Here is a 72,089-nt window from a genome sequence, read left to right on the forward strand (position 1 = left end):
GCTTTGATTATTATTATTAATCTAAATAATAAACTATGCTTTAATTAGTGCTTGCACTAATTAATAAGCTAGAGGAAAATAAAATATAAAATAATAAAATATAAGGATAAAGTTATAGTTCTAATTGTGGCATAGTTATATTTATTTAATTTAATGATAATTATTTAGAAATTTTATTTTAATAATAAATTGTAAATAATGTTTTTTTTTGGATTGGTAAGATGCAAAGCTAAGATTAGTTATTATGTGTTGTGATTAATTATTATTTATTAAGTTAAGTAGATTTGAACCTAGGACCTCTTCGATAAGAGGCTCACAATTTACCATTGTGTTGTAAGCTCTTGCCTAAATTATAAATAATGTTATTAATTTAATTAATAAATATATTATTAAAAACACTTTGAAAATTAATTAAAGAGAGAAAGCTAATTATTTAAATTAAGATATTTTATAATTAAATATTTAAAAGAGTTGTTCATGAAAATATAAAAGGGTAATAAAGTAATAAATAGTAATTGATCGGTGAGTTCGCTCTTGTGATTGCATAATCAGAGCCCCAATTTAGCAAAGAACTTGTTATCAGAGATGCAGAGCTCATTTTGCAATTACACAAGTTTTGGGGAGAAAAATTCAGATTGGGATCAAAAGAATTGTTGAAAGTTTCAAAGGGTTTGAATTTGCATGCATTCATAGATTGTCTCAGATTTTAGCTGTGGTTTTGAGGTAGGGTTTGAAAACCCATTATAGAATTTTATTAAAAGATCTATCTACGTCATGTCTTTCTAGGTGTTTGCATATTGCTTATTAATTTACTATATTGATTGTTGAATAAAGAATTATGTTATAGATTTTGAAAAAAAAAATTATTAATCAAGATAACTTGACTGAGAAAAATTATAGAAAAGTTGTATAGAATTATTGTGATTGTATATTTTTAAACCCCTTTAGATAATATAGGGAATATTTGATTATGGAAATTTGGAAGAAAATAATAAATTGAATAGTTCCGATTTCAACTTTAAATTTGTCATTAGAACTATGAGATTATCATGAATTTTCTAAATATAGTTAAATATTATTCTTATATCTAAAATAATTTAATAACAAAATTTATTAGGAAAAGGAAAAAGATTAATTGAGAGGAAAATATGTTGTAACTAAACTTATGCATGCATGTGAAAACAAATATGCTAAAAATACAAAAGTAAGTATAGAATGGTTGCATGATTTGAGAGATCAAAGACATGCGAAAATACTAATTGCATGTGTATTTTTTTTATATAATTTAATTTTCAGATTTGTTTATTTAAATAATAATAATAATTTATTAATTACTAAAATTAAATAAATATTATCCATTTAGTTATAAAGTGAATATTAGTATTAGTGATTATTTAAGTTTAATTAAACTCTTAGTTGCATATAAATGATTTTATATTAATTAATGCAAGAGGGAAGTTAATAAATGAATATTTATTATTTTATTTTATTTTAACAAAAGTTGTAGTGGAGTTCACTTTATAATCATTTAGTTAATAACTATTTGAATTAAAGGAAAATAAATATTACTATTATAATTTATTAAAAATCATATTAATATTTAAAAAATTGAAATTAATATCAATATTTAAATAAAATTATATATATTTATGTTATTAATTAAATCATTTATGATTTAAGATTATTCAAATTAATAACATGATAATATTGTATGATATTTTATATGCACAAAAAGATTGGATATTTAAATAACCATTATTTTAAATAAGTATATTAGCATAACAATTCTCTATTTTTTTGTAGTGGTCTTGGTATTTGGTCATTGATATTGGTTATTTTACCTAGTTTTTGTCTAGTGTTTAAACTAGGTTCCAGGTCCTTGTAAAACCTAGGTTCATTGTTTGGTCTTTTTATGTAGTTTTAGGTCCTTATAAAACCTGATTTTGCTATTGTTTAAATTGTAGGTTACAGGTCCTTATAAAAGCTGGTAGTGCTTCATGGTTTATCTTTTTCTTTTGTATTAAGGGTTTTAGGGCCCCTTCAAAACCTTTTTTTCACCTTAATCTAAAACATATATATTCTTACTTTATTTTTAAACACATCCTTATGACCCAAACTAAACAAGAGAAATTGGTGGAATTAAATCATGCGGTTGAAAACTGTGTGTTTTCTAATATTGTATTTATAGTCTTGTGATGTTTATTTTCATGAAGGTTTTTCTTTGTGGGTTGTTTAGTTAGCCAAGTTAGGATGTGCACTAGAGGCAATTTTTGAGATTTTTTTTATGATTATTTGACTGATGTCATGATTAACTTTATAATTTGAATTAAGATTTATGTTTTATGAGTTTTATGTTATTGAGCCATTATTAGAATTTGGGTTTTGAGAACCAATGCTATTTTTTGGGTTGCCTATTAAGGAACCAAATTCAATCAATATTACTTTTTGTAGTATGAGACACTATTGTGGTTTGTAATTTTTGAGAAGCTAGTTTAGGTGCATGTCTATGGTAGTGGCTTGCAATGGGGGTCACAGCCCAAAGTGGTTGCTAGGGTAACTCATTGTGAGTTGTGTAATAAGTGATAACATAGTAATTAAAATATCTTGCCTATCCCTTTTCCTTGAGATACATTAAAAAATATAAGTTAGATATTTTTTCTCATCGATGCCTTGAGTGTTTTTATAGACTAAGGATGAGAGAGATATGATTAGTTTTCTCATCATCACGAGAGGGTATTTTGGTTCTACATAGAGTCACTAGAGGGTCGGGGTCCTAAGAGATTGCTAGGGTAACCTTAGAGTTGGCTCATGTGATCACACTCCATAGTATGTATCCTAAGTGTCCTTCATGATTTTTTTATATTTTTATCTAATAGTGTACTTGTTGGATATTACTTTTGATGGTGTATTTAATGTGAGTTGTTATTCATTGATTGGATGTCATTTATTTTTTATAGTTAATTTTTATTAATGAATGACCAGTTATTCACTAGTGGTGTGTCATGCCCAAACTAAGGGGCAAAAACACAGATTTTTATTTATTTATTTATTTTAAGATTAATTAAACTACTATGTTAAAATTGTTTGATGAAAAGACATACATAAGTCACAGTAGATTTGATATAATTCAATATGTTTGATTAACAAGTTAAATTATGGTAGGTTGAAATGCAGATGTAGGTTCCCCTAACAATACCTTTTAACCATTGTGTAGGAATTTACTCATTATATTAACACATTCGTTATTAAATTGATTTCAATATTTAATATATTACATCATTCCCCACTAAGTCTTCCATTTTTATTTTCTTAATTAATACTTAAATATTCAAGAATGAACACATTATTTGCCAAATAATAAATTTCTTTAAAATAAATATAATATAAAAGCATCATATATAATTCCTAACTAACAATTGATTATATAAATAAAGTATCCATTCATAAGTTAATTTAAAAACAATTTAATCTAATTTGAAACAATAATATTTGTTAAATAATTACTAAGTAAGAACATATTAAAACACTAACACTTATCAATAGAATAACCTTATTTAAAATTTGACATCTAAACTTTAACAACTAAATCACATTACAAATATAAATATAAAATTTTAAAATAAAATGAACCTAATAACTATCAAATTTTTTTCTTACATCTAACATCACTTACTATTAACTAACTTTAACTATACTAATTTAAAATACTCAAAATAAAACTAACTTATTAAAACAAAATAATAACTAATTTTCTTTTACTTTAAATTTACTAGCATACTAATTAAATTACTTAACACTAAAATATTCTAACACCAAACTCTAACATTTAAACTTGAAATATAAAAACAAAAAAATAAATTTAACTTACACATCTAACAATTAATATTACCTAATTAATATTTACTAACTTTACATTTATCTAATTATTAAACATACCAATACCAATACTTTAAATTTACTAAAATAAAAAAATACTAAATAACTAATCTTTAACAACTAACCTTAACTTACTATCTAATTTTAATGACAAATCTTTACACTACTTATTAACATAATATTCATATTTAAAATAATAACTAGCTGCCCTTAACTAATACTAAAATAAAGTTTAACACTATAAAACGAATTAAATTTACTACGCCTAACATTAACTATCCTAACCTTGAACATGCAACTACTAACTTTATTACCCTCACTTCTCAACACCTAACTTACCTCTTCCCCAAGCCACTCATGTGGGCACCCTACCCCAAACTGTCCCCTCTCACATTAAATGCGACCCAAAAGGTGGGGTGATAAATCATTGCAAGAGATGGAAAAAGGGGGAGTTTAAAGTTCATTGCATTTGACTTTAAAAAAAATAAAAAAATAGATTAATTTCATTTCCCTCCACACTTCTGAAAAATGTTGATGCCTAGGTAGGATAAGATGCTTAGTGGGTAGCAGGGATTTTTAGGGGGATATGGGTAGTTATTCCAAAAAGTCTTGTTGGTAAGATATTTAGATTTTTATTTTATGTATTTTTGTAAAAAGAAATTATAATATTTATTAATTTAGAAAAAGAGATATTAAAAAGAATCTTCATAGAATATTCTCCATTCCAAGGGGATTTTATTTTCTTTTGCCATACAAAATACAGAGAGTTTTTTTTTACTCTTAGGATGCAAATTGTTTCTAAGTGTTGAAAATTTCCAATTTATATAATTTGCCAAGGGGAATATATTTTTCTGGTCTATATTTTTTTTAAAGATGATAGATTCCAAATTAAATTTACATAGTAAGGGAATGAAGAACCAATATTGTATAGGGGAGGATTCATAAGGGACAAGCTTCCAGCTTTGTGGGACAACCTCTGCCTAGTTATTATGAAATACCTTACACTTGAAGGCAGGTTTGGAGTTTACTACTACTATCACTTTCCACTACTTAATCATTTTAGAAAAAGGGATTTCATTTCTATTCGATTTATTTCTTTTACATTCTCTAGAGGATATGGTTAATGATGTTAGGGGAAAAAGGAGTAAGGGTCTAAATTTTATCATTATCCACCAAGGCCTAATTTTTAGGCTCTATCAATTCCACCTTGCCCTTTGTCCCCCTAGAGTTAGAGTGGTTGATAACTAGTGCCAAAACCAAAATTCTCCCCTGAGTACTAGCATAGGTACCAAAATCTACACCCCACGCCCCTCCCCCAGTGGAGATGATAAGAAAAAGAAAAAATCAAACTTAGCCATTGGAAAAAGGGTTGTAAAAAAATTAAGGTTGAAAAACCTATGGAGGTGAAAATTGAGTAGTCAGAAGAGGAGAGAGGGGGTAAAGGTAGGAGAAGGCATCACACTAATGAGGTACCTGGAAAGGTTGATAAAGATGAAAACAAAAAAGAGGAGGAATGAAATGAAAAGACTGCACTGCTAGAAAAAAGAGTCAGAACCTTGGAGGAGGGTTTTCATACTTTCTCTAAATTTGCACTGAAGGTCACTCATGTAGCAGCTACCACCCTCCAGTTGTTGGCATAGGAGAAGGATGATTTGAGGATGAACATGAGAGATAATAAGATCCTCTACAAGTTTCTTGCTGATGACTGGCCTTGAGTCCTTTTGGCTAAGAAAGAAAAAGAAAAAGATGAGAAATAATTCGATTGTTTATAAGGGATTTAAGTATCCTAGTTTTTTTCTTTGTTTTCTACTACAACATAGTTGATGGTTCACTACTATTACTAAGACTTGGGTTGGCCTGTTTGAGCCAATAGTTTTTTATTCAAAACTTTATAGTTTTTTTAGTACTATAGTTTTTGGTTACTGTTACTAGTTATACAATCTTGAACATTAGTTGGTTAGTTTGTTTTAGAATTCTACTAGTTTTTCTTCCTCATTGCTGGTGCTTTTTGGTTGATATTGTCTATGTGGATGGATTGCTCCTTGTTACTTTTGTAGGTGTTTGCTGGTAGTGTGTTAGTTACTAGCTTTTTTTGTAAGGGCCGACCCCCTTGTTTTGGTCACTTTATATTTTAAAAACATATATGTTTTAATTGGATTATAACATAGAGATTAAGTATTTTGTTTGAGTGTTTGAATAATATTATAATGCTTCCTAATAATTATGAAATACAAGATAATCTAACGTTCAACTAATCAAATTCCCTTAACATAATTTGTGATCAATTTTGCATAACTCTATTTATCATTATTTCCTCAAATTATGATTTAATCCATGAATAAAATTCAAAATTTAAGAATGTCACAAAGAGGGTAGAACATCATCGCATTTATTTTTCAATAACATATGCATATAAATTTAATCACACGAAATAAACATATAAACAGAAATAACTCCTTTCTTTTTTTTTTATTCATTTGATTCAAGGACTCACTCGAGAAAGAACTAGGGAAGAAAATCCGACATCATAATCATTTCAACAATAAGTTTAGAAAATAATATTTTTACAATAAGATCATATTCCAAGGATAAATCTCTCAACAAAATTGAATTTAAATAACAACTCCAAATTTCTTGCTTGGCTCCACAATACGGTAGCCATTACAAAAATCTACAAACACATCAAGGTAACCATAGAGAGAACAAAACTAATTAGGAGACAAACAAATTAACATGAAGAAAAAATCAAACATTTACTCCCATCCAGGTTTACACAATAAGTTTGTCATTGAACTGGACTAGGGAGAAGGAGAATTTTTCTAGATAGAAGACATTAGTCACAATGCCATAATAGGTGCCCTTTTGGGGCTATAATCACAAGAAGTTCTATTCTTCCATTTCTCAATTTCTAAAATACAAACATGGTTTGTACTAATGAGTAGGGGTCCATAACACCCTAATCTCTCCCTCTCCTTGTCCTAAGGAGAGACTTTACACTGATAGAGTCCAACTAACACCCTCTTCCCATACATAACCACTTATCCCTATCTGAGGATGAGTAATGCCAATACAACCCTTAAAATCACTTTTAAAAAAATGTAAAATATAAAGGAAAAATATATAAAGAAGTCCATTACAAACCCTCTCAAACATGTTCATCAAACACATGAGCATACATATGCAAAAAAAAACTACTTAAGAATGAAACATGGCATGAACAAAATGAGCTTGAAGGATTCCTACCTTTACAATAAGGTTATGGTAATTAAAAATTTGAGAAGAACTTTTCTTCCCTCTCCTTCAATCCTACATTTGTTCTTTAAAATTAGACGTTGGGTGAACACTCCTCCTCTCTCAAATCCACCACTAAATAGGATCCCAACTCAACCACCGACAAAAAGCAATAACTCCCTCACTTGCCTAAAGGCTTATAGAGTCTTCTAACTCAATATTGTCATTAAGACTAACCTCAAGGTGGAATTTAACTTATCCAACTCGTGGTGAAACTTTAATTTTCACAATTTAAAAAAAAGAAGGGATATTTGGGTGACCACAAAAGTCAACAAAAGGGGCTAGAGGGGTGAAAAATGCCCCCAACCCATACCTATACCCTCTAGGTACTTAGTTTTCATAATTTTTAGCCTCTAGGACTATTTAGAGACCTATCAAAATGCTTTAAAAAAAATTGGACTTTCTAACAACTCTCAAAAATTCAAATTTATCACTAATCCTGATTAGGGTAATTAATCTTGATTACTAACTGATTAGTAGAAAAGGTCACTAACCTAGTCCAACTTAGATATTTAGGTTACTTGGTTAACCCTAACTATCATGCTAAAATGCATATATGAATTATGAGTGTCAAGCGACACTATAAAATCACTATTGCAAAACATTGACACTTAATAATTTCACAATGATACACACATTCAATTTATGATACAAAAGAAATACGAAACAATGGGATCTGCATCTTTGATTAAATTCAACCCTAGTTTTCACAAACTGTACATAGGGTTCAATTCTAATTCTCTGTTAGATTTCCTAGCTAAAATATCCTACACACTCATTGCACACATCAATAGCTCAATAAATAAATAAATATATAAACACATAAATTAAAACATCAATTTTTAATATAACTAATTGTTTATCCAACCATTAGAAATTGCATAGTTAAAGTGTTAATCATAGTTTTAATTTTGCATTTTCTTATTGCACTATATCATCAATATGCATATTCATAAAATATTAAATAACATAACTAAACATCTCAAAGTAAAACATCACATAACATAAAATAACATAATAATGTCTAGTGCATTCGATATTGTCTTGAGATATCAAGTGATGAGTATCAAAATAATAATGTATCAACTATGTTATGATGGGTAGGGGCAAGACTTCACATGGTGTTTTTATTGTTGGAGTTAGTGATTGGTGGTTTATTTTTATTGATGATAGTTGTTATTTGTTGGTCATTGTGCTTGTGATGCTTAACATTTATTTTGAGGTGGTTGTATATTTTTTATCTTAGTATTTGTATGTTGACTTGGTATAAGATGTTAGTATTGGAATGAGTTTCCTTTTTATTTTCATTATCTCTTCTTCTTGGGTAGTTGGTGTTACCCTTGAGACAGTTTTGGCTATCAAGATTCCTTTCCTAGGATTATTTTATAATTTGATTATTTGTGTGTGGATCATACATTATCTCTCTTAAATGGTGGGAGTGGGAGCTTGATTAGGTGACCACGTGATTAGGAGGTAGTGTAATCTTATCATTTGGGTCCCCCCTCAAGTTGACAGATGTTGGATGCTTCTTGATACAGTGGTATCATTATCATTCTTCTTCTTATCTTGAAGACTTCTATTCATTTGATGTATCTATGTATCATGTGTTTTGGATCTTATAGGATATTGTATTGTATATTGATGTACTTGTATCTATTTTCACGTACCCTGTGGCATGTGCAGTAGATGTTATTCATTAGACGTGCTTTCATATTGTTAGTTGTACTTATACATTTGCTTATATGACTATGTATGCATTTATTCATTTTATGATTATGGACATTGTAATTGAGACTTAAACTTATTAATAAAACTTTCTCAAATGTGACTCTACGTGAACGAACCCTTGAGGAATTAAAACTATATTTGTAATTAATTATGAATTCTTTGTGTGAATGTATATGTTGATTCCGAATTATTGTTAATTGATGTTGTTTAAACTTTTTTTTTTTAAATAGTTTAGTAAACTTTTAACATATTAGGTTTATTCCTTTTCGATTCTTAATTGGGGCATTACAAGTGAAGAGTGCTATAATGTTCTTTAAAATCTTTTTTAATCTTAATTTTTTAAAATTCAACCCTTTTATTTGCTATTGTAGAGGACCCACCTTTGCAAAGGATAGTGAGATCACATCCACGGGTGAGAAGAAATATTGATGATGATATGGATATGCCTCTGCAACAATATAAGGAAGAATAAAAAAAGAAAAAAAGAAATGATTCATGTGAACTTATGTAACTTGTTTGAGGGTATATGCAGGATCATGATCAACCAAACTATTCCCTTAAGTGGCAATGAAAAATCAACAAATCAGGGTTATATTAACTTGACATATAATTTTTAACTTGTTATGAACTAAAAGTTGAAAGAAAAGAATCTTTAGGAAATTTAATTTAGTTTGTAAACTACTAGGCCTTATCTAAAAAAAAAATGATTGGTCAAAATTTTGAATTTTAATGCAATAGTACAATAATTTCAGGATAAAAATAAGAAGTAGACATATATCTAACCGCCTTAATCAAAATCAAATAATAATATTTTTTAATAAAATTATAGATATAAGAAGTAGAATCATGCCTAGATGTGACACATATTTTTGGGTGTTTTTATTCTAAATAAATTATTAATTATAAATTTTCTACTATAGTATTTTTGGAATAAAAAAACTCTCATGTTTGACCACCTTAACTAATTCAAAAATTTGCAAAATTTATTTTTTATTTTTATTTTCTTTGTAGTAGAAGAAGCATAGAATGTGATGCATCTTTTGGATTTCAAAATTATTGTACCATTTGAAAGATATAATTCTTTTTCAATCAGTATGTCAATCAACACTTTATACATAACTCCATTTAAAAATAAATAATAATTACTTACTAAACTTATAATTTGATAGGAATTACATTTATGGAAAGATACGAACATTTTTAAGAAACTATTTTCATTTCATCAAATTTGGGTGAAAAAAAAATCATGAGATACATGTTTGAAGTAAACACACACACACACACACACACATTTTTAAGATGTTTTTAAAGTTGACCATGTAGGGTTGGTATCCAAAGATATACTATATGGCTTATAAAGGTATTAATTTTTTATTTTGAGTATTAGGATGGGTGGAAAAAAATAGGAATAAATTTTGAAATGCTTTGAGGCATTTCAGATTTGCATATTTTCCAAATTGTCACTTTTTGGCACACCATGATCCTACACATACCCTTGATAATGACTGATGTTTATGTCTAGATGTTTTATTTATATTCTACTAAATGTTTATGTGAATCTTCTAATGAGTCTTATATTTTAATGTTAATATGAATGTTCTAATAAAAATTATGTGTTAATGAATGTTATTATGTGATAATTCATGAATGTTACATTTTATTAATAGAATGAATGAATTTTAGATTTTTATAGGGAATTTAGATGTTGGGTGGGTGGGGCCAAATGAGTTGCCACCTTCATGTGGTTGGCCTTGATTAGAAAAAAAATATTTAACTATTCTCAAAACCAAGTGAAGCTCAACATTAAACTATGATTGCATGACAACTAACTATGCGAATCTTTTGGTTTCAAGCAATGCAAAAGGAGGTCATAGTTCAATATGCAATCTCAATTCATATGCATACAAGATCAAGTGGAGCTAAAAAAATGCAATAGGTTTTTATTTTTGTTAGAGGTCCTTAATTAGGTATTTTAAGTTATAGACCATCACAAAAATTGTAACTTTGACTCTTATAGGCAAGTGTAATATCCTCAGTATGCAAACAATTTCTATGTGCTGGCTTGCTAAGGAAATTCTCTCATCCATTGCAGCTAGAGCTCTAACATTCACGATGGCCTATAATTTTAAAAAATTAATAGACCTATTGAATAAATGCAAATGTGATGCATTTTTTAAACTTTTCCTATTCTCCATGCATATAGAATATAGTTTCATGTGCCTTCTTGATTCAGATTGGCATTCACAAGTTTATCAAATGAATGGTATGATGTCATTGGAATTTACAATTTTGCATTAGCAAGTTTAGTTAGTTTCTAGGCTATCATTACAAACTATACATATTTTGGGTGTATGCAAATTATTTGAACACTATGAAAATATTGTTTTATTATTAAAAATTATCACTACTTATTTGTTCATATGTGCAATGGTGGTCTTGAAGTGAACAAAGATCTGATAATTTGAAAATTGAGTCCAAGTTGCTACCACTTTGACAAAGATCTAATTAATGCAAACTGTTCAATTTAACATTGAAGAGGATAAGCTATGGAATATTAGTTTATTTTTAGCCAACTCTAGCATTTAGATTGTGGAAAACCATTTGTGGAAAGAAACTTCAATATCTAATATAACTACTTCTTTTATTCTCCTTTTGATCTTATTTGAATATCAGTGAGTATGTTCGAGTATAGAAGAGTTAATTCTAAATTATATGAGCACTCAAAAATTGTGTCACAATATTTGAATCTAGAGACCATTAATGAAATGTCTTTTCTAATTATTAAGATCAGTTACATTGTAAACTTTCAGTTGGCTGACATAAACTCTTACAAGATAGAGACCTCACCAAATTTGGCAACTACTCAGTTTACTCCAAAATTGCCTATGCATGCATTAGCTGAAGAATGGTGATTTTCAATCATTTTAGGCATATGAATTGACTACAAATTCAATTAGGATGGAGAACTTGGAAATGTAATTTCACTTTCCATATTTTTTTCAAGAACATATTGAAGATGATGTATTATCAATGCAGTCATCAATTTTATGTACAACTTTAGTCTTGCAATCATCCATAACTTTCTATTTGTCTAATAAAATGATAAATGTTTCATTTCTTATAATAAACAAGCCATTTCTAAACCATGTAGGCAACCTTTATGGAGATTTGTTATGCATATTTTTATTATTATGTATTGCAACAAGAAAATATAGGTATTATTTTTATATATAAAAACTTTGTTCAACTTTTGTCCCTAGGTTGAACTCTTGTCCTTGGGTTCAATTTTTATCAAGTATACTAGTCACAACTCTTCATTTTATGGCATGCCCATTTCTCTATTTCACTTAACAACATAATACACTCCATCTCCCCAAACTAAGAGAATTTTTTTCACAAATTTTTGCATAGACAAGATCACTTATATGAAAGGATACATTTTTTCTTTGGTTATTTTGTCTATGAATGATATTTAAATAATGATTACTTGGCATAGTATAAAATTCCATAAGATTCATGTGAGAGTCGTTTGATAAAAATTGTAGCCTAAACTATGAAATCACACAAGAAGATTTTTTTTGTCTTTGTTGTAACTTTATATATGTTATTTATTTCTTTGTTACTTGCATGACTCCTTCTATATTGTGACTTATTTCTCTATGTCATTTCTTGATATTTATGTTCATCATGGCTTTCATATGTTGACATTCAGTCTCTTATTTACTTTGTCTATTACAAGGTTGTGCTGCCCTTGGAGGGAAAGCTAGAAAAGTTGATTGAAGAAGCCAAAATTTAGTGTATTCTCTCATGGTGCTCCTAAGTGCAAAGTAGGAAGCCTCTGCACTTGTTCTTTCCATTGCACAAAAAGGCTCAAAAGCTTTATCTTGGTGGATTTGATTAAACATAGAAATTCATGATCACATTCCACAAAACTATATTTTAATGGGATTTCCATTAAACACTTTATGAACATTTCCTTATACTTCTAAATTTAACATTCATGTTAACAAGGCAATTAATTTGAAGAAGTTGGGCTCAAAACTAGTCGAGTTCATATATGAACATGTATTAGCTTTCCATGATCCAAGGATTTCAAATTTATGCAACACTACAAAAAAATTAGTGTATTTGTTAGAGTCTATAACAATGTAATTCTTGATTATCTTGTGAAAAAATTGCAGGGATTTCATGTGTCTCCCCTGGTAGCACAATTTGTGTATACTCAAATAATAGTTATGGCTTCTTCATTTGCCCAACTTGCTCAAACACACATAAATCTCCAATTGCGAAGGTTGTACATATTCGTAATTTCAAAAATAGCATAGAGAAAGTTGAAATTATTTAGTTGCAGATCTAAGTTTTTAATAGAAGATGTGTGCCTAATTATAAGCACTCACATAGAAAACCCTAGTATACCGTAATAGTAGAGAAGAAAATGGAAAAAAATTAGAAACCCTAAAGAAGGCTCTAAGATATCAATAAGATTATATGTTAATAGGCTTCATTATTTTTAAAAATATTTTAAACTTGTTAGCATCTCTTGGAGATTGGTCTTCCTTGACCACACTAGAAATTCATGATTGTTGGAAGCTGCAATCTTTACTAGACACTTTAGGGCATCTTAAACTCATGGAGATGCTAAAGATAAGTTGTATAGGACTGAAATCTTTACCCAAATCAATCAATCAATTGATTAATCTTGAAACTCTAAAGATATTGTATTGTCTACTTATCAAAAAATTGGATCTTGGAGCCATGTCTTCTAATTCTTCATTGTTCAAGCTTAAGACAATAGATCTATCACATAATGATGAATTGTCAAAGATCTTTGTACCCAAAGATTGTTGCACCGATCATAAGACTCTCATAATTTGAAAAAATAGCAATCTGTTAAGTGATAAATTTGCATAATATGTTGCTTGGTTTATGACTTATCCTTGGTGAAATTTGTCTTGCAAAGTCGCTACTAGTTCTTACATTGGGTGCTTTTTAATTCTTCTTTCTGACTGATGAACCATATCTATTTTGCAACTCACTTAGATTTTCCTTTACAAAAGCCTATCCTCCAAGATTTATAGAATTGAATTTGGGGCTCACCAAATCTTTCTCTTTTAACAAATTTGGTCTTTTTTTTATGTGGAGCTAGTGGCAATCCTTTTAAAGAAACTTCTAGTTGAAGGAGTAGCTATAGGTGACTTATGTTTTATTGAGTCTGTCGAAATATTCTTGGTGCTAAGAATATTTTTCTTAGTTGGTGGGCTAAATCCTTTTTGAGTTGTATTCACTGTAGTATGATAATCCATATTATCCTCCTTAATTAGGCTTTCCTCCTCAATAGGAAAATATCCAATATGGTCTTGAAATTTCTTTGCACATAAGTTGGAGTCTATGTCCAGGGAATTTGTGATAGTTCTGTCAAATAATATTCCACCTGTAGGGGTCAATAAATATTTGATGGATATCCCTTCCCTCAACATTTGATGGAGTTTTCTGAATTATCACTAGAGTACCACTAGCAAAGGAACGATGACCAATAGGAGATGAGTACCGCTAGCAAAGGAATGACCATCATGATGAGTGTGTTATTAACTGCTCTATTATTTAGCAAACACCTACAAGTTATAATGAGTTTTGAGTCAATCTCATGAACAGTGAGCCGCTCCTCCAATTCATTGATGTAGGAGTGCACTATTTGGTTATCAAGTAAGAGAAAAGAATGAGTTGAGAAGTGTGACAGCTTGCTAGGCTGGCCTAAGCATTTAAAGGAACATTTTATTTTTTAATAACTAGACTAGCTGTCACAATTGCAATGACCTCTTTTAATGTCTAATTGGGACTTACACAACATAGTTGTCACAATTATGACAAATAGTTTGAACAAATGAATTTCGCTTTGACAACATAGTTGTCACATTGACGTTGCAATTGCAATAGTGGACTAGGAGCTTGTGATGATGTACTATTGCAATTGAGATGTCAAGAATATGAACTTTTGTCTCTTCCTTCTTCCAAGTTATGATAGTGTCATCTATCACTCTTATGATGACACCCTCATCGTCACAATTTGAGACAAAAAAAATTATAATGGTCATGCGATGAGAGCCAATTCATGGTTCTATCGTTAGTGTGACAGGTAGATGTTGCAATTGCAATGGCATGTTGTTACAATTCAAGTCCAAATGTAATAGTGGTACCCATCTTTCAATTCACAAACCCACTTCTCCATACTAAATAAATCCAACTCAAGTTCAATGTTATTACGTTCCAAACAAGACATGATAAACTTATGAAATTCAAAAGAGAAGCTCTTGAAAATGAGATGAGATTTAATTATAGCATTTCAAAGAGTATTTTTAGTTTTGTAGATATGAAATGTAGATAAAAAGGATTGAAAATAAATTAATATGGAAAAGAATGTGTGTAAGCCTATGGTTTTGAGATTTGAGCATTAAATTGATATGTAAAAGATAGGTCAATAACCCATGCATTATGTTAGCAAAACCTATGTTTGCATGATATAGCTAAATAGTTAAGAAAAATGAAGAATGCATAAACATTTTTCTTAATATGTTGATAGGAAAAAGAAAAGAGTATTGGGAAAAATAATATCAACTAATAGCAAAATGAAATTAACATCTCTGAAGAAAATTAATTCCATAATCCCTTCAAACTATAGTTTAAGACAAAAAAAATCAAGATACACAATTTTTAAGAAACTAATGTCAAAAGTACTATCTAAAACTATAGTCCCATCCCTTAACAAAAAGGACTAAGAAAACATTAGACTATTATAAAAGAATTCTAAAACAACACATGAATGAAACTAATGTCAAAAAGACTACTTAGAACTATAGTCCCATCAACTTTGTGCTTTTGAAGAAAAGTTTAAAGTTCAAGCTAATCAAGTTGTCATTCGTTAGTCTTGTGCAATGTGGTGTCCAAGTCTATTCTTTCAGCCTGGAATATATACATCTTGGTTGCAGCATTGCTTCAGCCTTCTTTAGCAATGGTTGCTGATACTTTGAAGGAATCGTCAAATGTGTTGAAGTAGGTTTGGAAGCAGTTGCAACATTCATTTATAATATTCCCAACATCATTGTTAACTCGAATAGATATTTGTTGTAATATAGTTACTATTGTTATACCAGATAACATTGTATCTACTATCATATATTTGTAAAATGTTTATTTCTGTTAATAAAATGCTTCTTTCAATAAGAAAAAAGGAAACTATTAGACTATTATAAAAGAATTCCAAAACAACATATGAGTGAAATGGAAATGAGATGGACATAAATGATATTAGATGCATGCAGATCCAAAATGAGATTTACAAGTTTCAAACATCAAAAATAATAAAAACAATGATGATCACAATTACCAACATCTCTCAACAACTGCAAAAATCAAATTGTCAAATAAAAAGATGTCAGTTACCTACATTATTTTAATGGATCAGCACTGAAATATATATTTTACCCGGGCTAGGCGGAAATGAACATTGCACGTGTTAAACCTGCTAGTTCTTCAGTAATAGCAATGTTGTTTTCAATTTTTAATAAACTTTTCCAGCAATGGTATATTTCATTAAAAACAAATCTGATTATCTATGTCTGCTATATTTTAAAAGGATTAAGAATGCATCTAATTGAAATCATTTTAACTCACTAACATGCATAAGTAGTTACATTTTGTGAAAAATATGAAAGGTATTTCATTATCTATTAATTTTTATTTTATTTTTATAACACATTTAATTAAAAATTAATTAGAAATCAAATTATTATTTTGATAATAATTATAATAATTAATATTACTATGTAATAATAATAATAATAATAATACCAGCTCATCTTTTTGTCAATAAATTCTTATATTTATAAAAAAAATGTATAAATAATTCATGAAATAATATTCATTTTACATTATTAAATTAGATAATTTAGTTTAACAATAATTTATCAAGGAATGTCATCTTTTAAAAGAGTTCATATTTTTTATTTGTAAAATTATCAATAATAAAGTATGGAAAAAAGGTGGGCCTATATAAGTTTTTAACATTGTCATTATGTTGGACAAAATTTTTTTTTTCAAAATGGTGATGATCCATACCAACTTGCATTTGACAACCTTGTAAATGGTATCAAAAGTTTAAAGCTACTTATTTCACTACTATAATCATTTCTTAAATAGTGGTATACATGTTGCATTATAATCTTTAATACAATTCTTTGCATAGACATATGCACATTGGGGGTGATAATCTTTTGTTATAATTTATAAGAAAAGTGAAGGTTGATTATATTCACATTTTTAGAATGAACAATTAGATTTTTGAGGGTTGATTATGAAATACTAGAATAAGATACTGTTGTTGTATACAAAAGTGAGAGAAGTAAATAATTTTATACAATTTGTTGAGGTTAACAATTATTTATATACAACTTAAGATTTGCAGAGCCTGTAGTTTGCCTTGATAAGTCACAAATACCAAAGTTTTCTTGGAATCCTTTTACCTTAACATATTAAAGGTATATACATACAAGAGAGTGTATATGTGTTTCTTAAGAAGTTAAATTTAGTTACATTGAGGAAAAATGTATCAATAGTTGTTATAGCTAACTTTAGTTGATTCAATATGCCACTTACAAGCTTACAACCATTATTTTGTTTCTATGCAATACTAATTTCTAACTGTATGCATACATGTTGTGCACCCATCTTAGATATTGTTTGTAGTTATGAATTAATATTCTAGTAGTCTTAGTAGGTTCTAACGATAGAATTCATTGTCACTAAATTCATACATAATATATTTATTGATGAACATTTAATAATATGTTTATTAAAAAATATAGGGTAATTGTCACTACTCATTCCCAAAGGATTTTACTACACTCAAGAAAGTCTTTTCTCATTGCCCAAGTCTCAGTATAGGGTTAGATAAACGTGGGTTAACTGTGGCAAAATAGACATTTGAATTGAAAACCACAAAAAAGCGAATCTCTTAATGGGTCATAGCCATGACACCATTTCTCTGGACTATTAAATATTACCTTTGGCATGAGCATACAAAATTGTTATTGACATGTTTTTCATTTTTATTGTTATAATATGTTTTTTCACATGGATTAAAAGCAATGCAGTCCAAAACGCATTAATATTGATTATAAATACACATCCTTTGATGTATTTCGTTAGTATGGTGGTGATAGTTTACAGATTAGTATCATTTGGTTCCAGCAATGGCTTTTCTTATCTTAAATCTGGTTTTTACGTATGTGGTGTGTGTGGCGTTTATGATTTTAACATCCCCAGCTGAACTAAATGATATGAGCATTGTGGATTATATCAATTACGTGAATCCACCGGCTGTTCATAAGTACAAAGTAAGACAAATCATTTTTGTTTCTATTTTTTCCTTTCATATTATTTTCAAATATAGGATTTATTTTCTGATTCAGCATGACAATGGAGACACCACATTGTGTGTAAGATTTGCTGATCAAATTTCCCTTCGCAGTGGAAGACAGTTATACGGCAACTTTTTAATGTCTTGATCAGTTTGATTCCCATAAATTCTTTGTAGAAAGGAGCCTCCTTTCATATTATTACAAGATAGCAATTTGTGATGTCTTTTAAAATTATATTGGTTGATTTATAATTATGTTCAGAGAAAATTTATATGTAAAGGAATGATAGTTATATATGTGTATATATGTGTATGTTTTTCATAATATTTGGAATTATACTCTGATTTTTATTAGGAAGAGGAGAGAAAAAATGAGTAAAATGATCTTAGTACGAGATACTAGTAAACATATATAATGTTCTATAGATTGCAAAAGAATCATGTCATTGTATATATAATTGAGTTCAGACTTCTTTCCTTTCGATGATGAGCATCCCAATTTCTGAGTTCTTTCAATATATATATTGGTCAATCTATCAAGTTATGTTTAGAATGAAATATTGAAGTGAAACTATAAAATTAAATTTTTGTTTGGAAAAAATATTGATAATGTATATATAATTGAGCTTGGTGTGATTAGCAAGTGTGTAAAAGTTAAAACAATAAATCATCCTTCATCCAAGCTATTTGTTGTTTTCTTTTTCACCTATATAAATTACAAATGCTCCTCTTTAAAATACTTGTGATTTGATTTTCACATTTATTTATTTAGTTCATCTAAATAATTTGTATTTTTCTAACCAGCAAGCAAAGACAAAAGTTCTAGTAGCCTAGTGGTATATCTATATTTATATATAAGATTTATGTTTAATATACAAGAAACATCAAACTTAATTGTTTTCTTATCAAATAAATAATATAAAATAGATAAACCATTATATATCTATCCAATGTTTCATTTATATAATGTACCTTCATAAGAAATGTGGGTAATGGAATATACCAAATATTTTTTATTGGTTATGTGCAATATCATTGAATCATCTATATAGTATTAATTTAGACTAAGCAATTATTGCAGAAGACATGGAAGAATACTCAAGCAAGGGAGATATCTTCAACTCTCTCAAACAGTAGGCATTTAAAAATGTGTCCAGAAGGTACAGTCTCTATTAAGAAGATAAAATATGAAGACGTAAAAGCAACAGTTCCTATAAATTCCTTTTTTCACAAAAAAGGAAGAGAATCCTCAACTATCCTTCACGAGGTACATTACATGATAAATTTCAATATTTTTTTAATGATTTAAAATAAAGTTAATCTTTCAATATGAGGTCAATCTTAACTTCAATTTAGCATATTTGAAGCCCTTTTTAAAAGAAAGTAGTAATTTTTTATATTTTTATATAAATATCATTTTCACAACTTTTGAATAATTCAAGTAGAAGACTCTCATGTTAAGAACTAAGTCAAACAAAACAATTTACTTATATTTTTTTCTTAAAAAGAATATTTATGATATTGTTATTAGAACTCAAGTTTATGGTCTCTAAGTCAAATTTATTAAGCAATAATATATATGTAATAAATTTATAGGTATCCATCTCTTTTAAGATTGAATGCCTCACTTAGAGCTATTGTTAAGTGTGATAAATTTTAAACTATGCATTTTTTGAGTCAAACTTATTGAGACACATTTCTTAGGTAATAATTCACATAAATCTCTCATGGGAATGATGGGGGATGCATCACTCATTGCATCTAGGTTAAGTATACTTGAATCAAATTGGTACTAGGATGGACATCCACCTAGAAAATTAGAATACTTTAGTCCTCTAGGAACATTTAAATGTAGTGAGTAGTAAATGATCAATTCATTCTTTCAAAACATGAATTCGTCTCAAATATTATTGGCAAGATTGTTGTTCATGAAAATTTTATTGTCTTTCTTGATGCTTCTTTTGAGAGGAAGAATATGAACCCCCTCTCTTGCTTCTCCTTCGGATTTAGTTGATAAGCTCAAGGATTTAAGCTCAAGAATTTAAGGTCATCCTCTTCTTTGATTGTTCATCCTCCTCAATTCCTTCCCGTATATGTATAGATTCATCCTTAATTATGTTCCTCATTCTAAATATACTTTTATTGACCCTTGTCTTTCTTCTTTATATAGTTGTTATTCTAGTTGTTCAGATTAAGACACTAAGATAAATAAGATAAGAAACACCAAAGCTCTATTTTAAATTAGATATTGTAACTTAATTGACTCTTCTTTATAATATTAATTGTCCTATTTTGCTAATTTTAGAATTGGATATCAAGAAATATCAATAACTCATTGAATTTAAAGAATATGTAAAAACCAATCTAACTTTCATACCATGATGTTTCTTGTTATTTTTAAGCATGCAACTGTAAACTTTATATACGAGGGAGTGTATAAAGCACAAGAAAAGTTCAATATATGGCAACCGCAAGTGGAACCTGATGATGGCATTTTTAGCCTTGCTCAAATTTGGCTTTATGGTCACCTTGGAAATAAAAAACAAACAATTGAAGCTAGCTAGATAGTAAGTGTTATATAAACACATATACTTTAAATTTTTGAAGGCTCAAACTTTTTCAATCAATAAGCTAACACTGCAATCTCTTGTTCTGTGATCTCAGGTATATCCATCTAGATATAATGATTCAGATCCAAGACTCTTTGCATTTTGGACAGTAACTATGCAATTTCACTTTCATAATCTACCAATTGTCACAACCCACTCCATCTGAATTCCAAATAAATTGGAAATTCTCTCCTACGTGGATTCATTTTCTTGAACTATGAAATTATGTTAACTAATTTAATTATGTATTGGAGATAATGAGTTGGTTGCTATAAAAAGAATCAGTTACATAACTGAGAAAAGAATCTTACAACTGCTCCAACGGATGGAGAAGAACATGAAGACTTCTAAGAGGGAAATTGGATTGCGACAGCAGCAATTTAATCTGGGATAATGAAGGCACTTGGGGAAGATATTGTTCCACTAGTGGAATACAAGGTTCCACTCCTATTTACTACAAAATGCAATGATTGTCGTCAAGATTGTTGATCATCGCGGCGATGGATGTCATGGTAGTGCAATGGATTTATCTCAGGAGGCCTTTGAGACAATCACCATTCTTGCAACTGGAGAAGTTTACATTGATTTTGAACTTTTCTCACTTAGTGTTGAAGGGAACTCGAGGCACAAGAAGGAGCTAGAGGAGAAAATGACATTCAAGAAAGGAATAGCGTTATTTACCAGGTTTTCCTGTATTCACACTATTCACTAATCCAAATTCTTTAAGTGCGATTAAATGAAAAAGATTATATTATGTATACTAGATATGGTCTTTGATTACTGGCATAAGCATTATTGAATTTGAAATGGACTGCTTGTCAAGCATTGTTTCATCTGTATAAATTGCTCTGTAGAATATCTATTTTAACCATCATTAGGAACCCTTGGCATAAGGTATCATACCATGGTTGAAAACATATCACAGTAGTTCCATGGTTAGGATTTGTATTTAGATTTAAAAAAAAAAAAAAAAAAACTTGTCTGATTACACCTTCGCATACTTTTGGAGTGCCCAGATTCTTATGAGGGAGGCTATACTTGTAAATTCTTGACTCTTTAGGGAAGCATCCAAATCAGGATTATATACCAACTACATGAACCACACTTGTAGATCCCAAGTTCTTTAATGTCTGATCTCTTGCTATTCTTTTGGAAATTTATTGTGAGTTGCATGAGCATTGGGTTGAAATACATATAACATTGGTGTCTTTCATTTACTCACATGCATTGTCTGAATCCATACATTACCACTACAATTTGGTGAATATATTTTTCTATAATACTATAAGGATTGTGATATAAATACTGCCAATTGGAATAATAAAAAGGAAAGTCCATTTACAAGTCAACATAACTTGAGCTGAAGAAGCTCTCTCTACTGATTCTGCACCTTTCTTGTTTGTAAGTTTGCAGAACTTTAGTGATAAGTCTTTTATTGCACTGCTTTGCATACGTTTTTTCTAAGTTTTGTTTTGAGTTGGACCATTAAATTGGTTTCCTTAGATCAAGTCTCAATAGGTGTAACTTTCCTTAAGTTGTGCCAATTTTGTCAAAAACATTGTATGGGATAGTCTACACCTTTATGACTATAGAGATTGCAAACTAAGCTCTGTTCTTTAGTTTTCTTCTTGTGTGGTGTGTTTATAGTTGTTTTTACCTTGGAATAATGCTATTTTATGGATGAAAGCTCATAATGATTTAGGAGTTTTAAACATGCTTTTATCTTCTTCATTATTAAGAGGAAATGGAACTTTGGCTTAAGCATATCTTTCAACCTCAGCAGTCTCATTTTGTCTCTTTGAATTGTGTATTATAAAATTGTGTATTGTGAGTTTCTCAGAGATTAGATGCTTCAATAGGTGAAGACTTTTAATCTTTCATTGCTACCGACTGCTAGCAAAGGTTAGTCGAACATTTTCTTTTGTCCTTTCGTAAAGCACATTGTTAATCATCCACATGTTGCATGAATTTCCTCATTAGGCTTTGTTACTTTAAATCCAATGTTGAGGTCTGGCTGCCCAAGTTAATCTCTATGGCACTTTGTGCATTGATAATAATATTTTCATAGTGTAGATGAGCACAAGTTCTGTATAAAATTTCTCTGTGGATCTATGAGCCTCAGCAGGATAGCTTTTGCCTTATGCTTGATGTTGATATTAAATTAGTGGTAGATAGCCTGAAATTTATATAGAATTTCTTGGTGGATTTGTGGACTTGTTCTTGCTTAACAAAGATTCCTAAATGCTAGTTATAGCACTGTAATGCAAATGTGATTTACTTGATATAATTGTGGATATCAGCAATCCAATCTTGTCCATTTTTTTTGGGAATAACATGCTAGGCATATTAATGACACAAAAGAGTCCATTGTTAGCTATGTGACTAACTTAATCTAAGCATATTTATAACATATGTCAATAGAGAATTGTTGGTAATCCTTGTATGTTGATCAGTATATGGTTCAATTCAAGGTTGAATAAACCATTTTATGTTTTATTTTCTTTATAAATGATGGAGATGGGACTGAAATGCTAAAGTGATAACTAAGAAAATGTTGCTTTGTTATCTTGTTGACTGATGAATGTTCCTACATTATTTGTGTAGCACAATTCCATTACTCTTCTAAGTTTTACTTGTTTAGACTCTCTCGTTGCCGGGCTGGGTATCTTTCATGTTAGGAAGGATTTTGAGGAAGCTTAATAGCTTCATGGTAGGGTGGTAAAAGCACTCCTACAATATTCTCCCCCTTTTTTCTTAGACAGGTTCTGGAGCTCCTTACAACTTGGTCATCATGGTTAGACCACCTAGTATCTGGTATTTAGTACTGGTAAATCTGGTAACGAATTTACAATTTTCTTTTAATTTGAGTATTTATGTGTATGTATCATTTTAATTAAATTCAATGATAGTTAATTAACTCATGTTGACGAGTCAATATTCAAAAGAATTTGACTCCTATTGATTTTTCCGCAATTTATGGAGATGGCTAATGTGGCATTAGTTTTGCAGGGGTAGTCGTTACACCAATTAACATAAATATGCTACCATTTTATAGATATATAGATATATTATCTACTAATTATTAACATGTGCTATCGTTTTAATGTAGCCTGATGGTTACAACACAAATTGCTGGAATCAAGATTGTTATCGAGGATTTGTGTTGTGTCCTAAATCAAAATATTATCCGGGCCAACTTCTAGAACCTGTATCTGAATGTGGCAAAAAACAAATTGAAAAACTGATAACCATTAAAAGAGTAAGTGATAGTTTTAATTGGTAAAACTTTTTAGTAATAATTAATCTTTGTCATATATGTCTCTTATAATGATATTAATACTTGTATATAGAGATGCATAAATATATGTGTGAAATTCAAGATTTTAGTTCTTTAGCTTTCTAACATTTCTAGTGTGGCATTTGAAAATATTGATGATAAAATCTTAAACAGAAATATTTTTTTATATGATTTTGAATGTTTTTGAAATAAAAAGTGACCAAAAACAAGGGGGTTGGCCCTTACAACTAAAAAGCTGGTAACCAGCACATTACCAATACCAACCAAAAAGTTGGTAACCAACACATTACCAGCAGAGACTAACTGAGGACCTTAACAAATTAAACTAAAGTTTCATAACCACAGTGAAACTTATGCATGTTACCAACTAGTATAATACTATGAACAAAATCATCCAAACTATAGTAGCAATCTAATAAGTCTATCAAACAATGAGAGTTCATCATAAAAACTGTTGACATAACCATGCCAACCCTAGTCTAAGCAATAGTTGGAAACTAGCAAAACTAGAAACAACATTTAAACATAAAAACTTGGATCCGAGGATCCCCAAAAACTAAAAAACTTAATTCACAATTTTCTCCTTTCCCTTGGTAGCCAATAGAATCTGAGCCTAGTCATCAGCAAAGAATTTAAAGAGGGGCTTATGATCCTCCATATCAATTCTAGTGTCCTCCTTCTCCTGAGCCAGTAGTTGGAGGGTAGTGGCAATAGCGTGGGTAACCTTAATGGAAAATTTAGAGAAGGGAAAGAACCTTTCTTCTAAGGTTTTAACCCTCTTTTCTAATTTGGCATATGCCTCCAATTGCTCCTCAGTCTCTTCCTTATTATCTTCTTCCTGTAATGCCCTGCCAAGGGACCCAAAAGAAATGACCTAAAGTTTTACTAAGTTTGGTATTAAAAAAAAAAAAAATTGAAGTTAGAAAGTATAACATGCACATCAAACACATAGTAGTGGAAGCAATAACATACAATCAACTAAAGCATACATAACAAGTTACATTTCTTAAGGATCCCATGATGTTGAATTACATTTAAGTTTAATCTAATCCTAAGTCTAACAACTACCACATCCACATGAAAGAATAATGAAAAGTTCAAAGTCCATATTATACATTTGTTCTAAATGCCTCTTGGCAAATTAATTCAGAATGGTCAATCATCCACTATACACGTCACAGGGTATGAAAGGCTAAAAGAATATATATATATATATATACATCATCCTTCACAAATCCATGATACAATGTATAGTAAAATAAATGAAACCATCCACCATACATGATACATCCATCCATCATAAAAGATATATACATCCAACATGAAATACAACTATCTATCATAAAACATAACTAACTAAGTGTGTAGTTCCTCCCAACTGTCAATAGCATCATTAGACCATCGTGGGCCCTAGCCATCCCCCGCACATAACATCCCAAGCCACTAAATAGATCGTCGGTAGTATAGTAATTAAGGACATCACTCCTAAACATTCTACAACATAAGCATAAGAAAATCTAATATGCTAATCATCAATAAAAGGAAATGCATCAGTAAATAACATCATTTGAACATGATAAACAAGCATCCCAAGAAGCTCTAGCCATAGTGATGATGGATAGATCTCAATGGTAAGAGTAAAAAAGCACTACCACATGACTGTGTGGAACGTAAATGGCCCATTCCCACCATGCTGAGGAGATAATCTCAAGTCCAAATAGGATATCAAGCCACATAACACAAGCACTCTCTAAGTCTAGGAAATCCTAAAAGTATACTAACTCAAAGGTTCTAAGACAAATCGACATCTAAATCTTAGAGGCACATAAGACACGTAGGAAACCTACTCTATAAGCAAGCAAGTGTCATTGCATGAATCATGTAGGAGTTACCTTGGCAGTTAGCTTAGGACTCCAGGGTCCCTACTGATCCCTATGCGGCCACTAGTACCCTCTCGTACTAAAAAAGCATACTATGGAATGCAAAGTCACAACTAAGTGTTCTCTCTACTCTCATCCTAGTCTGTACTAGAACATGAGACATGGGCGAGAACATACAATTATCTTATTAGGTCCATTTTACTCTCATTTAGTGTAATATTTTCACTTATTAAAACAACTTACAATGAGTTACCTTGGTAGCCACTTAGGGCCTCGACCTCCATTTCAAGCCACTTTCTGACACTACAAGTACATAACCTACCCTAGGCTCATCAAGGCACAAATCCATAATCATATAAAAATCACCTCAATCCTATACAAGTGACTAGAAAGCATCAGAAAGATAATCATAATAATCTCACCAGTTCTCCACGAGCAACTAGAAGCATCAAATGATAAGTCACAATATCCATCGGTTCTTAATGAGCAACTAGAAAATATCCCAAAATAATACTGATTTAAGACTCCAAAATGGTCAAATCAAACATGTCACAACATGACATCATCAAAAAAAAGCAAACACTTTAGTCCTATCAAAGCGACTAGAAAGTAATCCAAGTATAACTGATCGAGGACTAAAAAATGCTTAAGTCAGATATCTAATAAACATACACCTTAGCTTCATACAAGAATATTGGAAAGCAATAACAACAATAAATACAACCATAACATAGAGCATACCATCACATTAACATGGTTGGGTTTAGAAAGATCAAGAGCAAATCATCATAACATTACATTCATAGAACCCCCGAGCCTCTGGTAACAACCTAGGACTGGTCAATGCTAAATCAACCCCCAACATCCCAAAGCATGGACAACAAATAGATAAACAAAATCTAGGTTTCATAGTTAGGTTTGATTTGAAAACATAATGTGGAGTCAAATGTAAGGTTTCCAGTTTTTGTTCAAAGTATATTCCAAGTAGATAAGATTCAACATTTACCCCCTCAATTTACCCTATTCTTAATTATAAGTCCAATTACCCTTTTGATTTAAGTCCATTTTCTAAAATAATCAAATACAATAATTTAAATAAATTATTAAATAATAATTAAATAAATTAGAACATCATTTTACAACATTCTTCATTAATTAATCTTAATCAAACTAAATTTAATCAAGTTAATTATCAAATATAAAACTATATTGATAAATATTTTTTAAAATTAATTATTAATAAGTATTAATAAAATTTATTCACAATATTAATAATCAATAATTAATTATATCTTAAATTTAATTACATTAATAATTAATTATTTGAATTAAATATAATTAACTTTAATAAAATTAATATTAAATATAATTTAATTTTAATAAATTAATAATCAAAATTTATAATAAATTTTTAATAATACAAAAAAAAGCTGGCATATATTTCAAAATCTCGTCGACTTTTTAAATAGTCGTGCGGGCATGGCAGTAGGGTACGCTGCATCAACAACCATACCTACTATGTCAGCATCAGGGTCTGTTGTTGCTCATACCAGTGCGACAAGGTAAGAAAATAGGTAAGGGGATAGGGGGTGGGTAAAACCCACCCCTCCCCATAGATTTTTTTTAAAAAAATTTATTTTTTTATAAAAATAAAACAACAAACCCTTCCACATGAATTTTTTTGAATGTAAATTTTTTTAATAAAAATTCCAAGATAACTTTGATAGGAAAATTACGACCAACTGGTCAAATTTTCTATTTAATTTAGAAAAAAAACAAAAAAAAATTCAAGCAAAACTCCTTCCTTGATTAATTCTCAATTTTAAATCCATAGGAGGAGAGATTTTATTGATCAATTTAGATTGTTCGAACTTGAACAAGATCTTCAATTTTTATCACACAACCCTATCTCGTTCTTTTTCCAAATCCAAGATCTACAAAAAGAAATAATATATTGAACATTCAAGGTTTCTCATGCATAGAAAATCTAACACATGCACCAGAGAAACATCATATGATAAATTTTGTCACAAAACTTATCTAGGTATCCATTATACAAACACGATGAAGACAGGAAAGAAATAGCATTTTAAAACCATGTAAAAGTCACAAGCATCTACCTGGACACTGATACTAATCACTACGCCCCAGAATTGTAGTGAAAGTTCCTCCTTTTCCAACCTTCTCATTTTTGAAAATTTCTTCCTTCCCCAAAATTCACGATCCCTTGAAAAATGAACCCCCCAAGTTGTGATATGAAGTTCTCTCCCAAAAATCAAGGCACTAATTGTGCATTCACCCCAGAGAACTCCTTGCTCACAACTCTTAACTCCTTACTGACTTTTATTAATCTTTTTCTTTTATCTTTTCATGCACGTTAAAAGAATTATTAAATAACTTTATTAAATTTCCACTTGACTTCTTTTTAATTAATTAGTTAAGTTTTAAACTCATGCGCACATCATGCAATTAAAATATCTTTATTAATTTCACTTATTTTATCTTTTAATTAATTTCTCATATTTTAATCTCATGCGTAAATCGTGCGAACTTAAAACTTTTCAATAATTAATATCTTTTCACTTTTTAATTTATTTTCGAACGTTTAATTTGATAAATATTTATTAACTTAAATAACAATAATATCTAGCATTTATTTAAAAATAAACTCTAAATATATTATTATTAAATTAAATAAATATTATCACGTTCTAAATTTATTCTATAACTTTTATCTTCAAATTTAATTCCTTTTATTCAATTAATTTCTCAATTAATTAAATATAATTAAATATTAAAATATTACAATAATTTTCCATTAAATTAAATCATTAATTTAATCTTTTAAATTAGACTTAATTAATAGAAAATCATCAAGGACTCATAAAACAACATACGAAAACCCATCATAGAAGAACACATACAAAATCAAACTAAAGGGTTATAATCACAAATTAATGTCATTCGACACATTCAAAGGGTACTCAACTCGGATACTTGTCCTAATTATCAATTAGGACAAATGGCTTAAGGGTCTAGGATTTGGACTTGAGAATTTATCTCCCCTCTCTTGCCATTGAGATAATGCAATAGGGTACGCTCATCCTAGCAATTTAGGGAAGTCGATACCTGGTACTTGCAACTTACATAAAATCTACGCATGTAAAAACACAATATATACTAAGCTAAATAGCAATGGCAGGAAGTGGTGCATTGTGTAGATCCCAACTAGCAAGTGACTACAACTCCCTTCTTTAACCACATCAAAAATGCCATACATAAGAAAAATAAACACACACACCATACACATGCAAGTATGGGGTAAGTATCCATAAGAAAACACATAGGATAATAAACCATCTAACTAATCATCGTCAATAACTGAAACCACTGTAATAATCATCGTGCATACATGAAATATAGAGTATCAAGTAATCTCATCATATAATCAACTGAATGTAAAACAATATCTAATAATATCAAAACAATATTACTAGTAATCAAGCATAAAATTGGCCTAAAAGAGTTTGGCAATGGAAGCAAAATGCGAACTAGGGGCAGGCACTACACTTCCACCCTTTTAGCTTCCTTTTTAACATTCTATGCCTAGTTATCATCTTGCAAAACCATTGGGTTAGTAAAAACCTTAAGTTTTTCTTTAGCCGAGGAGGAGATAGCGATGGGGGAAGTGTCCACTTTGCTGCTATCCTCACAGAAGGGTAAAGCTAGCAAAAACATGGATAGTCTCCATGGTTGCAGCATTGCCAGCTGACACTTGAGTATTATCAACATACAACTATGCATTGTCAATAGAATTGTCTACCAAGTTAACACTTTTTTCTACCTCCTCCTTTCTTTCTTCTCCCTTGGAATCCTCCTCCTCCCCTTCTTTGTCATTATTTTATATGCTCTCTTCTTCAACCTCTTCAACCCTGAACTTGTTGGATTTTTGTTTGTGCCTTGCCTGGGATTTGGCAATTTTCCTAGACCTTCTCCTAGCCTTTCCCTCAGCCTTAGCCTCCATGTCCTCCTCTTCCACCACCATAGGTTTTACCATTTTAATTCTTTTACTACCCTTTTGTTCCCCAACTATATCAGGTTCTTTCTTTTTCTTATTTTCACAGCTAGGGGAGGGTCGCAAGGTATGAATTTTTGTGCCAGTACTGGTTGCTTGGGGGTGAATTCTGATAGTGGCACTGGTTGTCAACCACCACCACCCTAGGGGGGCAAAGGGCAAGTTGGAATTGGTACAAGAGAAAAATAAGGCCTTGGTGGATAATGGTAAAGATTTTCCCTTTATTTCTCTTCTCCCTAACATTACTGACCATATCTTCAAGAGAATGTAGTAGAAAAAATGAGATAGAAATAAAATTCCTAATCCTAAAATTATTCAACAAAGGGAAATGATAGTAGTAGCAAAAACCTAACCTACCCTCCAGCATCAAATATTTCATAAGAACTACACATCATCCTAGGGAGCTGGTAGTTTGTCCCTCTTAAATCCTCCTCTATAGCACATCGGTTCCTCACCATCTGCAAAAAAAATTGTTCATACTAGCCTTGTCCATAGTTTTAGTGAACTTCTTCCATTTCTTTCTTGTCATTGAAAGACTAGTAGTCATGGCTATCACCTCCTCATTCACTTGAAAAGTGATTCCATTAATGGTGACCTTGTGGTCATTCCATCCATTAATAAACCAAAGGGCACGATTCTCATCATACCCCACCATCGACTACATGTAGGGCAAAAAGCCCCCCTCCAACAAAAACCAAGTGGCCATCCAATCTTTGAAGTTCTCCATTTTTGTGGGCTCTAGCCTATTCAAGTCCCTCCCCATATCTATCCTACCAATTTCTTGTTCCCCCACTTTAGTGACGCACATCTAAACCTCCTTGTCTGTAAAAGAACTGCCCCTACAATCAACCCTGAGTCTTTCAACAATGAGAAATTTTTTTTTACAATCCTATGCTTGATAAGCTTTAAAATCCCATGCGAATTCATTATGGGATTCATGATTGTATAGTATCATAATTTTAACACCCCAAAAATCTTTGACAATATGATAAATGATATCATTCATACTTTTAAATGGGGAGAAATTTGAATTTCACGATGGGTTACCATAATGATGGAGTGGCATTCCTCTTAATTTGCATTCACTCATATTTCCATTTGTATGGCGACATCTCCTCATTTCCTTAAAACCTTTCTTAATTTTAGCACAGCTCGACTCACACTTGCCAAATTTGGCCCCAGTATCAAATATTATAGACATTATTACATGAAACTCCCTCTACTTTCCTTTCTTATCAAGGACTTAATGTCTTCATTAAGATTCACCATATTTCTCCAGCATGTGAATGTCGTAGATTTAAACCCCATGGAAGCCACTACATCGGCCACCTTATTTCCTTCCCTGTAGATGTGCTATAGATGGACTCCTTCCATCCCATCTAAAATATGCCCGATATCCATATTGTAAGAATTTGCCCAAGGGCAAAATTCACCCCGGAACTAAAAACTCAAACACAAGCACAACTGTAGACCAAAAATGGATATGATCAATTAATCAAAGTATGTCCAATATATTACTCTGTTCAGTGATGTGATGATCAACACACTAGGAGTGCCTATATATAGAGACCTCTTAGGAAGCACTTAGAATGTCTCTAGAAACAACCAGAAGATAAGACAACTAAGCACCTTATCCAACATTATAGATGAATGGATAAGAATGACTAAGTGTCACATGTGTGTAGAAGATTCTTATGTTGTAGACAACATGTGCTTAAAAGAGGTGCGGACCCCTTGTGATGTCATCATAACAACTCACAAGAGTGCACAAACTTCTAAGTGTCTCACAAATAAAATAATGCAAAATAAATAAATAATGCATTAACCTAAGTAAACTTAAGTAAGTGTAAATAGTAAATACTTATTTACACCAACAATCACCTCTTAAGTGCAACTTAGGGGAATGCCCTTAAGCTTACAAACTAGGATGAAGATGCATAATGGGTCTCGGCTACTAGGCCATATTAGATACCCATGTACATAATGAAAATGCAATCTCTCATAAAGTGGAGAAAGAGGAAAAACCTCATGGGAAAAACCCTCCCCCAAAAAGAGAGATAAATATGGATGCATGGATGGATGGAGTAAGCAAGACCCCCCCATTATGAAATACATCCATGTATATAAAAGAAAGAATGGAGAAGGAAAAAACTCCTATGAGGAAAAAATCCGCCCCAAAAAAAGAAGAAGAAGGAGATGAGGTAGCCCCCCCCCCCCCGCCCCCCCCCACTTAAAAGTAGTGTGCCAATCAGTGAAGAATGCTCCTATATAGAAGCTGATCCATGACCTATGTAATTCCTCCCCTTTGGAAGAAACAAGAGCAAGGGTACCTGTGAGATGCGCCCCCTAGATGGAGAAGGAATCTCTATGATGACTGGTATCTTGAAAACCTATTCAAAAGTCCCTGTGTCGATATTGATGATGGCTTCCTCCAAAACTACTGAAGAGAAGAGTAGATCAAACAAGGAGTGTGGTAGAACCTGGCTCAGGAAACCAATAGTCTTCTAAAATGTGAGAGAGACCTCCTATAGATGTTGTAAATAAGAATCCACAATCATGCCAATCTGGAAGGATTGATCATGTAGAGCATGGAGTTGAGGGTCAGAGTGGGCCCTCACAACAACTGTAGAAGACTCCTCAACAAAGAGAAGTGAAAAATCACCATAAAAGTCTCCCATATCTACTGTGTGTAACTCCAAGAATAGAACTGAAATGTCTGGCAAGAAATCATCACCTCGAAGACCATGAGTACCCAGCAGTGTTGAAGTACATGAATCTATCACTGCGGAAAAGGGTGAAGTATTTTCCTCAAATAGAAGATGAATGTCATCAAGACTATCTTCCACATCTTCAATGTGAGACTCCACGAACAACTGTGCAATGTTTAAAAGGAATTCTTTTTATAAAGGTAGAGTAGGAAGACATAAAGTATCCTACTACATTGATTTCGAAGCATCTATGGCTGAAATAGAATCAGTAGGAGCAACACGAGTTGGAGGTGTGATCTCATTTGAAGAGGAGTCATTTACAATTGGAGGAATGAGATCTTTTGGGAATGGAGGAATAGTTGGATCTCCATAATTCTCCCAAAGATACATCCATAAAACATATGGATCAGATGACTTAATTTTGAACATCTTTTTTAGAACTTTATACTCCATATAATGATAAAGAGTAGGAATAAGGAGGTCAACTTGATCAATAGTATAATCAAGATCTGGAGCATATGGTAGTACATTGTGCTGAGAGAAATATCTGAAGATAAGTTGGCTCCATTCTTTATAGTTATCTAATGTCAAGTAGATCAAATCTGACTCTTCCATGATGGACCAATTAAAGAAACCTCCAAAAAAATCAAGGAACCCCCCCCTGAAAAAGATGATGTTGGCACTTGAAAGCCACTTGCCAATTTAGGGCCTATTTCTGAAAGTAGTATTTCTATCTACAAAACCTATAATGGATATGATCAATTAATCAGAGTGTGTCCAAATACATGAAGGTAGAGCAGGAAGACATAAAGTATCTTGCTGCTCTAATACCATGTAAGAATTTTTCTAAGGACAAAATTCACCCAGGAACTAAGAACTCAAACACAAGCACAATTGTAGACCAAAAATGGATATGATCAATTAATCAAAGTATGTCAGAATAAATTACTTTATTCAGAATGTAATTGCAAATCTAGAAAGTAGACAAAAAAAATGCACTTTCAAAAAAGATGGAACCTAATTTGGAGTCTAGATGAGCTCATACCAAGCATTTTAAGTGGCAAAATTTGAGATTTTGGAGTTGCAAAAAAATTCAAAAACAGAGATTTCAAATGACCTACACCAATGTGTAGATCACAAAATCTTACCCCAAAATAAAAGAAATTGCTCGCAAAAAGGAGTCTGTATGAGGAAGATATCATTGTTTGAAAATCCCTGCTACTATTATTTTTTCTAAATCACCACTACGCCTCCAAAAAAACAAATGGCTCTAGATTTTGCCTCGATATCTGATTTGAATGAAACAAAATCTAATCTGGGGGTTTTTGGACCTTTTGAATGTGATGCAAATATTAGATTTGCACCAACAAGCTTTAATCTTCACCTGCAAAAAATCTCTCCTATGGTGCTATGGCCAAAAAATTTCCAAAAAATAATGTAGATCCAAAAAAATAGCAGAGATGCAGATGAAAAAAAGTAGATCTGAAAATTAAATGTACAGTTCTGAAATGATCATACCAATTCTGCAAATTGGTCCTTCGGGTGCCGATTTAGAAAAAAAAAATTGCCTCAATTTTGACTATGCCCAAGGTAGGTGAAATTATAGTCAAAATTCATCAAATCAGCATTCCAGACACAATGGTGAGGTCAGATCTGATGCTAGACACTCCTAATTTCTGCAATACTCTAGAGTCGGGCTGTGGTGATGAAGCAAAATGATGGTCTCGAATGGCTATGTGATGAGAAAATCTCCAAGTTGCTTTGATACCATGTAAGAATTTTCCTAAGGGCAAAATTCACCCAAGAACTAAGAACTCAAACACAAGCACAATTGTAGACCAAAATTGGATATGATCAATTAATTAGAGTATGTTCGAATGTATTGCTCTATTCAGTGATGTGATGATCAACACACTAGGAGTGCCTATATATAAAGGCCTCTCAGGAAGCACCTAGAATGTCTCTAGAAACAACCAAAAGATAAGACAACAAAGCACCTTATCTAACATTCTAGATGAATGGATAAGAATGACTATGTCATATGTGTGTAGAAGATTCCTATGTTTTAGACAACATGTTCTTAAAAGAGGTGCAAACCCCTTATGATGTCATCATAACAACTCACAAGAGTTCACAAACTCCTAAGTGTCTCACAAATAAAATAATGCAAAATAAATAAATAATGCATTAACCTAAGTAAACTTAAGTAAGTGTAAATAGTACATACTTATTGACACCAACACATATTGATAGTTTGAATATTCCAACCTGGTTGGGACACCCCATTAGCTAGTTAAATGATTAATTTGGAGTCCCCTTCTATTGTTATTTCCTTAAGTTGCATTTCACTAATCAGCTATAGCCCCCAAAACAAAGCCATTGCCTCAACTAGATTATTACTTCCATTTCCCACCTTGCCAACATAGACTAACAATGCATCACCCTTCCTATCCCATAGCACTCCACCCATTGCTCCAATACCTCCTCTAGTAGCACCATCAAAATTTAGTTTAAATTATGTAAGGGTAGGTGGTTTCCATCTTGTTTTTTGTCTCCTCAACATTTTTGAGTCATCAAAAAGGAAAAAATCTTCATGACAAGCCCATTTTTCTACAATTTGTCCTTCTTGCCTACTTGGTTCTTCCTTCAGCTTTTTACATTTGGCAACCCTTATATTCTCCTTCAATAATTTCTCCATTATTTCAAAAACTACATCCATCAATTTTTCCTCCTCCCTACATATTTTGTTATTTCTTTCTTTCCACAAATGTCAGAAAATATATGCTAGAGCAATTTTCCATAGGAAGATCAATCTTGGGTGATAGAATGGATAGCACTAGTTCTCTACGAATTGACCCATATTGTCTTTCATAACCTAGTTCAGACCAAATCTCTCCCAAACCTTCGCCCATATCCATACAACATACTAGCATTCAAGGAATAGGTGAGAAGTGCTCTCCTCCTTTTCCTTGCAAAGATAACAATAGTTTGTTATATAAAATCCCTTTCTTTTCAAATTATCTAAGGTTAAAATTTTGTCATGCTGAACCGTCCACAAAAAAAAGTTGATTTTAGGAAGAAGGTTACAAATCCAAACCTTACTCCGCCATGGTGGATGGGAGTCCTTGATAAAAAGGTATTTTTAAGTTGATTTGACTATGAAGCAACCACTTGAAGTTAAGTTCTAGATAGTAGTGTCCTCCTGGAACAAAATTGAGGGTCGTTGTGCTCCCAACAACTCTTTGAACTCCTTTAGCAGCTAAATATCCTCCTGAGAGTAAGTATCTTTATAAAGTTTCTTCCACTTCCTCCCCTGATCAATATAGTCTTCTACCTTCCTTCCCATGTCTTCTTTAAGTAACTCCATTACTCTTTTGAATCTACTGAAGACCAACAATTTCCCTCCCAACCAATTGTCTTCCCAAAATCTAATGCTATGACCATTCCCCACTATCCAACTTGTCCCTTCTCTCAATAATCCTCTACTCCTAACAATATTCATCCAGATTTTAGAGCCTCCTAGGAGGTCATTATTGAATAGGTTCCAATTGAAGGGGGAATTCAATAGATATTTAGCTTTCATTATATTACCCCATCAGTGTTGTCTTCACCCAATCTCCAGCCAATCTTCGTAAGAAGAGCCTTGTTAAGGTTGTGAATTCTTCTTACTCTCAACCCCCCCTTTTCCTTTGGCTTACACACCTCTTCCCAATTGACCAAACTCAATTTATTTTTCTCTTTTGTTCCTGACCAAAGGAAATTCCTTTGTATTCTCTTAATCATTTCTGCCATATTTTGGTTAATTTTGAAAAGGGATAGGAAGTAAATGGAAATGCCCTGGAGAGCTTCTGAGAGTAGTTGCAATATTTTAGCATTGCTTAAGATCTTCCCTTTCCATCCTACAAGTTTCCTTTGAATTTTGTCCACTATCGTATTCCAAAATTCATTAGTCACTTCTTTATTAGTTAATGGTAATCACAAATAAGTATTTGAGAGATTTGCAAATTGACAACCTAAAATATTCCTTATCCTCCTTTGTAATGGGGCATCAATGTCAAAGAATTAAATCTTACTCTTGTGGTAGTTCACTTGTTGCCCTAAAATTTCTTCATAATTATGCAAAATAGTCTTCTATGCTTCAGCCTCCATAACCGAGGATTCTCCAAAAAGGAATGTGTCATTTACAAATTGTTATAGAACATTGGTTTCAGCAGTAGTAGCGGGCTTGACGCCTTTGACACAACTAAAATTCACTAGTTTAGAGAAGGACCTCCCTAAAACTTTTGAAACCATGATGAAAAGGTAAGGGGAAAGTGGGTCACCCTATCTTAGACCTTTCTCTGCTCCAAAATTGCCCCAAGGAGAACCTTTTAGGAGAACAAAATATTGAACTAAGCCTACCATCATCGTAATTAGATTTATAACCCTATCATTAAACCCCACTCTTTCAAGCACATCATAGAGAAAATACCATTTGACCTTATCATAGGCCTTGGAGATATCCAATTTGAGGGCCATACTTGGTTATTTGTTTTTCTCCATTGAGTGAATACCCTCATGTGTAGTTATCACCACATCAAGAAATTGAATGTTAATAGGAAAACAATTTAGATTTTCTATCTTAAAGCATTTAAATGACAAATCTTACAATTTATGTCTCTTCTATGATTCTTGACTAAATTTTTTCTAACAAAATAATAATAATAAAATTTAATTGTAGGAAACATTAGAAGATGAGCCAATATGGTCTATATATATAGATAACGAATAATGGGTTATTTGTCAAGATCCCCATTTGGTTCAGGTTCGTTGAATGAATCAGGTGAGGAAATGATTTGTGGAGGGGAAGTTACATATTACGAAAATGAAGGAACCCCCCTATCAAAAACATAGATGGGTAGTGGACATTACCCTATAGAAGATTACTCACATGTAGCTTATATTAGGGACATCCAAGTGCATGACATTAACAACACCCTTGTGGAACCTAAAGTGCACCTTTATATGCCCAAACCAAATTTCTATAACTTAACTTATGCCATTAACAATATTGATTCAAAATGGGGTCAATACATATCCTTTGGAGGTCTTGGAGGATACAATCCTACTTGTGTCAATTAATTGTTAGTGTTGCAAAAATATGTGTTAAATAAATAATGCATCTTTGTTGATCCCAGACTTATTGTTAATTTAATAGTTAAACTATATGGCCTATTATAATTTTGGAGATCTCTTATGAATGATTCATTATTATGACATTGGATATTGGATTTCAATACTAGCCCATGGTTTACATTATATTATGAACATGTTGATTTGACTAATAATTAGATAACATTATATTATTTAACAAGAGCTCTGTCTAAGCATGAGTCCCTACCTATTGTAAGGAAGGACATGTATTTTCGGTTTATGTCATATTATTAGTTTATGTTTGGTGTACATTTTATATATGTTGGAAACTTTAGAAGTAGTGGCTGATTCAATTTTTTTCATGATAGCTTCATCATTCATGAGCAGATTATCTTCTTCTTCACTAACACTCAAAATCAATCCTATAGGTTAGGTTTTGCTAGCACTTCATTGTGAAAGAGAAAATTAGTAGAGTTTTTCATGCTAATCACAAGTAATGAGTTAAAGACATAGGATGCTATTTATTTTTATAGTTTGAGTGTTATATAATCAATCTTGTCAAATTTTTCAGCTATTATAAATCAATTAACTTAAATCGTTTGATAAGTATTCAAATTTTGGTTCTTATACTTTCTATGGAAGTGGATTTCAATGCAATATTTTTAATTAAGTTGTATACAAAGTTCTAAATTGGTATATATCAATGAATATAGCATCTAACATCTTGTTTAGCCCAAGCAATATAAATATATAAAAAGGTTAATAATAGTCAAAAACTATTGTGTAGATGCTATTCTAGTTCGTGAGCAGACCACCCAATAACTTCCTTTTAAAGGGATTCTTTGCATCAACAAAATTATTACTTTGTTCTTCTATAGTGGGTTACATGTTGCAAAATTAATGCATTTAGGGAGCCACTCCAGTGAAAACTAACTCAAGATTTAACCCACTCTCATTGGCTCTACAACGAGAACCATTTTTCGGCCAAAGAAATTTGCTCTATGGTTCATTTCTAGATTTTTCTAAACCAAGCCTTTAGATTTTGGTATGGTAATGATGTTTTTTTTAAAGAAAAATAATTTATTTAAAAAGTAATTTTTCTCATTCCTCTAACCAATGAGAAATCAAAGAAATCATATTTTTAAATTCTTCAACATAAAAAATAGTAATGAATTTTAATATTTTTTTTAGCCTAAATTAAATGACCTGACTATATTGTTGATAAATGCAATGGAGATTCAAGAACATAAACCTTTGTACAAGATAAAAGGATAGAATCAAATACCACAAACAAGTTATTGTAGAGGACATAGTATGAAGTGCAAAGGTCATAGTTTTTCCAGCCTAAATTAAATCACCAAACTATGTTGTCAATAAACTGCAAATGGAGTTTCAAGAATATAAACATCTTGCAAAAAGAACAAGGAATCAAATACTGTGAACAAATTACTATGGAGAACATAGTATGAAGGTCATGGTTTTTTCAGCCTAAATTGTAGGAATAGATGCAGAAAAAGAAACTGATCAGAAACTTATCATTGGTGTCTGGGAGGCAAAGATGATGACTTTATTTCAGTATTATAGCTGAAGATATTGGAAAGAGATTTCTAGATAGGCTTCTCAACAGGTGACCATTTGATTCTTGGACAAGAAAAACTCAACAAAAAGATCTGTTGAATGGGCTAAAAAAGGGAAGACATGGAATTTACAACATAAGATCATTGCCTACCAAGAATTCATGTTTTTCTTTACTGATGAAGTAGGTTTAAAAAAGGATCATAGAAGGAGCATTCCAATTCAATTTGAATAAAGGGCTACTCATAATGTACTTGCAATTCAAATTGAAAACCATGTAAGTAATGCCATCAATGAATTTGGTCTGAATCTGATTGTATGATCTCTTACATGATTTTGGACAGATTGTGTCTTCTACATTTAGGAGCAGTAAGAAAATGTTTATATGCATGTCAAAGGCAATTTTTTTAAGTGAGACCTAAAATTATGCAAGGACTTGCATCTAGTTACTGTACAATAAACTTCTTCAAAGAAATTGAACCATGAAGGCTTGAAATAGATTCACCCAATTGATTATGGATGCTAGGCATATATGAAACATGCTCAAGTTGTCAAGCATTTTGATTTAGAATCAAGCAAAAAATCATCCCATACAATTCTGATTCAAAATGAAGATTTAGAAATCACAAACATGACATAGCTACATATTGAATACGAAATAGAAGTCTTATGTATAAATCAAGATAGAGATTAGAAGTAAACTTGTTTGCATTAATTTCCTTACTGATGTAATGTCTGATCCTCGCTCTTTGAAATCATTTCTTTAAATGAATGGATGCCCTGGGCACTCCTAGAGAGAGCTAATTAGCCAACTATTTAAACCATGAGGATTAACCACTTGTGTGAAAATGTTCGAACACTCCATTGAAGAAAAAAGATGCAATGCATAACAAATAACACCCAAAGAAGATTACTATATATCATCCTCACTACAAGTAGATAAAAGGTCAGTCAAACACCAACACCACCACTAGGAAATCAAATGGGTGAGATAGAAACTTAAAGCATTTCAAATAGTGACTACAGCCAATAGTATGGATGCCAACCAAGACTTATAGTTCCTATCAACAAATGCTCCTAATTGGTTCATATGTATAGAAACAAGGAAGAAAAAACTTAAGAAAACATGAGAAAACATAAAAACATGAGAAGCATATAAACTTGTTCTAGTACTTTAATTAGAAAGTTTGACTGAAGACAACATTTTCTATAGATAGCAAAATTTTGCACTTAATGTGTTTGACTAAAAGTTATTTGTGTATGCTTGAACATAGGCTAGTAAAATTTTGGAGTCCATGTTTTCAATTGAAAGTCATCTATGTATTAGATATTGTTCATCAAAGCCTTTCTATATAGGCCAAAAATTGTATAATAGCAGTGATATCTATTGGAAATATTGTATGGAGCAGATCTACAAGGTCTTCACTCGATTCAATGTGATTGTGTATATTGAAGCCTTCCAATGAAAGAAAACATGGAATGTAGTCCATAAGCCTGAGTTGACCTGTGAAACATTCCAAAGTGGGGCTTTGTTTAGTGGAAAAGTGTCAAAGGGAAATAAATATTTGATAAAGAAAAAAGAAAAGAAAGACAAATTAGTTCTAGCTTATGTCAGTGTTTCCTCCTATAATGGAGATGATATTGTCATTCATTGCAATAGAATAGGTGCCATATATTTCAAATGTTCATAGTAGGTACATGACTATTGAGAGGTTTTTCTTGTAGGTGTCGAAGGGTATTCTTGCAAGCTATAGGAAGCATTCTTGAAGCAATTTCCCAGTCATGGTATAGTCAACAATGTTATTCTTAGTTTCTATTGTGCAGTGCAAAAAAGGTGCATAGGTGAAGGTTGTGATTTGGCCACATGCAAGACATTGTATAGTTGTCTTGGCCAAGGATGGTGCCAATGAAGTTGGCTGGTTGCATTTTGTGCATAGTAGCTAGTATGGCTGCAGGTAAGGATTTTTTGGCTAGAGGGTTTTGGTGACCTAGGAAAAGGAAAAAAAAATTGATATCAATTGGAAATGTCTTTTAGCTAGAATATGATTGCAGTATTATTGGATAGATGGTGTGGTTTTTTTGATTACCTGGATACTACAAGAGAGTATTTTTTGTAAAGCCTTTATTGTAATTTCATCATTCAGGCTATCGATATATGTTGATGGTGTTGTTTTAAGGTTGTTTGTTCCTCTAGGGCCACCGCGAACAACATTTTTTAGGAGGAGGAGTAGTGTTGTGGTAGAATGCAGGATTTGTTGGACTATTGTGAAAGCTTGGGCATGGAATTTAGGAATGGTGGCCTGCAATTAAAATGAATGTGTTAGTCAAGAGGGAAAGCAACTATATATTGAAGAAAATTAAAAAGTGAGTGTGGATGTAGAAATGGAAAAAGAAGATTACAATAGATGTGTCTGATATAGATTCTCCATCTTTGATGTGAAGCTCATACTCCTTCAGTGTTTGTTTGTGAGTTGCAACTATAACACCTAAAGTGCCAATTGAATAGTTGTTAGGTGACTGAATTAGTTGACATATTCTTGTTTCAGGCATCAATTTTTGGTGGTTGCAAACTTGGTCAATTGTTTCAACAACTATTTGTGCTATTAGTTAAATGCAATAGTTTGCATCACCTCTTTCGTACTATGGCTTCTTATTGAGAGACAAACCTTTTATGTGGACACTTGCACCAGGAAAAAGCTTTGTCATAAATGTGTCAATTAATTGGTTCATTATGTTGACTGTTATGGTCATGTGACCATCACTATCAACAAGATCAACATGCACTATAGAGGCCTTTGCTAGGTTTTTTGGATTATTTGCATACGCAGGCCCATAAGTAACGAGGACATCACCTTCAAAAATAGGACCATTTTGTGTTACATAGATATCCACAATGGTGGATACATTGTTTCCTTTTGTGCTGAGTCTATAAAGAGAAGAGATTAGTATTCTAGAGTCTTGAATGATATGGTCATGAACCATATAGTTTGAAGAGAAGAAAAATATTTATACCTTTTTCCTAGGTCTATATCATGAGATTTGCTACCATGCGCTACAAGGTTTTGCTATCCATGTGAGGATATGAACAAAGTTTTATAAAATGTAAAAGGAAGAGTTAGTACAAAAACTAAATATTTATACAAATTAAGTATATGCATGGAAAGGTATGTAATGTTGCATTTATTACTATAGTACATCTTGGAAAGAGTTAAAGTCTATTTTTGCAGCTCATTTGTATCATTGATGTTGTCAGCTTCATGTGTGAATATCTGTTCATGAACTAAACTATTGAAGAGAAATTGTATTGTTGATATTCAAGTTGGTTTTCCAATATTATTCCCTCTTCAACAATAACTAACAAGTAGAAAGCTCTTGAATTTTGAATATACTTAGCATTAAAATTACTTAAACTTGTCTCATATTAGAAGATTATATCATTTAAAAACTATCTTTTATGTAAATAAAAAAATTTAATCCACACTAAATTGACTCCTACTCTAACAATACTATTTTGTGACACATACACTGTAATCAGAAATCCTTGAGATACATATATCAAGATATTGAAATTTGAGTGAAAATGAGAATGCAAATGAGTTCTTTTCAAGTCTATAGGAATGGCTCACAATTTGAAATGTTAGGTAGCACAAGGAAATGGGCTAGTAATAATTGATGTAAGAATCAAAGAGAAAGATGCCAAGATGTAGGGTCATGTCAGTTGTTCCCAACCATACAATAATAATAACAAAGCATCAAGATTTCCAACATGTTGAATTTTGAGATTAAATACACCACAACAATATTTGATAGAAAACCTATGGTTGCTAATTTCTCACACACCTCATTGCATATACACACATAGAAATACAATTAACTCAACTTGTATTGAAAGGAGAAATGGTATTAGAAAACATATGTTATTAGTAGCATAGGAAAAGAGGATTTATGAGCACAGTCGATGTGACAATATCTTAGGAGTTGAAATAATGTCACAAGTTATGAGGAATATAATGACATTAAATTGTTTAGCTGAATTATTTGATGACTTATGACACATTTGGGCTTGAAAAGAATAAAATGGGTCTTGAGAGAAAAGATCTATCATTAAAAATTTACAATATATGGAGCATTTACCTCTAATATAAGGCATGGTTTTCTATCCTCCTTGTTGTTTGATTTCTTCTTGTTCTCCCTCCTTGTTGTGGACAAACATTCCATTTTTGTGCCATCGAGCAAGTGATTCAAACCACCTATGAAAGTGATATATTCTTACTTATTTTTGTGTGGTTAATGTCTCTTCATGTTAGTTCATCTTGGTGACCCATCTCCACTTAAAGGTATTTGATTTTATAATGGGCTTCCATGCTACCATCCCTTCCCAAGAATAGTATTATGAGTATGGAAGCAATGAAATCACTACACAATAGCCTTCATATGGCTCCAGAGCAAGAATTGAGCCACTGTAAATATGAGGTGGATTCCTACCATTCTCCTCATCTTCTTCTTTATCATGGCTAAGCCTATCTTGAATATTTGTATTGATAACAAATATTACTAGTGACATAACACTTTTGACATGAAGAAGGAGCATAAATATATTGTATGAGGGAACCTTGTAGAGGAAATTAGAAAGTTGTGTTAAATACTTGTTTTCTAATGCACAAGTAAAAAATGTAACTAACTGTGTGAGGGTAAACAAAGGCTTTGTAATTTACAAATGGACTTGTAGAGAAACTACAAAATGATCAGACCAATATGTATCTAGGAGAATGAATTTTGTAGATTCTTGATTTATATTATGTATCCAGAAGTGGTCTAGTAAAGTACCTAAAAATGTTGTTGCTTTGTCAAGAATTAAAGAGAAGTTGTATTATTGCATGAGTTTTGCAAGCATTTTTTGTTTTTTACTAGGTTGTAGCATGTCAATGTTGAAGTCTCCTATAATAATACCTTTTGAATTTGGTGGCAATGAGGTAAACATATTTAGCATTAGGTTTGATATCTCACTAATAAGTGCACCAGGCCTAATATAAACATTATTAATTCAAATGGCATGGCCGATATGTAATATATCAATGGTGATTGATTCTAGAAAGTTTGTTGCAAAAGAGTTCGTATTGAGTATTATAGTTGTTTTCATACAACAAGTCAATATACCATGAATAGAAAATGAAGAATAGTAATTTTATAGTTCATGTAGCAATGGGAGGTGTGCATTGGTCTTATATCTTGTTTCTTGGAGGCATAGTACATTTGCTTTCACCAATTCATGGTCGCGAGTGATTTCATCTACATGTAATGGAAGGCTGCGAGTATTTAGTGAGCATATGATAAGATGGAGCATTGATAGGAGAGGGAGGCTATGTTGAATCTTCCATTTTGCTTGATTTTGAAGCCATTCCATTTCCTTGTCGACTTTTGGTGAGACTTTAAAATTTTGATGTTCTAGTTTATGTATCAAATATAATGTCTCAATTGTTCTTACATAAGAAAGGGTTGTGTAGGTTAGACCATGTTGGTATACTTTGTGGGGATCAAAAGTGAGTCCATCCATTGTTAGGCCCTATGCTCTATGTATAGTTCTTGCAGATGCTAGTTGAAGAGGGAATTGTTGTCGTGTGATAAATTTAGTAGTAGTTTTCATTTTCTTGGCTATTTTTATTATTGGGGTCCAAGAAGGTGAAACAAAACTTGTGTATAAGTTTTGCATTTTCCTGCATCGTGATATGCCAATTGTAGTGTCATTGAATTCAATCCATAGAATTTTTTTGTGATTTTTTGTATGTAGTTGGAAGACTCCATCAGCACCATTGACTAGTCCATCTTGTGTGTCAAGGTTAGTACCTATTAGCTCAATTAGAATGCCTGGCTTTAGATAGATTACAACAGGAAATGATGATTTCTAAACTTGTCAATGGAAATTATCAGCGTGTGGCTCTGTTTCATTGAGAACTTTGAACACATAAAGCATTCTAGGCAAGAAGTCCAACATTCGTCTATTATGTTTAGAAATAGTGGAGTTTCTATGGAACAAGTACGAGAATTTAGGGTCATTAGGAGCTATCTTGTAACATGTTATATTCAAGTAGCTAAGGTCTTCATCATTTTGTTGACCAGTTCTTGCATGATTAAGTACAAATATGAAGTGTTTGTTTATTTGTCTTATGATAGTGTTTAATTCAAAGCACAAGACATTGTCTAGCCAAAATGTGTACGGAATTTTTGCACTGTTTATTGTTCATTGTTCAAATATCCAATTATCACATATGAGTTGCACTTGATATGAGTCACCACAAAATATGATGTTAACATTGTCAAATGGTTTTTTTGGTATATGTTTGATTTGGAAAAGTCTTCTATCAATATAATATAGCATTTGTGAACCAATTAATGACACCTCATCAATGAGTAAGACCTATAGTTGATCAAATTTCTTGCTTAAGTTGTCAAGAGTGTTTGAGTCCAAAGGAAAAATCTTTGAAGAGTTACATGGCAGGTGAAAAATGGAATGTGCAATTATGCCACCTACATTGAATGTACCTTTCCCTGTAGAAGCAACAATAATGCCTTTGGGCTTGTATGGGTCACTGTCTAGTTGCTTATCATAGATCTGGATCATTTCTTGGAAGAGGACTTTTTCTGTAAACATTTTACAAGTTCCAGCACCTCCTGTCAAAAACAAGTATTGTGGTCTGTCAAATGCCAATCTCTTTTTCATTAGAACATCTTTCACTATTGACTATTGCTCTTCATTTAGCTATCTTCACAACCTAAAGTATTCTTCATTGGGAAGAATGAATGGGTGAGGAATTTCTAAGAATAATAAGCATTTACTGGCATGCATGTTTTGTGAGGCTTTTATATGTTTCATGTTAGACATAATGTCATATTTCTCAATTTCAGTATCATTTTTTTCTTGTGCATGGTTAATGTCAAAGTCTTCTATTAGGTTATTGTTCTTACTAGCTTCTATTGTAGCTTCATCAATGTCACCCCATTTTCTATCTATTGGTGAAGTGAACATTTTTTCATTCCTAGTGATTTGTACTTTGTGTGTGTGAAATATTGAACCCCATGATGTGTGCCTGGTCAATAGTGAGGTTTCATTATTTCTGAAAGGGACATAAAGCATGATTTTTTCTCTACAAAAATTTCCATAATCAGTATGTGGGTTATATCTTACATAACATATGATATGTGGTCTTGTTCTTTTGTTAGGCTTTGATGGGTTGTTTATGTAAAAATTTGTATATTCTGCAAGTGACATTTGTTCAAGGAGTTTTGGTCGTTGTATATACTTGTTTATTGTAGATGCATACATGATATTTTTGGAGTCATCTTTTTCTTTTGCTAATAGCTTGGGACTTGTAAGCATAATAATCCTCATTTTTGATGGAGAGGTGTTGATGAACACGGTACTTCTCGAGCTTCTTTGTAATGGCAAGGACAACACAATATGTACTACTTGACGGCTAGACATTTGCTGGTAATTCAGCAATGCATTTCCTAGTTTGTGTATGAAGTGTGCCTTCTCATTGTACGCATAGGTGCATTGTTTTTGTATTTGGTTAAATGCTTGTGACAATGTTTTATCTTGTTTTGTCATGTATGAGCTACAATATGATGTAGTAGCATATGCATCTAGGATAAATTGTGTCTATATTTGCATACCATAGTGTAGGGACTTCTCTGGCAAATGAATTTATCCATATATCAGCTGGATGCCTTTTGAGGAAGACAATGTTTTGAGACAATGATGCTTGCAAGATGACAATGTAATCGACTTCTTCAAGCTGAAATTCATCAAGAAAATTGTCAAATGTGATTTTCTTTGTGTAATGTTTGGTTTCTAATTGTTTGAAGAAAAGTTTTTCTCTATCTATAATTGCAAGATCAATGTTCAGCAATGGCTCCAATATTGTTGTCTATCTCATTGGAGGAAAGGGAAAGCTAAATCTACAGCTAGATGCTCTATATTATTTGCATGTTTTTGTTTGGTGGTGAGTTTGCATTTTGACAAGATTTGGATCTAATAGTGTAGAGTCACATGAAATGTATTTGTCAATGAAGTCCTCTATGTTATTGTTTTTGCAGTGTCCAAAGACAGGTGCATCTTGGATCCATAACATGAAGTGGACATGTTCATTGCCTTAGTTTTGGAATTCAGTGACAAAAAATAATTAGATACTTTTTTGAATAAGGAATTATTTTTCAGCATCATTTTTCAGAATGCATTAACCTTGTGATTGAAATGGCAACTACAAATAATTGGGTTTTTCCTTATTTTGGAGTCCAAGTCTTTATCCTCTAAAGACTCATTTTGGCTTCATTTTTGGGTGTTAGGGATATGTTGCAATGCATTGCATAGTGGCTACCAAAATTGTTCAGCACTTGTTAATGTAACAAAAATGGTTGGAGGACCAAGTTGCCAGATCATAGCAAAAATATTTTTCCTTGTATTGTGTAAATAGTTAGGAGAGGTACAAATACTTTTGAGTGATCTAAAACCTATTGGAGATCTCAAAATATTTTCTAAGTTTGTAGGGTTCTGCACATCCCTTGCATATAGTTTCTTACCTTTTAATTCAACCTTTCTTATACAAACCCATGCTACTAATGATATCTATTGGATTATTATTTTGATAGCTTTGAAAAAAATGTTTGTTATATGTGTTGAGAAGTCATTGTCTTTATGCATAAGCTCCCACCTAGCAATTTTTTGGTAGGTGAAATTTTTGGTAATTTATTCTGCTTGTGGGAATCCAAAAAATAATGTTGGGAAGTTCATTTCTTCTTAGTACATATCTTGGAAAATGCCTAGAGGTTTGAAGCCTTCTGCTAGTGCAAGTTCAACAATAGTTGAACCAAGATCATTGATTACATGTGATTCATTAAACCAATGTGTAAGTGATTTAGGTTTAGGTTCGTCTTCATTTTTAGGGATAGTATCATGGGCATCTATTTCATCATCGATAACATTATTTGTTTGTTGTTACATCTTCTTATTTGCAAATAGAAGTTGCTAGTCTTTGTTGATAGAGATTTTTTCCTTGCTATAAAATGGTGTTTTTGACAAGATTGTTAAAGCATTCATGACATGAGTAGGTCTCACATTTCCTTGTGCATATGCATTTTCATAGTGTAAATTACACTTTAGTCTAACTGCAATAGTATTTCTCTCATCAATGTCTCTAGGCAATGCATGTTGCACTTTATCAAAATCTATGGGAAAATTGATTATTGTACCATTTAAGATGTACTGTGCTCTTTTGTATCCCAATTGCCTTATTTGTACAAAGGCAATATGCAAGGAGACAAGTCTTTCTTCTAGGCTAGTCAAGGTTTGTATTACATGGTTTCTTTTATTTTGACTTATGTTCTATAGACCAACATGATTAGGGATACTACCATTTATAATGCATGTAGACAAGATGTGCAAATGAGATCATTTTTTCCAATTATCTTTGTGGTCAATTGAAGATAGAGCATAGAGAAAGCATTGAAAAATGCACCAACGACTTTGTGGATGTCTTTGTTGAAGCATAACATTTTGCAAATTGTGCATGCTTCAGTTGGCATATCATTGATTTCATGTAGATGTTGTTGAATTGATTTCTATTGTGTTTTTTCTAGTGGAGTGTGTTGTTGATAGCTTGTAGCTTGTTGTCTTGTGTGGTGGCCTACGAAACACATATTTATCCTTAACTATTGTAGTTGTCTCTTCTTGTTGCATGATCTTGTCAGGGTCAATTGATTGATTGTTGTTCACATTTTTTGGTGGTTGTTGTCTATTGTGGATTTTCACTTTCAAATGTCTAAGTAAACAATGAATCTTTATGTTGTTGCCAAGTATAGTTGTAGTAGCTAGAGTGCCCGATATGTTCACACTAGACGGTTTCCTTTTCCTTGTTTTAGTTGCAATTCCTCTATCTTGTGAGAGAGTATGTTCAATTTTTTTGGTCGGATTCAAAATTTGGTCCCTTGGTTGGAGTGGTTCGTAATGGTAATGACCTATTTTATTCTTGAAATAGATCAAGTCAATAGATGTTCTTGGTTGAATACAATTGCGGTAGACATGGACCTTACATAATGGATTTGGTTGCCATATGTTGATTGCAATGTTGAATATGTATGAAAGCCATATCAAACACATTGCACAACCTTCCAAGTTGCTCTTGGCATATTCTAGTCCAACCTTCCAATTGAGTGTATGTGCTTGGAAAAGGGATTCATTATCCAAGATGGGTGATTGGATGTCCATATGGAAACAACGCAATGCAAATTTGTTCATTATTTTCAAGGCATTAGCCAATAACTAAGCCATGAACAATTGCAAGGCAATTGCATCAAACCAATTGTCAACCAAGAAGGCTATAGCTGCAAACATGCTTTCACCATATGGAGAAGTAAATTTAGTAGATTTTTTCAAACTAATGCAAGCTAACTCTTCGTTAGTTATGTCTACAATATTTTCTATGGGGGACGATCAAATTGACATTCGTTATTCCATAGTTGGTATTGTGTTGTATGTATTTAATCTTCAGAAGATAGGTTCATAGTGCCCAACCAACAGAGTGATATCATGGAAAAGAATTGATATTGTAGGATGAGATGCATCTTTGTTGAAATGGAGGTGGTTTTTTGCATGTCAATGACCAAATGCATATGGGTATGTCAAGCCAAAGATACAACCAATGGATATAGAATGTGTCACCCCAAAGGCCTAATTCACTTAGCGAGTTGGTTTTAGTTGCAGAAAGGAACATTCTTCACAAGTACATCATCTATTCAGTTAGTTTATGCAAATCATAGAGCAGTGAAGGGTGGAGCTCATGCAAAAAAGAGGTTGATGCTACATTAGAACCATGTTGGAGTGAGTGCAAGAAATAATTGACAAGTCCATTACAAAGTTTAGCACATGTATATTGACAATGAAGCAATACTTGTATTGTATCAAATAAACAATCACCAACGTTGAAGTTATATGAACTAATTCAAAAGCAATGTATGCTATCAAGAGCATCATCAATTGATGTATCTTGAGATATGGTACTTGATTTTTATTTGTCTGGTATTAGTAGATTTCCTAATGCTTGGCCTGATGTAATTGATCCAGCTAAAATTGTGTTTGCCATTTGATGAACGAAGGAAAGATAAAGTAAATGCGTGTTCAAGATAAGTACAGGATTCGACAATCTTCCTATGCTAGCTACCTACAAAATAGTGGGGAAAACATGTTGTCAACTTTAACAGTGGGAAGACAACATGCTTAGTTTTGAAACATAAATATTCATACAAAGCCATGCTATGAGAAAGATTTTGATCCATTCAAGCCAAGATATGCTGATCTGCATTCATGCATGAGGAAGAAAAACCCAGGAAGATGAAATTATTTGAAATTCATGCATTTACAAAAGCTTAGTTTAGTGAATTCTATAAGATGTATGATATGTATCTTATATATGGATTATTCTTATATGGGAGGATGGAACAAGCCATAGTTCTAGTTACTTTTAAACACTATAATCTTAATTTTAGTTTTCTAAAGATGGCTATAGATTGATGCTTATTAATTGGAATGGAGACTATAATTGATATTGGCACAAAAAATTGGCACTCTAAATATGTTACCAACACTAACATATATCTAAATCTCAGGAGCTAGAATACAAAGGAGCATATGGTAAAAAATGAAGGGATAAAACTATTTGACACTATTAAAGTTATTAACCTCTTTGTGTTTAGATACATGAACATTCATAGCATAATATGAAAATAGTATTCATATCCTAATGTGAGGAAAGAAAATTATAATCTTTACATCTTTAGTAACTACTTTTGGAATAGGTTTTATGCAAGCCTATCTTATGATCTAATTTGCAACTTCTTTTAAGTTTGAGTATATTTACAATGGACATGTCCAAGTTGACATATTCTACAAACCTAAGATAGAAAGAGGATCATGCACACATAGGTAGTTGCAAAGGCTTTTGAGAAGATAGGATTCTTATTAGTCCATGGGCAAAAAGTGGGTGAAGATTGCGGAAGGAATAAAAGATTTTAGAAGGAAGGAAATGAGAAGGTATAGAAATATAAAAGGATATAGGAGATTATCTTATACATATATTTATTGGTTACAATTTTTTTCATCGGCTAGTAAGATAAGATGAATTCTAGTTCAATAATCTAGCTATATGAAGGGGAAGAATAGCTATATGCCTGGTCATATAACATCAAGAAAGGAAACTAGCTATGATTTTAGATATAGCATGGAAAAGAAGTATGTGGAAAAATGGTATGCATACTGAATCCATATGGAAGAGGTTGAAGAATAGCTTTATGGTGAAACTGCTTGACCAAAAAATTGGACTCTTATTTGGTAGACACAGTAACTAAAACTTCTAACAAAGTAGAATGAGGAGGACCTATTTTGAAAGCTCTACATATAGTTATTTTTTAACAAGAATTGAAATGCATTGTGGAGGGAAACATTGAATAGCTGTTTAAAAATTATAGATATTGCTATTGAAACATTGTAACCAGGCTTCAACCTTGGGAGGAGAAGGCTTTACATCTAACATTGAGAGCAGTGATTGTGTGATCAAGTTTTCTTGAGTCTAGCAAATGAGAAGGTACAGAAATATAGTAGGCTATAGAAGATTATCTTAAGTGTATATTTATTAGGTCACAATTTTTCTCATCAAAAAGTAAGGGAAGACGAATTCTAGTATGGTAATCCAACTATATGAAGGGGAAAAATAGCCATGTGCCTAGTTGTATAACACAAAGAACATAAACTAGCTATGATTCTAGATATAGTATGGAAAAGAAGTGTGTGGAAAAATGGTATGCATGCCAAATCCATATGCAAGAGGTTAAAGAATAGCTTAATGGTGAAACTGCTTGACCAAGAAATTGGACTCTTATTTGGTAGACATAGTGCACCAGACATTGTTTAACCTTGACTTAGGGAGGCAAAATATGGAGTTATGATTCTAGATATAGCATGGAAAGGAAGTATGTGAAAAAATGGTATGCATACCAAATCCATGTGGAAGAGGTTGAAGAACAACTTTATGGTGAAACTGTTTGACTAGAAAATTGGACTCTTATTTGGTAGACATAGTAACTACAACTTCTAACAAAGTGGAATGAGGAGGGCCTATTCTAAAAGCTCTCTAAAGATATTTTTTTGATGAAGAATTGAAATTCAATAGGAAGGGAAACATTAAATAGGTGTTTACAAATTATAGATAGTGTTGTTCAGATATTGTAACCAAGCTTCAACCCTGGGAAGAGAAGACTTTACATCTAACATTGAGAGCAGTAATTGTGCATTCAATTTTTTTGAGTCCAACAAATGAGAAGGTATAGAAATATAGTAGGCTATAGAAGATTATCTTAAGTGTATATTTATTGGTTACAATTAGTCTCATTAAATGGTAAGGTAGGATGAATTCTAGCATGATAATCTAACTATATGAAGGGGAGAAATAGCTATGCCCTTGATTGTACAATGCAAAGAAAGGAAACTAGCTATGATTCTAGGTATAGTATGGAAAGGAAGTATATGGAAAAATGGTATGCACACTGAATCCATATGCAAGAGGTTAAAGAATAGCTTTATGCTGAAACTGCTTGACCAAGAAATTAGACTCTTATTTGGCAGACATAGTGCACCACACATCGTTTAACCTTGACTTAGAGAGGCAAAATATGGAGTTAGAAGCAAAAAAATTCTAGGATTTTGATTCAACATATAGGAATGCGCTTAATGGTAAGGAATGAAGAGAAAAACATAAAAGGCCTTTTTAGTTCTCTTGATATTCTACCATGTTCATATTTACCTTGGGGTAAATATTCAAATTCAGGATAAAGTAATGGCTATTCTAGGGAAAATGGTAGTTTCATGCTAGTTCTAGTTAATAAATATAGTATTCAGTAACTAGAATAGACTATTAAAATTAATACTGTTCTATTAAAAAAATAATAGATGAATTATATTTTTAACACATAAATTATTTTTTACAATTGACACTAACCATTTTAGAAAGGAAAATTAAGGCTTAGATCCATATATAATCATTAGTCTATGAAATGATTTCTAGAAGATTAGTCTTCACTATAGAAATCAAACATTAGAATTGGATTAAAACTCCTTCCTATTTCTTGTTTTATATGTAGTATTTAAAGACAAGATAAATTGTATTAAGCATCTACTCTATTTAATTTGTAAAGGTATCTATGAAAGACATTCATAAGTCTATATGAGAAATGAATATATGTAAACATATTACACATCAAAGCTTAATACATATCCATGGATAAGAAGAAGGAACGAAAATGAATTTACCTTTCCAGATGTCAAGTTGAGATCCCAAGAATGCAAGAGTTACCGATATCGAGTGGAAGTAGAGAATAATAATTTTATATTACATAAGAGTATTAGATATAGTATCAAAAAATTGATGAAATATTAGATAAATTAAACAAGTAGTTATTATAGTCTCTTACTTACAGATATATGCTTGGTCATACAAAGTAAGAAAATAATACGAAATATGACTCTATGCTAGTTGGTTTTACTATGAACCAGAAAACTAGACAAATATCAATATTAGACCTATCTAAAAAAATTTCCTCATTATATGTCATAGAATAGGTCATAGTTAAAGGGATATGATGAATGGGAAAGTAATTATTTATAGTTGCAAGTTAGTTGTTCCAGACTATACACTAGGGGAAGAAAAGGACAATGGAATACTCAAGACAAGAGACTTTTAAAAAGAAAGAGAATTTACTCTTCTTATGTTTTTTTCCTGATTCTCATATCTAGAAAAAGAAATAAATAAAGCTGCATGCCATTATAAGGTTCAAAAGTGTAATTTTTATGAAGTAAATAAAGTTCTAGAAACCCACCTGCCAAGCATAGCTGATTCACAAGTCTAGCAAAAACTTTAAACTTAAAAAAGAATAGGGAGAGAAGCAAAAGAATAAATTTAAAGAAAGAAGGTAAGAATAAATAGATTATAGGAATGAAAAATTGATTGAAGAAACCATTTATTGTAGCACATTTTTGGCAAATGAATTCATTATCTTTTAGAAACTATTTGGTAACTCCATAATTTAAGACTCAGAAACAATAATTTAAATGGAAAATAAAATCAGACACCTAGTATAATTATTGCAATTACCTTGTATATTCTCCAATCCATCCAAAGCTAGTTAATAAATAATAATGTCACCTAGCAAATGCCTAGCTTTTGTTACCCAACATTGTTAGTGAGCTAGAAACTCTATTCTTAATTGTGTTCCTATTGAACAGATTCTTGTATATTCTATTCAATTAATAGGTTAATATACTCAAATCAAAAATTTAAATGGATGCTAGGAAATTAATTAGATTTGATGATTCTCATGGGAGTCTATCCTGTTTATAATATAATTTCATGGAACTTGTTGCAGTGCTAAGATGCAATGGATGTAATTGCTGGAGCATAGTACATCATTTCTTTGTCTATGATTAAGATGCTTAACGTATGATAGACTACATTTTCACTTAATTAAATGTAAGGAAACTTATGAATTTTAACTCTGCCCCACCTAAATATTGATGTAGTGCAGTGGTTATTGTTTTCTAAAGATACCACTTGTTTAATATTTTCCAATATATAAAATGTACATGCAAAGCATAGACTAAATTGTAGAAGCAAGTAATGACTACGAATAGAAATAAATCATGGAAATGGGCTAATAATTGAATGACAACAGCAAGACATAAAACTTCATTAACATTTTACAAGTCCTAATGATCACAAGATATGACCTTGAATTTAGAAACATAATAGCAATATAAAGGAACCTGATGGTGACATTTTTGCTTCTATAATTGTATTTTCCACATCAAAAAGTGTGGCTAATGCCTTAACAATGCTAGGCATTCCAAATGTTGATGAGTTGGCCACTAGAAAAGAGGCATTTTGCCTCCAATTGGCATGCCCATGCTACTGGAACTATTTTTTGGTAATAGATGCTTGTAATCTAATTTATAATTGCAAGAATAATATATTTAGGATTTTGTTGATGGGTGTAAACACATGTATAGTTTATTTATTATTGGGGATGGGTATACACATCTATAGTCTAATTGTTCTTGTGGGTATGAAGTTTTGTTTCTAAATATTTCAATATTGAGTGCACTTGAGAAGAAAGGGTTGACACGAGCAGCATTTTTATCCTCAAGTCTTGTTTTTTGGTGATGTAGATCTATTTTGTACCTCTAACTCTATTTTTTTAGTAAAGATTGTTTTTGTATATTTCATGGTTTATATATGTCATTCTAACAAAATAAGTGTATGTTATAATGTCTTTTAATTGTTGTATTATATCGTGTAAACTTAAGCTAACAATATTTCAGCTTCTAAATAATTTTTCCTTTTCTTTTTTTTCCAAATTGTTTTGGTTAGCTATATAATACTTTCATTTTATAAATACAATTAGATTAAACATAACTATTTAGAATGACAGTTTGACATATTACTAATAAATAATAAGTAATCTAAAACATATTTTTCTCAAATGTGTATTTGATATCTATTTTTCAAATATTTAATAATAGACATCATCCTTGAAAGCTTGGAGAAACATCAAACTGTCCATTTAATGCACACATAGACTAACATTTAATATTCATCAAACTATAGTGGAGAGTCGTCCATAGGAAACTTAAAGAAAGAAAATATAACAACACTCATAATAAGATCTCTTCATGTTGTGTAGTTGAAATATTAAGTAGAAATTTTAAAGTAACATTGAAAATTAGAAATCCATAAAGTAGATAATCATCATATTTTAAAGTGATAATCTATGTCTACTTCAATTGCTATAGTAATTTTGTATAGTTGGAACTAGTAACTAAACAAAGTACATGATCTTTACCCAATTGAAAAAGTTGAATGACTCCAATATATGGAACAAGAAATCAATGAAAAAATGTGGGAAACACTAGCTAAAAGTATTCAACCATAGTGAAGAGACACATCATAAATGACAGAATAATAGATGCATTATTTAACAGGTAAAGGTTTGTCAATTAAGTAGAAGGAAGTGTTGTTGGCCTATCCTAATCTGCAGGACAGGATACAATATTTTAGTGAGGACAAAAGTAGAAATGAAAATCATATATGCTTGGCTCCACACCAGACATACAAATGAAATCTATCTAAGCTATCTACATTATCATCAAGCTCTATCCTTCTTCACATAACAATCGTGTATTCTTTTAAGGAATCTTCTTGCAAAACTTAAAAGTAAAGAGAACTTTGACCGGCCACATAGTAAGTGTTTAAAAATTTAACCACAATTGAGGACTTTCTAAAGTGTCAAAAACTAGGTTCTCTAATGGCTACTTTTGTCAAGGATATAGTTGCTTAATATTATAGGGCAAGAAGCTATTCCTAAAAAATTTCATTAGTAGCTAATGTGCAATAGTCAATCACAAAAAACCTATAATTATGTTTGGGTGGCTGATTAAAGCTGGCTAGACTACAATTTAGTTGGGTGTATGATTAACTGAAGAATTTATGAAAATATAATAGCTATATTAAAAATATAGTCATATTCTTTTTTCTTATGTTTCCCATAGTCAAATAGGTCAAATTCCTCACTTTGTCTACTCATTGTTCAAATGAGGGTATGGTGTAAATTGTGAAGTGTAAGTTAGTTAATGGCAGAGTAGAATTTATTTGGACATACAAATAACTTAACCACTATTGAAAATATAATAGTTGTTTAAAAATCATGGCTTTATTACTTTCTCTTATGTATACTTTAGTCAAGTAGGTCAAATTCCTCACTTGGTCTGTTCTTACTCCGGTCCCTGGGATTGGACCAGAGCTAGTTAGATGGCCATCAATTGGTAATATGAAAATAGATGAAAAGCCTCTCCTCACTAATGGATATATGGCCTACCATCTTCCCAATGATCGAATGTCAATTTTAAGCTTTGTTTCTTTTGTCCAATGATTTCCCCAAAATTAGAAAACACTTATCTGATGAGGGTTGCTATTTCTATGCTATTCATGTTTATTTTGAGTGTGGATGTTAGATATCATACACTAACCAGGTCACATTGTATGTGAGAGGACCTATAATGTACATTGTGCCTAATTTTCACTTCGAGGCTAGGTAGGATGTTGAGAATAATAAAGTGAGAAAAAGGACTGAACAATGCACAACTTGGCAACCCATATGATCAAACAATATTCAAGACAAAAATACTGAAATGATTTTTACTAGGAATAGTAACCCTTGAAACACGATGCCAACATATATCTATGCCCTCAAACATAAAGAGAGGGACATATAAGCTGGTTTCAACCTCAATATTGCAAACAAAATCAAAAACTACAAATAATATGATAAATTTGGGATTTCTTAGTAAACCCCAAATTCTTATAACAAGTCGGCCAATATTAGGGTTTTTAACAAATAAGAGCATTATTGCAAGGATCTAGTTTAACCCCTTTAACTATTGCTACAACTCTTAAAACCCTAGAATACATGTCCATCTAAACCCTTTGCAAAGTTTGCAAATGTAAATAAAAAAACCTACAAAAGCTATTTTCTAACTCTAACCGTAGAAGAAACAAAATGCCTTTGTTTAAACACTAACAAAAAACAAAGGCTAAATGACTTTAAACATGTACCTTGAGGATAAAAAAGGTGAATTGGCCCTCAAAATTGCCAACCATGCTAGAGGCAAGATAAGGTTTTTGATCCCTCAGGGTTTTCTAGGCTTCAATCACTAGTGAGATGTCATTGATAGATTTGCATAGCCTGTATTGCTACCTTAAGCTCATCAAATTCTCTAGTGTCCCCTCAAACAAGCAAAATATCTCATGCTTTATGGAAAATGACTTGAAGACAGTGTTAGAAATCCATGAATGATCTATAAGGACAACATATAAAACAAAGTATTTTTTAGTTCTTGTTTCAAGAATGAGGAAAATCTAAACAAATCCAAAATTATGACAGTACCATAAATCCTCAACAACAATGCATAGTGCAAATGCCTTGGAAAGCTACATGATCTCATCTACAAACTGCAAAGACAAACAAAATCCAGTCACATGCATCTTTCTTTTAACACTGCATCGACCCAGAGGAATGGTTTTAATGGGGCATTGAACAACAATAATAAGAATAAGCATATGAAAGATTTAACCATGCCATTTTCTAGTTGTCATCTTGAATACCTCCGTAAACGTGCTAAAAGCTCCTCCTTGCACATGATGTTGACAATAAGTATGACAACTATTTTCATTTCCAAATGTACTCACTTTGTCTTTTTATTTACTATTTAAGAGAAATAATACGAATAAAACCACTGGGAAAATAAAGCTGCCCAATAGGAAAATTAGGAAATTGGAATAAACTAAAAAATTAGACATATCAAACTACTATAAACCATACAATATTTTTTATTTTTGCCTATCATCCAAAAAGAATGGAAGGAGGATTAATTGTTTTAATTCATCCTAAAACAATAGTCTTTTCCTTTTGAAAGGCAAGGACTAATAAATATTTTTATTCTTAAGATGAATTAGGTCATGACTTGATTATTAATTATCAAGTATAGAATTAATGAATGGTTTTATGTTGATGGCATATATGAGATTTATGAGGATTATGGTTGATGAGCTTTAAATATTATCATATTAAATTAGGTTACATGGTGAATTAATTCAAAAGATTACATATTAAATGTGACATAATTCTTAAAAGATTTGATTATGTATACACAATCTTTTTACACCTTTTCTGAAGATCAAGACCTACCCATCATTCCCCTTTCTGATGTGACCTTGTTAGACCACTATTTGATTTTCTTTACTATTGTTTGACAATCTATCAAGCAGTGCTCTTCCAAAATAAAAATTTTTATGAGCATATCTCTCCTCTAACATGAACCCACTACAACTCATATTTCACATGTCTAGAACTTGGAGCCTTGGCCCCATGCTCAAGTTGGGTGGATTCAATGGTGGAATGATGCCATCACTGATACAACAAGATTTATTCATATCTATGGCAACAAACATGTCATTTACCATTAGAGATCCTATGTAGCTACTACCAAAGAGCTATGTACTACTTCTAAAGCCTTGGCCATGAATCCTTTCGACACTAAAATTTAACTTTGGCTTACCAAGGTTTGTCATCACAAGTAGATTGTTGAGATTTATGCCACATAGGGAGCTCAGAACAAGACTAGCCTACACTAGCTTAAGGTGGGTAACCATGCCTTCAAAGATTTATTTTAGGCTCTTGGGGCTTGTCATGCTATCATGAGTGTCAAGAGGATTAAGGAAGGTCAATAGAATCTTTGTGAGCTACATGATATTCTTTTGACCTTTGTTCATCATTATATTAAAGTCATCACTACCCTAGTCCACTTTGAGGTCAAAGATCAAGCCCTTCAAGCTTGCATTTTTGTTGTCCCCAATAGGCTCTAGGAGGAGCATCATTCCTTTTGTGAGTAGATTCTCTACATTAGTGACCTTAAGAAAATTTTCTTTTCCATCGCAAATGACAAGGATCATGGGTGTGATGGATTCCCTTGTGAATTTAAGAAGACCTTTTACGATTTCATTTGCCTTGATTTGCACAAAGTTTATCTGCAAGCTTTTTATTCTAATACATTGGGCAATATTATCAATAAGGGAAGTATTAAATTCATACCCAAGGCTAAAGATCCTAAAGATATTTGTAGCTGGAGACCCATCACACTATTGAATGTCTCCTACAAAATCATTGCCAAGGCTTTATCCAGGCTCATAATCTACCATATTGATGCAGGAGCATCCAGAGGTATAAGGGCAATCCTGTGTCACCCAAAAAAAAAATGTACTTAGACTTAGTTTCTATTTTATGTCTTTACATTTTTGGATACCCATTTGGCTCAAATAAAGGTTCCAACTCTCATAGTTCAACTATCAGTGCATTTGAAAATCCTGAAAAAATAGGAGCATGCAATTTGACCATCATTTTGGTGACCTAGAAGGTGTGACTTGGCCAGATGAATGTAATCGAGATTTAGAGCATTCCAGAAAAAGAATCAGGTCAAAAGGCCCCACGGTTTGAAAGTTATTGCAGTTTTTCGAGTTTTGGAGACCCCCTAAGAATGCTTCAAAGTCAGATTTGGGGCATTAAATGACCTCGAAAAGGGTCGAAAAATGGGGGACGAGCAAAGCTTGTCCATAGGGCTATAGAGCGCTTCGAGAGCTTTCCGAAAATGTAAACGGTTCGTCAATCGGAGTTACGGTTCAAAAGTTATGCCTCCCGGAAGTTCGGCTACCGTTTCTGGATTCTTCTAGAATTGCACCGACTTCTAACGCAGCTTCCGGAACCTTCTATTTTGTCGGTGGATGCCTACTAGCACTTTCTAGAATGTACTCCTAGTCCTTAACCCTCCGGGGTCTATTTAAGGAGATTTCTGGCATTGTAAAAGGCAGTTCAGATTGGAGCTTGAGAGGAGGTGCTAAAAGGAGAAATATTCTCCAGATTTATGCTATTGTAAGCCCGCAGGGCATGTTTTGAGTTTATTTTCTCTGCACTGTTTGTACCAGCTTATTTTCTTAGTTAATATAATTTCCTTTTTCTATTGTGTCTATTCTGGTTGTTGGGTTGTGTCCCCATCAAGTGGTATCAGAGCAGGTTTTCCCTGAGTGTGTAGACAGAGCGCCGACTGTGAGGCAGTTTGCACCAGGACTGTGTGGTTGTGGGTTCGAGTTAGAAGATGCCTCCACGAAGAGAGCGTGGTGGAAGGGCCAGAGCTGTTGATCCTGAGGAGGTTAGAGCCCTCCAGAGACAGGTACAAGCATTGCAAGAGGAGCTTCGTAGAGGAGCAAATATTGCCGCAGATGACAATAGTGAGGATGACAATGAAGAGGAAGTAATGGAAGTTGACGGGGAAGTTCTGAATCCTGTAGAGGAAAGGCTTTTTAGGGCCATTTCTAGGTTTGGGAAAAGACCTACAATTGAAGTGGGTATATTTTCGGGAAATTTGAAACCAGATGAGTTGATCGATTGGATCAATGAACTGGACGAATACTTTGAGTATGAGGATATAAGGGACCCAGATAGGGTTAAGTTTGCAAAGGCAAAACTAAAAGGCCATGCCAAAATCTGGTGGCAAGAGGTTCAACTGGAAAGACTTAGAAGAGGAAAGGAGAAGATCACAAGATGGGATCGCATGGTGGACAAATTGAAGAAGCAGTTCATTCCTGTGGACTACGAGCTAGATCTGTTTAAGAAGATGCATGGGTTAAAGCAAGCAGGAAGATCAGTCCAAGAATATACAGAAGAATTTTACCGACTCCTGATTAGAGCAGGGCATGCAGAAGCAAATAAGGAGAAGGTTGCTCGTTATATCAGTGGGTTACGACCTAGCATCCAGGAAGAACTAAGTCTGGTAAGAATGACCAGCGTTGAAGAAGCATACCAGTTTGCCCTACGAGTTGAAGAGAAGCTGAGTAAAAGGTTTGAAGGAAGACAAAGAGGGCGCGGTCAAGGAGGAAGGGGAAGCGGTAGATCATCTGGAGGCCGCAATGAAACTCAAAAGAAAAATGAAGATGAGGGTACTAGTAGGAACCAGAGGAATGAGGGTTTCAATCGCTCTCGTGATCAAGATTTTGGAAATCAAAGAGGAAGAGGTAGAGGACGTGGGCAAGGAAGAGGAGGCTTCCGTGGTACCTATTTCCATTGCAATGAAGAAGGTCATCGTGCCATTGAATGCCCTCAACGACAAGGAAGGACAGATAGGAGAGCTGAGGGCCAAGCTAGGGTTGCTCATGTGGACGAGGATGCACAATCATCACATTCAGAGGATGCAGAAAGAGGAGAGACCTTGGTAAATGAAAGAGTCCTACTAAGTGGTGAAAATGAACCAGGACAACGGAGGAGCTTGTTCCGTACCAGATGCAAGTGTGAGGATAAATGTTGTGATGTGATCATTGATGGTGGTAGCACTGATAACTTGGTATCCGAAGAGATGGTCTCTAAGCTGAAGCTCAAGAGGGAGAAACATCCCCAGCCCTATCGGATTTCTTGGGTAAAAGATGATCATAAGGTCCTGGTAAGTGAACAATGTTTAGTAAAATTCAAAATTGGGAGTTACCATGATGAAGTTCTTTGTGATGTTATTTCGATGGATGTTTGCCATCTATTGTTGGGTAGACCATGGCAGTTTGATAGACATGCAATACATGATGGACATGCAAACACATACTCTCTGACAAAGGATGGAGTTCGACACAAATTGAAGCCCATGAAAAAGGAAGGTGAAAAGGTATGTAGCAGTGCTAGGATTTGTCTTGTTGATGGAAGGAAGTTTTTAGATGGCATGAAACATCAGCGCATGTGCTATGCTTTGATTCCTAGGAAAGATAAAGAAGGTAGTAGTGAAATACCATTTGAAGTTTCAAATTTACTAGGAGAATTTGGAGATATTATCTCTGATAATGTTCCAGATGGATTGCCACTAGTAAGGCAAATCAGTCATCAAATAGATCTGATTCCAGGAGCTAGTTTGCCTAACAAGGCTGCACACAGGATGACTCCTACTGAAACAGAGGAGCTAAATAGACAGGTTCAGGAGCTGTTGAGGAAGGGCTTGATTCGAGAGAGCCTAAGTCCATGTGCAGTACCTGCAGTACTTGCACCAAAGAAGGATGGAGAGTGGAGGATGTGTACAGATTCTCGAGCTATAAATAGGATAACCATCAAGTACCGGTTTCCTTTACCAAGGATGGATGATCTTATGGATTGCTTGAGTGGAGCTCAGTACTTCACAAAGATAGATCTGAAGAGTGGCTATCATCAGATACGGATTCGAGAAGGAGATGAGTGGAAAACAGCCTTCAAGACCAAGGAGGGTCTTTATGAGTGGTTAGTCATGCCCTTTGGATTGACAAACGCCCCAAGCACCTTCATGCGGCTCATGAATGAGGTACTTAAGAAGTTCTTGGGAAAATTTGTTATTGTCTATTTGGATGATATTTTAATTTTCAGCAAGACTTTGGAAGAACATTTACTGCATATTCATAGTGTCTTTGAAAGGCTAAGAGAAGAGAAACTGTTAATTAATCTAAAGAAGTGTGTCTTTGCAAAAAGGGAGTTAGTCTATTTGGGATTTGTTATATCACCTGAAGGTCTCAAAATGGATCCAGAAAAGGTAAAAGCCATCTTGGAATGGCCTACTCCAAGGTCTGCTACTGAGGTAAGATCATTTCATGGTCTGGTTAGTTTTTATAGGAAGTTTATTAAGAATTTCAGTGGCATATGTGCACCCCTAACTGATACAATAAGAGGGGATAGAAAAGAGTTCAAATGGACTGCAGCAGCTGCGAGAAGTTTTGAATTGCTGAAGAAGAAGGTGACTGAACAGCCTGTGTTGGCACTTCCAGATTTCAGAAAAGTATTCCAGGTGGACTGTGATGCTAGTGGTAGCGCTATTGGGGCTGTATTAAGCCAAGAAGGTAAGCCTATTGCATATTTTAGTGAAAAATTGAATGATGCAAAGAAGAAGTATTCTGTTTATGATCAAGAGTTCTATGCAATAGTTCAGGCCTTAAAGAAATGGAGGCATTATTTGTTGCCAAAGGAATTTGTTTTGTATACTGATCATCAGGCATTACAGTACCTAAATAGCCAAGGTAAATTGAATCAGAGGCATATGAAGTGGGTAGAATTCTTGCAGAGTTATACATTTGTGTTAAAGCATAGAAGTGGAAAATCTAACAGGGTTGCAGATGCATTAAGTAGGAGACAGCTGTTGCTTACAACAATGCAGGTTGAAGTAGTTGGGTTTGATGAACTCAAGAATTTGTACCCTGAGGATCCTGATTTTGCTGAAGCATGGAAAGCTTGTAAAGAACCTGTTGCTGTAGATAGAACCAAGTGGTTAGACTATTTGATTCAGGATGGCATGTTGTTCAAAGGAAGTCAATTGTGCATTCCAAGGAGTTCCATGAGGGAAAATCTGATTAAGGAGAAACACAGTGGAGGGATGGCAGGACATTTTGGTCGGGATAAGACCATTGCCATTCTTAGAGAACATTATTTTTGGCCTCAAATTACACAGGATGTGAAGAAGTTTGTACAGAGTTGCCAGGTTTGTCAAGTTGCCAAGGGGTTTAGTCAAAATACTGGCCTATATCAGCCATTGCCTGTTCCATCAAGGCCATGGGAGGACATAAGTATGGATTTTGTTCTTGGATTGCCAAGGACACAAAGGGGTAATGACTCAATATTTGTGGTGGTTGATAGGTTCTCCAAAATGGCACATTTCATTCCATGCCATAAAACTCATGATGCTGTCCATATTGCAGACTTGTTTTTCAAAGAGGTGGTAAGACTACATGGTCTTCCAAGGAGTATAGTTTCTGACCGAGATACTAAATTTGTGGGATATTTCTGGAGGACATTGTGGAAGAAGTTGAGAACAGACTTGAAATTCAGTTCCACGCATCACCCACAGACTGATGGCCAAACAGAAGTGGTAAATAGAAGTCTGGGCAATTTGCTGAGATGTTTAGTTGGAGATAAGCCTAAGGGATGGGATTTGATTCTACCACAGGCAGAGTTTGCTTATAATAACTCTGTAAATAGGAGTACTGGAAAATCACCATTTCAAATTGTATATGGAAATAGCCCAAGGACTGCACCAGAATTGAGAAAGATAGAACAAGGGGAGAGAACAAGTGCTGAAGCTGAGGAATTTTCTGAACACATCAAGCGTCTACATGAGGAGGTTCAAGCACACATTATCAAGATGAATCAAGAGTATAAAGCTAGGGCTGATGCAAGGAGAAGACATAAGGAATTCCAAGTAGGGGATCTTGTCATGGTACACTTACGAAAAGAAAGATTTCCAATTGGTACTTACAACAAGCTGAAAATGAAGAAATTTGGCCCCTGCAAAATTTTGAAGAAACATAACTCAGGAAATGCATATGAGGTGGAGCTGCCAGATGGTATTCACATTTCTCCCATTTTCAACATTGCAGATTTGACAGAGTATCATGATGATGGTGCTGATGAGGAGCTGGTTTTAGAGCCATGTCCAATTCCCGCTTCTAAGAAGGAGGAGATAGAAGACATTCTAGATCATCGTGTGGGTAGGAGTACCAGAAATAGGCAGTATGAAGAGTATTTGGTCAAATGGAAAGGACGACCGATCGAAGACTCAACTTGGATTTCAGCAGCTGAGGTTTCCCATTTGGGATTTCCTCTACCATCCATAAAGTGACAGGGTCACTTTTCAATCTACCCTGGGTGTCTGATGCAGGAGCATCCAGAGGTATAAGGGCAATCCTGTGTCACCCAAAAAAAAAATGTACTTAGACTTAGTTTCTATTTTATGTCTTTACATTTTTGGATACCCATTTGGCTCAAATAAAGGTTCCAACTCTCATAGTTCAACTATCAGTGCATTTGAAAATCCCGAAAAAATAGGAGCATGCAATTTGACCATCATTTTGGTGACCTAGAAGGTGTGACTTGGCCAGATGAATGTAATCGAGATTTAGAGCATTCCAGAAAAAGAATCAGGTCAAAAGGCCCCACGGTTTGAAAGTTATTGCAGTTTTTCGAGTTTTGGAGACCCCCTAAGAATGCTTCAAAGTCAGATTTGGGGCATTAAATGACCTCGAAAAGGGTCGAAAAATGGGGGACGAGCAAAGCTTGTCCATAGGGCTATAGAGCGCTTCGAGAGCTTTCCGAAAATGTAAACGGTTCGTCAATCGGAGTTACGGTTCAAAAGTTATGCCTCCCGGAAGTTCGGCTACCGTTTCTGGATTCTTCTAGAATTGCACCGACTTCTAACGCAGCTTCCGGAACCTTCTATTTTGTCGGTGGATGCCTACTAGCACTTTCTAGAATGTACTCCTAGTCCTTAACCCTCCGGGGTCTATTTAAGGAGATTTCTGGCATTGTAAAAGGCAGTTCGGATTGGAGCTTGAGAGGAGGTGCTAAAAGGAGAAATATTCTCCAGATTTATGCTATTGTAAGCCCGCAGGGCATGTTTTGAGTTTATTTTCTCTGCACTGTTTGTACCAGCTTATTTTCTTAGTTAATATAATTTCCTTTTTCTATTGTGTCTATTCTGGTTGTTGGGTTGTGTCCCCATCACATATCTTACCTCTGGTTGTACATCCAAAGAAAAATAGATTCATTCAATCTAGATACATATTGGATCATATTATTTATGTTTGGAAGGTTTTGGAGTGGGTTCGATAATCTAAGAAGCTAGCTCTCTTCCTCTAGATTTATTTTGCCAAAGCATATCTTTCATTCTTACAATGTTTATAGCTCTTGGATTTGGGCTTGTTTTCCTCTATATAATTTGAATGATTTTTGGGGATGCCTCAACCTAAATCACCATTAATGGCACCCAATCTTCTTCTTTTGGTTTATTTAGATCCATTTTTTCATGCTTGACCACTACTCCAGGTTTTTCTACCAATTAGGACTTTGCTGTCTTAAGATTTCTTTCTGATGTTATGATCAAATTTCTGTAGAATTTGGTTATAATATTGTTGTTGAACAATGAGACTGATGCTGAACATATTTTCTGTGAAGAACTATGTTTTAGCAGTAAATGTGATTTAGGATTTTATGAATTGCATTTGGCATATCATTAAGTTCAAGTTGATAGATTAACAATTAGTTATTAAGTTTTTGATTCTTTGTTTACTGCATTCTGTTTCATGCTGTATGATGACATGTTGTTGCAGATATTTATAAATGGTTATATGTTGTATTTAATTAGAATCCTTTATTGTACATTCTTAGAATATCTATTTGATGTGTATGTTAAGGATGGCTGCAGTGAACGTATATCGAGGTGGTTGAATATCGACTTATTCTATTCAATTAATTAAATTCAGTGATAATCTTAAAATGAAATTGGGAGGGTTAATTATAAATAAAAGATAATTGGCCTTACCTATGACTTAAACCAGTAAGGTTAAGTACGGAGAACAAGGCAAGTCTCTATTTCGTCATTTCATGAGTAATATAGAGAACCCCACTATGAGATTTCTAAGGGCGTACCATATACGGATGCAGTATCTTAGCACCATAGTGATGACACCTCAGTATATATATGGTTCATTAACTAGTTATTCTTAGTGCGAGTTTAATTTTTGCATTGTTTAGAAGGTATTACTTCTTGCATAGTAATATTAGAATTGCACTATGTTATGTAGTTGGATATTTGCTTTAAGGTTATATATATATATATATATACACACACACACACACACATATATATATATATATACACACACACACACATATATATATATGTATATATATATATATGTATATATATATGTATATATATATATATGTATATATATATATATATATATATATATATATGTATATATATATATATGTGTATATATATATATATATGTATATATATGTATATATATACATATATATATATATATATACATATATATATATATATACATATATATACATATATATATATATATATATATATGTTAAATTTTGACATGTATGCAGGTGGACTACGCTTTTTAACTCAGTGTGTACTGAGCCCTCTATGTGTGTTGTGTTGTATGTTTGTGTTATTTTCAGGTGTTCAAGTTGAATATCTAGTTTGAAGGAAGACTGTTGAAGTTACTTCATGAAACTAAATTGGTTACTTGTAAAATTTCATTTGTTGGACCTAGGCATCTTTGAATGATACTATTCATCAATATTGTACTGAACTCTTTAAGTATAGATATCTTTATGGAAATATATTGTGATGATATATTCTTTATTGTAGAGGTTTATATTTCTGAGAATGATTCAATCTTTGTTCTTGATCTTGAAATCTGATGATTTAAAAATTCCATGGTTCTTTATGTTTGTTAATATCTTAGTTTTATTTTATTTTTATTTTTTTGTTTGTGGTGTGTTACACATTTGGTAGGGTTTCCCCCTTGCACCAACCCTCTATGTCCTTGTGAGTGAGGGTTTTGGTTACTTGCTTACTAATGTCATCTCCTCTAGTTTGTTTCATGGAATCTCACTACTAGATTCTTCCTCACAATTGGTTAGAGGGAATTTTATTGATGAATCATTTCTCACCCTCATTGAAGATGAAGAAAATGTTTCCAAAGCGCTTTAATTTTTGGACACCTTCTATCTTACTTTTGATTTGGCTATCCAGTGCCATAAAACCGTTTGTTACAAGAAATCTATTCTTTTGGCTCCTCCTTGGTTTGACCACTCTAAATGGAATAAAATTCAATATGGTGAGATCTTTCACTTCTTGGGCATTCCTTTTTCTTTCTAGGCTTTCCCTATTCATCTTTGGAATGTAGTGCTAGCTAGAATTGAGAAAAAGATGGAATATTGGATTAACAAGCCTCTTTCCCTAGCTAGTAAGTTCTATATTTGTTCCAAAGTTTTAGCTGCTACCCATGCCTATTATTCTTCATGTTGGGTTCCCTCTAAGGCTTCCTTTTTTAAGTTGGAACACCTTATAAGGAATTTTATTTACGCCATAGATTCTAAGCATCATGGCTTTCACAGAGTGGCCTAGGAGATTTGTTGTCTTCCTTTGTAGTCTAGTAGTTTGGGACTCATGTATACCAACAAATAGGGAATTGCTTTATTTTCTAAATGGGTCATTCTTACTCTCACTAGAAATGAGGCATAGAACATTTTTCACAAACTTTTTATTTGTTCAAGGTATCCAATCCATAGGCTTCCCTTGAAGCGGATTGGCTTTTAAAACCTTATAATTACCCTAGAAACCATGCAAATCATTGTCATACTTATAGTAAAAATCATTTGGAAAACCTCTAAAGCTCTCAAACCTTGACATTTTGCTGTGATGTGGAGCCTAATCAGCTTTCCCCCCAAATTACTTCTACAGGGTTTTGGGAGTAGCACCCCCAAGATGGGGTCAAGGGGTAGTGCGCCTTGTGGGCTCTTAGGGTAGCACCCTAGGTGCAATCCCTATCTCATCACAGGGTGTAGTCAAGAGGAAATGACAATGTAGGGGTTTTTAGGGGTAGTGCCCCTAAGAAAAAAATGACTCACTATTATAAAAGGTGTTAACTTCTATTTTTCTATTGGAGTGCAACTTATTCTATAACCAATTTTATAAGCAACAAAATCTTGTATAAATGACATAGGGTTAGGGATTGCATAATGTATGATGAGATTATAGCTTCTTGTGGCAATATTAAGCTGTAAGCAATTGTAGATTGTAAGTACTAAATAATAATAATATTGGACTTGCACTTGGTGTACATAGCCTATGGATTGGGTGAACCACGTTAAATCCTTGTGTCTTATGTTCTCATCTGTATGATTTATTATTTTCTAATATTGGTTATATTTGTATATAATTATTATCTATGTTTTTGGTCAATCCTAACAAGTGATATCAGAGCCAAACTATTGTTATTTCTTTCTTTGGCCTAGACTGTCGTTATTTTTCTTTAGCCCAACTTGTTGTCTTTTTTTGATTTTGGCTATCCTTTGCAAGAAGGTCTCATGGTTGAGTGGGAGAAATGGAAGACAAGGGTAAGATGAAGGTTGAGAATTTTAATGTGCATAACTTTCAATTATAAAAAATACAAATGGAGGACTATCTTTAACAGAAGGATTTATAGAAGCCATTGGAAGAATAAGCTAAGAAATAGGGAACTATGATAAATGAGGACTAGGAGATTTTAAACAGAAAGGTAATTGGAAGTATTTGATTATGCTTGACACCATCACTGACATTTAACATTATGAAAGCAAAGAAAATGGAAGAGTTGATGCAAACCATAGCAAAATTGTATGAAAATCCCTCTACTTCAAACAAGGTATTTCTTGTAGAGCATTTATTTAATATGAAGATGGAAGGAGGTGGATCTATTGTAGATCATTTTTATGAGTTTAATATAGTTAGTAGTTAGTTATCTTTTGTGAATGTTAATTTTGATGAATAAATTAGGGCTCTCTTGATTTTGTGTTCTTTTCCTAAAAGATGGAATGACTTTGTAATGGATGTGATTAGTTCTATTTTTAGATCTAATACCCTAAAATTTGATGATGTGATTAGTGTTATTTAGAGTGAGGAAACTTGTAGGAAACCCACAAGTTGATCTACATCAGGAAGTGCTTTGAATGCACAAAACATAGGCAAAACAACTAAGAGAGGAAATAATTTTGAAAATCATGGGAAATCAAAGGGAAAGTCAAAGGGAAAGTGGTCTCAATCTAAAGGACCAAGAGGTTGTTGGTACCATGGAAAGCCATGGTATAAGAAGAAATATCGTTGGACTCAAACAGACAATGAAGGAGATAAACCAAAGGGGAACAAGGAGGAAAATGTGGTAAGTAACAAATAATAAGAGGATGATTTTTTTCTTTCTTTAGAAAGTGTTGATGATTCTTGGGTTTTAGATTCTCAGGCTTCATTTCATGCAACACCCCATAGAGGTTATTTTATTGATTATGTCTAACGAGATTTTGGGCTTGCTTATTTGGGAGATAATGAACCTTGTTAGATTGTTGGAAAGGGAAAAATTAAGATTAAGTTGCAAAATGAGAATCATTGGCTACTACATGAGGTAAGACATGTTCGAAGGCTGAATAAAAATTTAATTTTAGAAGGGCAACTAGGTGATGAGGGTTACATAGTTATATTTAATGATAAAAATTGAAAGGTTAAAAAAGGTTCCCTTGTAGCAGAAAAGGTGTGAAAGTAGGCACCTTATATCTTTGTACATGTCATATTTTTCCTTCTACTTTAATTGTTTTAGAGAAAAATGAATGTTCAAGTGTAGTTGCTATAGTTGAGAAGGGAGAATAAATAGTTGTTGTGGATTCTAATACAATGCTATGGAACTACAAACTTGGGCACATGAGTGAGAAACATATAAAATTACTTCATTCAAAGAAATTTTTACTAGGCCTGGAATGTGTCAATATGCATTTCTATGAAATTTTTGTATATAGAAAATAAAAGAGAGTTAGTTTTGTGAAGAGTGGGAAAGAAAAGTAAAATAAAAAATTAGAGCTTGTGCATATAGATGTATGAGGAACATCTCAAGTATCTTCTCTTTATGTCTCTCATTATTATGTTACATTTGATATGATGATGCAACTAAAAAATTATGGGTTTATTCCTTAGATAAAAATCTGGTATATTTCAAACTTTTAAGAAATGGAAATGCTTGGTTGAGAATGAGATTGGTAAAAAGCTAAAATGTCTCAAGTCTGATAATAGCGGTGAGCATTGTAGCAATGAATTTGAGTATTATTATTCCTCTAATGGTATTCATAGATTGAAAATTATTCCAAAGATTCCACAAGAAAATGGAGTGGTAGAGTGAATGAACAAGACAATAATGGAGCGTACACGGAGCATGAGGTTGCATGTTGTGTTTCCCTTGAATATGTGGGCAGAGGCTATC

At 32.5% G+C, this 72,089-nt stretch overlaps 1 pseudogene; it reads left to right on the plus strand.

The window, feature by feature from the left end:
• The first annotated feature begins 18,140 nt into the window (after window positions 1–18,140).
• Window positions 18,141–37,998, plus strand: LOC149571691 (protein neprosin-like; annotated as a pseudogene).
• Window positions 37,999–72,089: the final 34,091 nt, after the last annotated feature.

This window comes from Cupressus sempervirens, chromosome 2, assembly GCF_028749045.1.
Source record: "Cupressus sempervirens isolate cs-2001-9-10 chromosome 2, ASM2874904v1, whole genome shotgun sequence".
Taxonomy (NCBI): domain Eukaryota; kingdom Viridiplantae; phylum Streptophyta; class Pinopsida; order Cupressales; family Cupressaceae; genus Cupressus; species Cupressus sempervirens.